The sequence below is a fragment of the Anguilla rostrata genome, chromosome 8 (assembly GCF_018555375.3).
Source record: "Anguilla rostrata isolate EN2019 chromosome 8, ASM1855537v3, whole genome shotgun sequence".
NCBI classification, from domain to species: domain Eukaryota; kingdom Metazoa; phylum Chordata; class Actinopteri; order Anguilliformes; family Anguillidae; genus Anguilla; species Anguilla rostrata.
In genome coordinates this window covers 15,554,696-15,615,643 of record NC_057940.1, presented here as the reverse complement: position 1 = coordinate 15,615,643, position 60,948 = coordinate 15,554,696, and the positions used below count along the sequence as shown (strand labels likewise).

Below are 60,948 nucleotides of genomic sequence, written 5' to 3'. Positions count from 1 at the left end.
AGGAGGCTGGTAAAAGATGCCAAACACTCTGACGCATAACAATTCAGGGTAAGGTAAAAGAAATCACAATAATTTAGCAAAACTGTGCGTGTGTGTGTGTGGGTTTTTCATTGTTTAACAATAGATTGAAATGAGCATGTGACAGTTGATTTGATTTATGGTGTTTTGGGGCCGCAATGACACCCAGGCAGTGACTTAACACTGTTTTATGCCCAGCCAAACGTGTGTTCCTGTGCTATATTAGTCTGCCACATTTGTCACTGTTGCGATGAACAATGGTGTCTATCGTCACTGTGAGCTGCTGACAGAAGAAAGCAAGAATGAAATATGAACCTTGACCAGGAATGAGTAACCTTATTTTTCCTGAGGGAACTGTGATTGCAGCACCTGCATCAAAAAACTAAATGTATAATACAAACACTAAAAATGCAGAGCACTGTTTATTACACTGACACACAACACAACTGATAAAAGTGACTGCAGACAGCAAACATTTGATGTCCCAGCATCCCTCCAGAAAAAGAAAAAGAATTACATGCATTTAATATGCATTTAAAAACCACATTGATGTTGCACAAAAAACAAAAACAAAAAACTGTTGTGAGCTGTTTGGCTTTAAAGGGTGGCCACCATTTTCTATGTCCTGATGGCAGAAGCCCATTTGAAATACAGGCACCATCATCATGGTGTTACTGTCTCTGCGCCTGGCCAGCTCAGCGATGCTGCATTTGTGAAATACCGAAAGGAAAAGTCAGATACACTCCGCTGTCCCTCAAACGTGAACACTGAAATAAACAAACATATTCCCTAATTTTTAAAAAGGGCGATTCTTATGTTAGCAAACTTAAACTGGGCCCTGGGCCCATGGATGTCACTGAAAACATGTTTTATTATCCACACACACAGAACCCCGTGATACTCTCCCTGCCACCTTCTGGTGGTACTTTCCCCTCCAGCGGAATTCTCCCGAGAGGCGTGATGCAAGAAAACTCAAACCCACCCTCTGCTGACCCTCTGTTTCTGCCAGCAGCAAGGAGCCAGAGTAGTGAGTGTGTGTGTGTTTGTGCATGTGTGTGTGTGTGTGTGTGTGTGTGTGTTTGCGTGCGTGTGTGCGCGCGCATGTATGTGTGTGTGTACATGCATGTGCATTGAGAGAGAGAAAACAACAGATTGAAAGAATGACAAAGAAAAAAATAGAAATAGAGAGAGAGCAAGAGAAAATGATACTGTATAGTGAAAAAGATAAAGAGAGCGAGAGATTGAGCAAGCAAGAGAGAGTAATAGAGAGAGAGAGCATTTAAGGATTCAGGCAAACCCTTCCCTACTAAAAAAAAATATGATGTAAACACAATCTAGGGAAAACATTTATGTGAATGAACATATGGATATGACCATCTTATGACTGTGTCAATTTTAAACACTAACCCTGGAGGTCTCTCTCTCTCTCTCTCTCTCTCTCTCTCTCTCGCTCTGGTATTTTTCCTCTCTTCCTATTTCTTGCAGCAGAGTCAAAATGATTCTCTGGCTGACAGTCAGCATACCACAGTGAAACCTGTAACACGTCCCTGCCCACAGCAATCTGGAATAACAGTGAATGTATGAAAGTGGCTGATGTGGCTTTTTTATGTGAATTATCTGTACTTTATATATGTCTACATGGCTGATGTAGTTTTAGTTTTTTATGCATTTTGAATATTTTCAATATGTTTACATATTTTCCCATACCATTACATACATTCATTTTTATGTGCCATATTAACAGGTCTTAGCACATATTCATCCAGTTAATCAAATAAGCATGAGCAGCAGTGCCTAGTGATTAAATGGTTTTATACTGACTTGTCTCCAGTTGCGTTATTAATAAGATACCACCCCTGGCTCTTGCAAGGACAGGATGTTCCAGCATCCCTGCTGTATAGATATGACTGAGAACTTTCTATGTCAAGCCTAGATGTGATGAAGGACAATCCAGTCCACATTGAGCCCTGGAAAGCCATCAATGACAAGAAACAAGCCAATGAGGCAAATCTGATATAATATGATGGCTTATTATTCCCTTTGGATCTGTATTTCTGCAGGTATTTTGGTTTCTTATAAAGAATGATCAACATCAACATGCCATAATGCCCTCTCAATGTCATTTTTTGTATTTTGAGCCTCAAGTTACGACACATGGAGGATGCAGTTGCTAGAATGTTTTTTATCTGATACAATTAACCATATTGCAAACCTCTCAAACCTCTCAACCTCTGAACACTTATGATCATCTCAGAAAAGCAGAGGTCACTGTGGATTAATAAACCCTGGAGAGATGTGCAGTCATTATTATCATTGTCTAAACATGCTTTTTCACTTACTGTATTGCTTATAAAGCTAATAATAAAGTTATTGTGAAACTCATAAACTCAGCCCCAGAACTGTGGCTTCAGGAAATAAGGGGGTAGTAAAGAACATGCTAGAAAGGTCATGAAAGATATAAAAGTCAGAGGACCCCATCAACATGGGGGCTCCTTATAGCTTCTATCCTGGCCTGGCCTAGGGGACCTGTGATTTGCTGACTGCTCTAGCAGATCTAGTCTTCTTGCCCTCCAGCTGGTTTCTTCTTTTGAAAGAATCTAGTACAAATTCTCTAGCTGAGCTGAAGATGAGAGCCCAAGCTTAAATTCTCTCCTTCTGGGATTGAACTCTCCTAATGAACCCTTTCCCAAACCTCATGCATGGGGCCACATCAGCAAGTTTCCCTCCTCCTCCGTCCACTAAGGAAGCTATAACATTCTGTTACTTTGACAGGTGTCTCTTGGGTAAAGGGGCATGGGGCTCAGCTGGGTTGATGTGAAAAAAGACCTCACAAATTGAGCATGCAGGGTACTGAGGAATGTTCTTTCCGGGGTAATTAAATGTGCCTTAAGCCCATAGTGTGACAACTGCAACAGCAGGCGCCTGGAACAATGGCTTGCTTTCTGAGTGCAGAGACAGGGCTCTGCGTGTCCTTCCCTTAACATAAAATGCTGCTTTACAAACCACAGTAATTTGTAAATACAGTCATCTGTCATTCTTTGTCCTGGTTTCCATTCCTCTTTCAGACATGAAGGAGTGGGTTTTAAGTGACAGTGAAGACATCCATTAATGCTGCTTCCCCTGAGAGCCCTGTTAAACGAGAGTGAATCACATCAGGCTTTTTTCCTGTGTTTTTGGACTGGAAAAAGTCCAAATCAAAGATCAATAGAAAGGCGGACAAACGCTGGCAAGAATGCAGCCACTCAATTGCGGTTGGTGTAAATGCAAGAAGTGTAGTTTAAACAGTTGTTCTCGATGTCATATCAGTTACTGACTGACTTATTATTTATTGACATTGCAGACATTAGGTTGCACTTTTTCATTAATACACAAAAACTGATTTGACTTTGCCTTTTGTTTTGCTAACTGACAACTCCACATGGGAAAAACCATTGGGCAAACAATGTGTTCACCAAAAGGCAATAAAATGATACTACAATTAGTAATATAATGAAATAAGAATTACAGCTTTAGAATACCAACAAATGAATGAAAACCAAAATGAATCATTAAAGGTGAAATCCCTTGCCTGCTTTTACATTTTATATACACATAATTCATCACTCAGCCTAATTTTCCTGTTCATAAGATACAGAACGCCGCTCCAATGTCCCAGAAAAGCCACAGAGAGTCAGGCTCTTCCTACACCAAGCAGGACAATGTGCACCAGAGCTGTGTGACATCATTGCCCTCCTTCCAGTTCAGCCCTGCTTGGCAGAGGCACAGACACTGGTTCCGTTTACCTCAGGCTACGGCAACACAGCGATTTCCCAGCACAACTGCTGACAGACCACTGAATGAGATGAGATTTTAATAAGAACAATGGCACAGCATCTGCGGTGCTGGGTTTCTTCATCTAGGAAATGGCCACCTCTGTGCAGTTGTTTGATTTGTACTTGTTCAGTTTTCCCCAATTGTTTGTGAGTGTGAGTGCATGTGTGCCTGCATGCATGCATGCATGCATGCATGCACGTGTGTTAGTTAATGGGGATAAAGGGGTTCAATGAGATGAAAGTACAGGAAATCGTCACTGTCCACCTGCATAACATCAGCCACCATCACCATGTTTGAATTTGTCACTATACTGACAGGCAGCAGGGGCTGGTTATGCTGCCAGTTTTCTGAGCTCAAAAACCAACGGTGCCCAAATAAGGGGCATAACCACACTCTTACTGCGTCTCCAAGCATGGTGTCACATTCTGTAGCAGATGCTCACATGCTAACTCAGAGCACTGAGGCTTGAAGGTTATCACTTATTGGCAAACACCAATGCACTTGGAAAACCACTTGTGGATACTGTACATTGATAAACACTGCATCAACATTTCTGCTTACTTCAGTCTCTACTCCCCAATGACTTAAATGATGGTTTATTTAAAACAGACACCACATTCTTGGATTGAAGTGTATTTTGAACAGATTTAAAGTGTTGAAAGGCTGGTTGATTCTCTAGAATTGCAATGCCAACACATACTCTTACACTACAGCCTAGATTCATTCAGAGCTTATCCATAATTTAAACTTGTAATTAATTGCAGTCTTCTGTATACAGTGATCACCAGAATGAATTTTAAAATTATGTTTTTCTTTGAAAAAGTAACACTTGTGTTAATTTGTAATTCAAGTTAAGGACAAAGTTTGACTGGATCCAGGGCTGATTTCTTACATCAAAACATCTTGTAGGAAAATTGATAAAATTATGAAAATAAAATTATATGGGAACAGAATAAATTGTTCAAGGTATTTTTGCACATTGAGAAGCACAGTTAATTCTGTTCTTGTTTATGGCTGCATGCTATTGTATGTGGGGTACAGAAGGCAACTGGGCTTTAAATAGACCTATTTTGTCTGCATGAGGGAGTTTTTAGGCACAAGCACTTCTAGAGGGAAGCGATTCACAGAGGAAGCAACGAACAGTATTGCATGTTGGCCTTGTGCCTGTTCCTCTGTTTTGAAATGTCTCCAGTGTGGACAGGAAGGTCATTGGCTTTGGATCACAGAGGATGACATGGTACAAGATGTTCACCATTGGCAGCTGTAATTCATAATTTTTTAAACACTGAAGATCACAGAAGGGAAAAGGCGAGACAGGAAAGGCAAAGGAAAGCAAATAATGATGTCAAAGTTCTAAACCTACTGAGGTTGCCAGGGTGAAAAGCTGGTGCAGTTATACTTCCTTACTTTTATTCATTACTTCTGATTTACTCTGCATCTCCAAAAAAGGTGTATTTTCTCTGAAAGCAAATGAGGAAATGCACATTTTTATCATAATTAGTATAACTATGACCAAAACTGCAGCTATGCTGATAACGTGTCATACTCACTAAATGTAGCCTTATTACACTATTAACGATTTGCAACAGCAACAATAACAAGAAACTTTTTCACCTTGCTTTCAGTCTATGATTACCAATCATCAGCAAGGAAGATTGACAACTGCTAACTATGCCTTTGAAAGCAAGCAGTCAGGCATTGGCCATTCATGTGTTCATACAGGTACCTGTCTGGATATTTGGGTTATGCCCTATTTTAAAAATATTTTTAAGTGTGTGGGCTTCCTACCTCTTGCTTGTGTAATACTATGTAATAACTATGTAATACAACAAAATAAAATAAGGCTTAAAAATAACATCTTATCTGCAATGCGCTGAAGCTGAAATAGACATATATATAGGGATGATTACTTCAACACCACTCTACCTGTCGCACCAATCAGTGTCTCATTTTTTACTTAAATAAATGCCTTTAATTCAATCCAACTCGTCGCAGTGATTGTGACAACAGGTAGAGAAGAGGTTGAGTGATCACCTTTATGTACTGTATCTTTCTTTTAACAGTATAACTGGAAATATTATTGTGGAATTCAGTGAAATTACTGCATATAGAACACACTGAAATATTTTTATTTTATTTCCTGTGCTAAGCACATGACCAGCAAAAACTTATCATTTTCAATTAATCAGATCTGATGTAAAAGTTTTTTTTGTAATTCTTCTTCTTCTTCTTCTTCTTCTGATGATGATGATGATGATGATGACGTGATGATGATGATTATTATTATTATTATTATTATTATTATTATTATTATTATTATTAATAATAATAAAGATACAATTAGTAAGGATTATTGTAGTTAATTATTCAATTATTACCAACCAGGTGAAAGACTAAGATCATAGAGGCTCCTGGTGAGCTACGTTATGCAATTTAACTGCTGCAGCATATATTATGATTACAGTTGACAGATTACATCCACAGTGTTCTACAGAAGCCTGCCAGTTTTGTGTGAGGTATCAAAGACCTGACTGATCACCTGCTCCAACGGCAAAAGTCAGAGTCACAAAAGCTGTAGTATTTTCAATTTACAATCTCTAACTTGGTCACTTGTTTATGGATTTTTACAAGGCCTATCAAAAACATCCTCTTCATTGTTCTCTGGAACCCTATTGATCCTAATGTGCTGTGAAGGTCACCTATTCATGTCCAATTTTTAATGGCATGTTTTCACTACATTTGCATTTAACTAATACTACTTTCTCATGTACCAAACGCTTTTCACACAGTGGGTATGTAGTCATCCACCAACGACTACTTCATAGCAAACCTTTCATAACATACTGCACAAACCAATGAAACATAAATTAATATTGATTCTAAATTCTTCTTTTTCTATCTAAATGTATTATTTCAGTACAATTGGATCTTCTCACCCGTCCTTGATTTCTAATATAAATAGGAAATGTTTAGGTTAGTTTTTCCAAATTTATCCAACATATTATAGTCCAGCTAAAAGAAAAATGTAGCTTCACTGTTTTTAGCAACAAATTACACCAGTCATTCCAATATAAAAACACTGATTGCAAGTGAGCATTACTGAAACGCTACTTGTAACTACTTGTACATCAACCAAAGCCAAAGTAGACTAAATGTTTAGTTTTCCCACTTGAATCAGCAACAAACATTGATGCAATTCGAATCAAGTAAAAATAACCCCACCTGAATTCAGCAATGAGTTTTTTCAACCCATTTCCTTTTGTTCCATGCTGAACAGCATAGACTTTCAACTACATAATTGCCTTTCAGCTATGACTGAAGTACATACCTCATTTCATTACATCTTGAGATAGCCTAGATGTCTGCCAGCTGGTAAAGGTTCACTGAAATCACAATGCATAAGGTGTACAAATAACATGAAGCAAGTAGCCCTATTTGATGAACATGTACTTGGGGTGCTTAAACATTTACGCTTCCAAAACATTCTCATCTTGTGCCAAATCTGATATTACAGTTGTCCCCACCAAAGGTCTAATTCTGGTTTCTTTCCAGTAGCCTACTGCCGCAGTGGTTAACTACTCGGACTGGAGAGTTCGTGACGCCAAGAGCACGCTTGAGTTGCAGTGTGGATTGATGCATGTTGCATGCATTCACTTGGAGTCTTCGTTGCAGTTTAAAGTTGATTCTCAACTTAAAAGTTGATTCTTCGCAAGTCGAAACAGGACACGACTTCATTTTGATGGTCGCGAAAACTGAAATCCCTTTGTGCATCTTCTCTTCCAGAGGTTAATATCGTTCACAACCCAAGAAGACCCATCCATTAGACTCGCAATCATCACTTTCGTGGCGTCCCCCCCTCTTATCTGAGCTCGATTGAGACTTCCTGTGTTAGCTTATAGAGTTGGGAAGCTGTAGTCCGCGAAGCTCCAGCGCGCACTCGCTTCTGCGCATAATTATACTGGCGTTAACAGAAACTGAGCGAGCGCAGGGTACGACAACGAGTTACCCACAGAGACTCAACGAGGGGAGAGAGGGACACAGACACCGAAGTGTGCGCAAGAGAGCACGGAGAAAGAGCCCAAAAAGTGTGTGAGTCTGGGCGAGCGCACTCACTAGTTAGATAACTAGTCAGCGACAGGGAAAGAGTGTGGACGAAAAGGCCACAGAGCGACAACAACTGGAAGGAAAAGTGTCTCCGGTCGGATTAAACATCGGCGAAATATCAGTGCAGTATGGCCTCGGAAGAGCTCTACGAGGTACTGAAACCCGTTTACCTCGCTGGTTACTTGAAATAATACCGCTTTGTGCCATTATTCTTTTTGTTTCTTCGCTTATTTTATAAATATCTGTGTTTGCGGGCTTTCCGCGACAGAAATGTACTGGCATATGCAACTATTTGGTCGTAAGCAATGCAAGGAAACGGAGGGTGAAACTAGCTAGCTAGTTAGCGAAGTTGGCTAACCCAGCTAGCTGTTGGCCTCCTGAAATTGATGGGTGACTTGAGTTGAACCTGTGTTCGCTAACAAGTAAGCTAGCGAGAGGCTTTAGTGTGGTAGCTAGCTAGGTAACGTTGGTATCGTGTCGACCGCCTTGGAGATGTAGTGGGGGTTGGGGGTTCCCGAAAGTCGTTTGATGGCGAGATTAAGTGTTTAAGTGGTTGTTGCCGCTAGGTAAGTAGTTGGTAATGATTAGTTGAATAATGCAAACTAGCAGGTCACTGAAACCGTTACCTGCAACTTGGTTGAGTAGCCCTAGCTTGATGCATAACGACATTAGTAATTAATGCTGGCAGTCTAAAATAGTTCAGAATCTTTCTCGCTATTAAGTAAACTAGCGTTATGTCAAACGTATTAAATTGTGACTAATGGTGTTGTTGTTGGTGGTGAGCATTGGTAGATGGGTAGTTTTGGTTGGTTAGTTAAATTAGTTATAGTCTACATTAATTATTGCAATACCTCGTTAATGGCCGCACTATGGTCACCAATCAAACTCACCAAAAACGGCATCAACGTTGATTTAGATGTTTTCTTGGTCAACTACCCATTAATATTGATGGTCTATTGATGCGCAACACAGATATATAGGTTGGCGTTTTGAGTACTGAAAGACAGTGAACGAACACAATGTTTTTTTAAAAAAGAAATCTAATTGCTTGCATGGATTGGTAATTACAGAAATTAACTAACCAATTTGTCTAGCTGTTTTGATGACGAGGGCTCCACATTCGTGTGTGTTTGCCGACAAGCTTTGTAACGTGAGCAAGAACAGTCAAATGGGTGACCGACTTCATTTACCTCGTGGTTTCTAAGTTAAATTCGAATCGCTTTTGACATTGGGATTGCGGGTGGGTTGATATCTGCTGACTACGTCTTTGAAAGCATTCGGTCCTGCATTTGTCCTTAACTTGGATTAGACTGTAAATTGATGTAAACTAAATACAGTATTTCAAGAGCCTGCATCTAATTGCGTTTTTCTTTAATAGTGCTTGGCGCATTTGAAATTCACTAGTGTGTGTGGTGTGTCGTTTTTTTATTTATTTTTTAATGCTTGCATGAACGGGAAACGATCGGGAATTATTGGTTTACTGGCACGTGGGATGATGATGATGATGATGATGCACTAATGCTGCAAGTGGAACTGTGGTGGAGCGAGACCCACACGTGACCGCAAATGCGTGGCTTCAGATGGTACTTAGTAGACGCAATCGCTGGTGCAACGTTTTTTGAAACATTGTGACCACTACATTGTTTTTCTTACGTTTTTAAATCTGTCGCCTGTATGGAAGACCATGAAGGTGCCAGCAGTCGTCCTCATCTTAATTGGCAGGTAACCGGGGTTGCCCTGATGAATGTTGGAAAGTGTAGTTCTGCTGCCTGCACTTGTCAGATGGGATTATGCAGATTCTTTCCAGCTGTGCGCAATATTTCCTTGGCAGGTTTCATGGCGGCTTTTGAGTGTAGAGTTTAATGTACAATGATACGAGCTGCTTGTGAGTCTCATTGTAGGAGTAACTGCAAGGCTTTTGCTGTGAGATGCAGTTGGGAATCACTATTCCTCTTTCCCTATTGGCCCATGGCAAAGTTAAGAAAATAGTGAAGTCAGTGAAGAACTGTTGAACATATGCCTTATTGTTTGTAGTATGTCTATAACTATCTTATGTAGAGTGACTTTCACAGCTTACATTCTTTGTACATACAATCCATGTATACCGCAGAATATTGTCTAAAGCAATTAGTGTTGCAAACCCATGGAGTTTCAAGCCCGGTTCCCTGGTCATTATGCTACACTGTCACCCCAGGTCAGTTAATCCATCGTAAGTGTAGTTCTCCACATATTCCAATTGTCACTGTTGTGTTTTGTCCATAGTGGTTCTGCCCTGCCCATCCTTACAGTCAGATAAGTTTTGAATGAAAGTTGACACAGCAGCAATGTGCATTTAATGTTGAGAAAAGCAGTTTTGTAATGAGGGGGAAATTGACACTGTTGAAAGATTTTCACGCTCTGTTGTAAGTATTGATGGAGGAGATTGGCGGGATGCCTTTCTTTTCTTAGCGTAAATTAAGTCCCCTGGTGTGGACTGTGAGGGGCATTCCATGAAAAAGTCCCCTCCATAACCGCAATGGTGCATATATCCCTATAGCCTATATCCTAATCCTACACACTGCCCCTTCAACAAAGTAACAGTGAGGACTCATTGGGATTCTGCTGGATGTGAAATAGACATTGTTTTGAGATTCTTCAATCAGTGTACATAATGCTGGAAAAATGTATGAGTAAAGGGACAGCCTAGCCTATTCATTAGGCTGTACATGTGTATTTGTGCTAGTGTGTGTGTTCTGTTTAGTTAAGCCTGCCTGTTCTGTGGGATGTTCAGAAATGTTGTTGGTGTCGTATCATGTGTGCTGTTGTGGCTAATTATGGAAATTATAGTGTTGGCTACTTTATGGAATTATAATTTTGGCTACTAAAATTTAAACCGGTGCTGTTCATTTATTGTACAGAAACATCTAGAGCCAGATTTTTATTGCATCTGTTTTTATGTAAACCTCATGTGAAAGGATATTTTGAGAGGGTGAGTGTTTTATTGCTAAGGCTTTGGTGATACTGAATCTGAAAACAAAATTAATGACAAGGAAATTAAGTAAGGGAGCCAATTCAGAACTGTTTGCTTGGCATTTGAATGGAAAAACTAGGAAGTGTAGCACTTCATTACTTAGTAATAATTAGCAAGGCTTTGCAAAAGGAGCATGATAAAATGTTCTTTGGTCAGTAACAGTCTGATTCAGATAGTGTAGAGGCTGGGTTCTGCGGGATTTTAGTCCTGTTTAATGCATATAGCCTATCACTCAACATCCTCACACAGCTGGCTGATCGCAGGGGGTTTCAGTATGGAACCATTTAGAACTCGGGCATATCTGAAGGATAGACTGGCCCTAATGACGCATTTCTTAAATTGCTCCTGAATGAATACAGTTCTGTGGTTTCCATAGTTGTATAGTCAAGTAATTGAGTTGCTAATAGGCTATAGTATTTTGCCCAAGCACTGGGTGAAGCCGCTGCTATTCGGATATTGGCTTAAATTATGGCTTGCTGCAGAGGTCTGTGTTCGCTGCTTATGTTCAAACGGGTACAATTAAATAATGTTATTTAATTAGTGGTTATTATTTCTGCTGGGTATTTGGCTTATATGTGTTAATATTCACTTATGTCCCCTGATTTAATGTCCTTTCCTTCCGATTTTGAACATTTAACAGAGCCAAATACTGATGGAAGTATTTGATCAGTGATGGTCCTAGTGAAGTGATAGAATATTTAATGGCCTCCCTATTATTTGTTACTAAAAATATCTTGTTTTTTTTATGATGGATATTGCTTCGCTGTTATTCACCAAAGAGTGCAAGAGTAAGTGTGAGATGATTATTCCTCGGTGTGGTCTAATGAGAGCACTGGGAATGATCGCTTGGTCATCACATTCTGAGTGTTTTTCAGCAGTGAACTGGAGCTGCTTTTCAGTCTCTTCAGATCCTGGCTCTGTGATTTGTCTAAGTGAAAACACTTATGTGTGTTCATAAGGAGCGCTAAGAAAAAGCCAGAATGTGCTCAGTGGAAGGCTTCCGTAGAATTTTTTCAGTAATCTGAAAAGGCTGACCCCAATTGGTGAAACTTCATTTATCATTTTTTGGGTTTCATGCACGCACATGCATGCACACACACACACACACACACACACACACACACACACACACACACACACACATACATAAACACATACAGGAGATGAATCAGCCCTACAGTGCATTTAGGTTAATCGGCCTTCATCTGGGCGTGACTTCCAAGGCCAGCCCTATTTGAACCCTGCCTAATAAATCATAATTCAATTTGGTTCAATTTGCTGGAGTTGGGCGAGACTATTGAACAAGTAATAACTCGTCAGAGTTTAAACATTTTCAAACTACACAGAAACGATAGGTATTTTCACTGAACATTCGACATTTTAATCTTTCCAGTTTTCAAATGTAAGATCAGATAGTTTCCTCTTGGTTCACAAGCACATACTAATGTGACTGCTGTACAAAATAATTGGGCGTATGGGCTTATTGAAGCTCTACCTGGGGCTTGCGGTATTAAAGGTTTGCTCTGTGGATGTGATGCAATGAGCAAAACTGTGGCTTTGGCACTAAGATCAAAAGACGCACTCATCTCTGCCAACCCCTTCACCCCTGTGTAGAACTGTTGGGAAGGTGGGCGGCATTTCCAGGCCTACCACAAGTTATTAAAATTACATAACTGTCTGTCAACCAAATATCTTGCATCAAATTCAATCTTTTTAACTACTGAAAGACACTGAGTGAGGTTGGATTATTGCTGTGCACTTCTCATATGTTTATAAAATTTTTTTTTTTTTAAAAACACTGGTCACCAACAGCTGACATGTTAGACTGCCTATCCTGGCTTTGATTCACATGTAGTGTACATTTTCAAATCGTTTGAATGACTTGCAAAGCTTTCGGCTACTTGGCCAGCCTCACCAAATATTTTTCATGAAAACTTATAGGCCTGTAGCTAATATTGGGCTAAGATCAGGATCTTATGGTGTCATCTACTGTGTGTTCCTAAAACTTTATTGAAGACAAGGCTACTGTGTCTGTTCTGTTCAGGTTCCCCATTTAAATGGGAAGTGTTTCCTAATGGCTGCATTAAGGGCACACAGGCTGTGCATTTAAGTGTCCCTTAAAGACACTTTAATTGGTAATCCTTTTAATTGGTAGTAATTTTGTTTTAGTTTATCATCTAGTTTCTGTGTGCTTTTTATGTTGACTGGATTAATTCTGGACTAACTGGGATTGTAGATCTCTGCTCTTATTGCACTGAGTGCTTTCAGTGTCCATTTTTGGAAAGTGCTTAACAAATAACAATGAATTTAATCGGCCTCTGTTATAAAATAAATGTAAGTGAGGAGTTCACAGTAAATATGGCTGCATTATCATCCCCGCTGCAGGGAACAGCATTTGGTGCTTTTCCCAGCAGTATTGTATAATGGATTGGAATTAAGAAGGTTCCAGGTTTGATTCCCAGGGGAATCGAATGCACTGCCATTGCACCCTTGAGTAGGATATTTTACCTAGATTATGATGGGTAATTTTTTTTTTTTAATTTAAAACTGGAATTTTGTCACAATTCAGAATGTTTGCCTCAAGGGTTTCTAAGTACCAGAGATCGCTGGAGAGAAACTCCACTTTGATGAACAGTGAAAAATATGTGCGAGTCATTTCCACAAGTGCGGACAGCAACTGCTTCTTTTCCTCCACCAGAGGACCCATGGTGATGTAGATAAGGCCAGGCAGAAAAGGCTGTGCAGGTAGTTATATTTAAAAGGGAGTTACACCCGAAATGCAGGTCATCTACAGCAACGGCCGCCATGGAGCTTGCGCTCTGCATCGGCCAAGGAAAGCACGAGCCAGAAGGATGCCCAGGCCGGGCTGTGAGTTTAAAGCCAGCTAGAGACGGTCCTTTGTGGAGAGGATACCGCGTCGGTAATGAGGGGTGGATTCTCATTACCCAGCTCAACTTAACCTGCTTGCTGTGCTTTTAATGCACAAGTGCATCCATTAATGTGTCAGACAGTGCATTAAAGCATGTTTTACTGTACACGGGTACGTGGCATAGCTATTTTATTATACGAACCCTGGCTCATGGCAGTTATACAGGGGGAGGTGTACAGTTTTTCCATTCTCATGAGTGGGCCCCAGGGAGTCACAGTATACATCATTACCAGCAGTATTTTCAAACGGTGCTGTTCTACCATATTTGTATCAGAATAATTCTCCTCATAACACTTCAAATTTTTATTGCTAGCTGTAGTAATGTCAATTGTACTTAGTCACAGTATCTGGTCTTTATCACTTTTATAAAGCCTGTCTTAATGTGAGTCGGCTAAATTTGTTTGACAGTAGAACTGTATAACCTGGGAATTTATAAACAAAAATAATTACATTGAATTCAGATAAAATACTAGCAGAATCTAGAGGTGGGGTGGGGGGAAGGTGGATAACAGTTTGTTGCAACAAGAAAAAAAAAACACGATGCATGTTAAATGTAAAATACTGCAAAATGTAGGCTAATTGAATCTATACTGTTCAGTTACTGAGCTCCCCCTATTAATTGTGGCACAGTAGGATAGTGACAGACCATTATACAGTTAAATTTTTATTGGGACCTGTGGTACACTAAAAGTGTAATTGTTTATGAATTGTTGGAGTGTGACCTGCAAAAAAGAATAATCATGTAATGAAAGCATACCATAATTCAGTCTGAAATTTTGCAAGTCTCAAGACTGGAGCTGTTATATTCAGTTTTACTTGAATTCCATAATGGGTGCTTAGTGGGCATTGGGCTTCAATGTTGATGTCATGAATTTAGTATAACCACATGTTATATCCGCATAATATTCATTATCATCAAATAGCCTACAGCCTGTTCTCCTCTTTTAGGCAAGTAATGCAATTATTTGTATTTGCCTTGCAAAATTGTGCACATTTTATCAACATTATTTAAAACTGGATGCTGGATGTTGTCTACTTTTCAATCACTGCAAGGATATTCATGACAAAGGTTTTCAATACGCAGATTTTGTAATGTAAATGATTTTAAAGCGCAGGTTTTGTTAGATAGCCTTTATGACCGGTTGAGCTGAAAGCCGGTGCGGTAGTTAACAGTGGTGTAGGCTAGATTTTCTCCTTGTGTGTTAAGTGATTAAAACTGATTTTTCTGAATTGGATTTATCATTGAATTTCCCTAATATGATGGGAAGAAGCTGTGTGTTTACTTGACGATGGATTATTCAGATTGTTGGCACGCTTATTAATCAAAGAAATTAATGAAATCAGTTGAGACAAATGGTCTGTTTTAAGGACAGTTTGATACTAGCAATAGCAGTATCAATGGTGTTTTAGAGGGAAGTAACACTGGTGTCAAAACGGTAACACCGCGACAAGCCTACTGGGTATGTGAAAAATTTTGCATGACTATTGGCAGAAGTAACAGTTGTTTGATTGTGATCGATCTTTGGTTGAAGACAGTGTTGCAGTTCAGAAATGCATCATGCTCCAGCCATTATAACACCTCCCTGTTTGAGTTTTTATGAGCAAAAAAAATTCAAGATGGTTTAAAACTGCTTTTTGTGTTGTGTATGACCAATAAAACAATTCAGAAATTGAATTTTCTATCCAGTTGATGGTTATATGGGAGAAAATATAATTATATTTTTTTGAAACCATGTGGGGCTTTTAATTGGTGGGCATAAGTCATTTATACTATTAGTCTCCTTAATTACAAATCCGCTTAAATCACAAGTCTCTGAACTCACATGCTGCTCTCCATGGTGCTGAAAACTAGTAGATTTAACACATGAATTAATTGTTGTTTAACCAGGTGTGTCCATGCAATTAATTTGTGTATTTTCTACCATGTACTCTGGCTGCAACTATATTAAGCTCTCCCTTCTGAAATGTGGCCTGTGTTCAAAAAATGGTTTGTTCAGTGCTTATGTGAATTTAATATACTGAAGTTTGTTTTTCAGGATCCATTTAGTGATAATGGGTTTCTTAAAGTGTATTTGTAAAAAGGAATCCCACTGTACTTCAAATAGTTTTTTCAAAAATGTTTTTTTTTTGTCACGAAGAAAGTAAAATGGTGAGAATATAATTAACCTTTTCATGCTAGGATAGTTGCATTCAATAATAATGATCATATTTCTCAGAAATGCAGTGCTCTCACCCCCTCTTTCTCTTGTGTTGCCCATGGATGCAAGCTCAGATGGCTGCTGGCTGTCTGAATGTCACTGATATACTGACGGTTGGCCCCTCTGTCGCTAACTATGCTTCTTCTGAAGTCCAAGTCCTTCTTCGGATGCAAAGGTCAAACCACGTACTGGCTTAACAATTGCACCCGCATGCAAGCCGTGAACCATTTGAGCATGTTCTTGTAGTTTTAGATTGCACAGATACCTATAATGGAAAATGTTTCTCGTGTGTATTCTGGGCAAGTGATACCGTGCAGAAGAGTGAAAACTTTCCACTTCTTAATTCCTCCTCGCTTCTTGTGATTTATCACCTTGTAAAGCAATCAAAACGACAGGAAGATATATCCATTGTCATATAGCACCTGTCTTGGCTCTCTGCCAGTTTGACGGCTGTTGATTGCTTTATGAATTCTTTTAGAAGTAGTAGTTGTTCATAGAAAACATCTGCAGTTAGCTGGGTTTCAGGGTTTCTCTCCTAGAGCGTAGGTATCAGTATCCAGTCCGAAGGTGCTGTGTCGTCTGCCAATTTCCTGAGTATTTCAGTGCCACTGATTGGTTAAAGAATCCACTCACTTCTTTCTCGTGTCTTTTATTGGCTAATGATTTAAAGGAAACCACAAAGACCTGCAGACTCTGGCCCCCCAGGGCTGGGATAAAGTGTGTTGGCAGTAGTAGCCAACCATTTCCAGGGGGCTGGTTTCTTATTGATAGTATTTTTTCTAGAGTCGCCTAAATGTCAAAGCTGCAGTGTTGTGTTGAGGGAGGGAAAACCAAGGGAGTTGGGCCGGTTTCACACCTAGTGATCAGATGATCTTGTCTAGACTTGAAGGAGGATATTCTTGCCTGTTTAGATTGAAGTCTCTGAGGACTACACAGTCTTTGTTTTTTAATGGAGAGCGGACAGTCCGGCCCTCCTTATGTGTTCCACCGGGGGAAATCAGAGTGTTACATGTATAGATGGGATCGCGGTATAGAAAGTGCCATGGCAGGGAATACATTTTCTGGTTCTATTGGACGATCAGGCACTTGGCCGATGAGTGAATTTGTAACTTGAAATTGGGATAAACATCCCAAACTGTAGCTGAGACATGGGCTTATATTTGGCTAAACTGATGGGGGGGGGGGGGGGATGAATGATGAAACCCAATGTGGGACTTCAGCCTTAGCCTTTATTTTATGCTGAAACTATGAAATCATTTTGTTATCTTGATAGGTGGGTCTGTGCCAATTTGGGATTTTAGATCAAATTGTTCTATTCTAGCTGCCCCGTGAAATGGCTTGTAGGGCCCATAGAAAGCTTATGATGTGTGGAGTTTCACTGTTCAGCAGTCTTTTATTAGTTTGCCTGCATACCAAAATGTACGTACTTTTATTAACTCTGAGAGAGAAATGTAAGTAATTGTTTAAGGATGAGCGCTTCGGAGGTGGAATTTGTTTTACGGCTTTTAAAGAGCGCTGTGAAGCCATGCTGGTCTCACGGGTTGACTGTATCCTAACTGGGCCATCTGCTTTGCCTCCCCATCTCCGTGATTGATTCAGTGCCTCGCTGGCAATTTGAAGGGCTCCACGGAGTAAGCATGCCTTTTTTAACAGTATTTTCCCACACAAGCGGGTGAGCATCCCCCTCCGCTGCGTGACTAAGGAGCTGATCAGCTGACCGCCCTGAATGTGTTCTCATTCCCGGGATGGAAATGACCGTTAGCCGCGGTCGTGTCGGCCCCGGTCTCTTGCCGCCGGCGGGAATAGCGGGCGCCGTAGCCTTGGCTCGCTCTGAAGTCTCCGGTTATGTTTGTCATCAGCTACGCAGTAAACGCCCCGCCCGCCGGCTGCCCGACGGGGGCCCGCCGCCGAGCCGTCCTGCTCTCTTCATTAGAAACCCATCCGCTGGCCCCCGACAGGGCCCTCGGGCCTCTTCTCATTTGGATACTGTCAGCCCTATAGCGCTGTGCATCTAGTGCTCATTGCCTCGTTATTCTGCTCTGACTGGCTGTAAACAGTGCCTTTGCGCTCAATAAAACGCACTACAACATGGCAGCATTGTAAAATTCTATAGCCCAAAACTGTGTTGCCTGTTAAGTGAAATGACTGTGTTTACTGTGTATTGAGTGCTAGGTGGCTAATGGAAACAAGACAGGAGTTAATTTAAGGTGTCTGAGGAAAGGAAAGGTGTTCAAGCAATTCTGGTTTTTACACACAACTTTCTGCTTATGCCCTGCCCAAGTATTCTCAACATGGGCACAGATTTTCTTGAAGGTATTTTTTCCTTTTTCTGTCTTCTAACCACTGTTGTGCAGAGAGCTGTCTGTTGTTTGTTATTGTTCATTATTGTTTATTATTCAACGTTGACATGCTGCAGAATAATTTGCGTACTGGAAACCAACAATCAAAAAAAGAATGACAGCAGTGAGTTTGATGTGAGTCATGAGCCTCAGTCAGTATAACAGACATTTTGCCTGTAGAAATGTATTGTATTGCTTGTGTAAAAGTCTCCATGTTTGTGACTGTATCACCAGTTATCATCACCTGTATCTTCAGGCAGTTGTGTGGTTTTCCATCTTGATACCTCAATTGAAAGAATGAATAAACAGAGAAAGAAATGAAGATTTCAAAAGTGGCTCCTTGCTTTTCGGTATTCCCGCGCAGCAATTGGTCTGTTGGATGAGGAGCAGTGCATGACGGCAGAGATTCTCCTGTGAAGTTGCCCATTAAGCTCGGGTGGAATTTTGAACGTAGGTGACGGGGTTGCTGCGTGGTGGAGCGGAGCTCCGTGTGACCCCTCTTTCGAGGACATTATCAGCATGATGAAACGGCCCCCGCTGCTGCTCCCCCCATTAAACACTTCCATTTGTTATCCTTAGCGAAGGCTCGGATTATTCTCTCCCGGGGGGGGGGGGGGTCGGTGTGGTCGGTGACTTTCACGCTGTCACACTCAAGCTGCTCTTGAATTGAATCGCCAAGGTTACTCTTTCATTTCCCTTCCTTCCTGAGTTTATTTTATTTTTTTATGAAGCCAGAACCAATTTCAGTGTGCTGTTTAGACTACTGGCTACAGATGTGCATTTGTCTAATGTCCTGGAACAAGGTTAGTAGGTGAAATGAATGGTATTTGTAGTATAATGAGTGCTATGGGTAAATGGCCTGTAACTTAAGTTTTGTTAATGGGCCATTGTGAGTTGGTGGAATGGGCACACTGGTAATTGAACCAGGTTGCTGACAGCCTTGTTGACAAGATTGCATCAGTGTTGCTTATCAGTGTGAAAAGAAGTGTTTCATTCATCATCCACTCTGCTCCGTTCACTGTTCAAAAGGTTTTAGGGGAACGGACATGACCATATACAGGATTTGAGGATTTCTTCAAGGTTTCCTTCATCTTTATCCTCCTGTCGCCCGTCGAGCCGAGTCTTTTGAATTTGTAGCGGTGAATTCCAGTGGGACAGTTTGAATCCAGCAGTGTACGGATGTCCAGCTTCCGGAGGCTTCCGGTATGTCCGTGAGCCTCGGATGCGGTCGATGTTTGGCGCTCTAAATGTCTGCAGAGAACGGCTGTGCTGCTGCAGGGACGCTGCACCGAAGCAGTCACCCTGTCACAGCACTACAGGACTGTCTGTTAACGTGCAGTGGCTGTGCTGGCCCGTCGAACGCTGGATCTTTGGCATGCGGGAAATTTCAAAATCTGTGTTGTGCACTAATTCACTTGCGTTCTGATGAAAATAATTCGTTTTGCCGTAATATGCCAACTATAACAGTAATAAAACAATAGATGTAGGCCTATGTCATTCATGGTTTTATCATGACACTTGTAACAGAAGCCGGATTAAATAATGTTTTGGCGTTCTGCTCAAAACAAATTTTTGGGCTTATTAAAAAACTCACAGCCAAATAATATAAAAGAAATCCTAGGAATGATTTCTGTTTTCATTTACTTATGCTGAGCACACTAGTGACGTCTCGTTTTTGACTTTTCATTCTAATTAAGCACTTTCTCTTTGAATCTCGCAATGCTACCAGCCGCTGTGCAAACTTGATCAATAAACAACACAGATGTCAGACACTGAAACACGATTGGCTCGATGAAGCAGTAATTATTTTGTTGTGGTTCTAATCTGGGTTTATAGAATGCAGTGTCTTATTATTTTTTCCTGTGTTGTGTAAAAACACAGAATTCTGCATTGAAACAACCATTGATATGATTATTTTGTATTAATGTAGAACTGTTTTATGAATTACTGATGTAATTGTTAGATTTTGGTCATGTCTATTAAACTGGCATATTCCAATGCAGCCAAGTTGGACTGATATGCTTCCAAAATTTTAGGCTAAGCGCTTTATTGAAGAAAGTCTTTGGTGTGAAACTGTGAATGACTAACAGTTGCATTTTTTTCTTGTTAGTTTTCACTCTTTAACTGCAAACTCAGGACTTGCAGATTTCTATCTAGTTCATGGTGTTTCCAGCCTGTCTTTGCTCTTCGTACTGTATTTGCTGAGCAGTCAGCAGTCACACCATCTCGTCTGAGTTTGTTGGACAAGCCAGCTCTTGCATAGGAGGAGCCCAGAGAATACAAGAACCACAGCGTTATGCAGCGTTTTAATGAGAACTGGCGGCGCTATGTTGCGCTGGAGAACACTTTATTCACAGTCCATTTTTAGTTACGTAGAAATGTACCCTGGGCTATATTGGTAGTTCGCTTGATTGCAGGTGGGTAAAGGGGGGGGGGGTCTCCAAGTCAAACAGAGGGCTCATCACCATTAGAGCATCTCTCTGGATGTTTCTGTAGTGCCCAGTATTTGTTTTTTTTATATGAACCACTGGCTGTGGGGAGATCCTTTAAGCACTGAGGGTAAGCCCACTGTCTCCCAACATGCTATCTGAAGTTGACTCGTCTCAGAAGAGGCTTGAAGCCGCTCTTTTCACCTCTCCGCTTGGTTTGCGGATTCCCGTAGATGCCTTGTGAAAGGATAAAGAAGCCGCCAGTCTCTCTCATCTTTGAAGCCGTTTTCTCCCGCCTAGATTTACTCGGCATCAAAGGTAACTGTATTTGCACAAAAAAGACTGCCTCTGCTGCAAGGTAATAGCAGGTATCCGGTTTTGCTTTGGGTTCCTGTGACAGGGATTCGCCACCGCCGCCCTCCGCCCCGCTCTCAATGCGGCGGTGGCTCTGCCCGTCAACTTACCGCATTAATTGCGCCGTAAAGCCGAAGCTAGGCCTCTAATGGCAGCCGGGCCTCTGCAGAAGCCCCCATTGCTGGGCGCAGCGCTCGCAAGGTCATTGAGATACGGGCGTATTCTCAGCGGGCGGGGGAGGGGGAGGGGGGCAGTGGGGCCCCCAGGCGCACAACACGACGCGGGGATGAGTCAGAGCGGCAGCGGTGAGCTCACTGAGTTATGAGTGGCTCATTGTGTGCGGGTCTGGCACTGACGCCCACAGTGCTCCAGCAGAGCGACCGCTGCAGAGAGGTAACAGCCGACCAGGGGCACCGGACCAAATGAGCTGCCAGACCCGTGGAGTTCATCAAAACTGATTCACTCATCAACATTTCCTCAGTGCTCACCCATGAGAGGCAAATAATAACATGGAATTTATTTTTTAATACTGTTCCTATGGGAAATATTCTCTGCCTTAAAGTTATACACCATGCTCAGGGGATTAGATTGTTAGGGGATTAAGGGTTTGGAAAATTTTGAATTGTGAAAGAATATTTGCCGTGGCTCCACCAAAACAGTGGCTTCTGAAGCCAGCAACCCTGTTAAACAACCCTGGAGACTTGTGATTGGCTGGAGCAGATTCCCCTCAATGAGGAAACGGGAGCAGTGGATGGGTGCCTTGCCTGGGGGCCAGATATTTCACGGGAAACGCAAAGCCTTGTTATGCCCAGTAATACTGACTTAAGCAGGACAAGTTATTCAAAATAATTTTACGGTCTGAAGATTTTTAATTGTTAGGTGCCTATGGCTGCAGGGAAAATCGCATTTGCAGAAGTCACAAGTGTGGATTGCCATGACAGTCACTGGTTTTGATCTCTGGTGTCAGCAGTTGTAGTATAAGCTAATATCTGTGGAAGTAGAATTACTACTCTAGGGTTGCAGGCTTGATTCCCAGGTGCAGTACATTGTACCCTTGAGCAAGGTACTTGAATTTCTTTAGTAAATATCCAGCTATAAATGGATTTGAGGTGAAAATGAATGCAAGCTGTTTGAGTTACTCTCGATGAGAGCATCTGCTAAATGTAGCCTAGTTAATTGACCGATTTCCCTTCATTGGAAAATGTGTTATTGAGATTTTTAGCTTCAGGGAAGGCAGAAAGCATTAAGAAGCGATGTGATATGAGTGCCTGGTGCTGTGAGATGAATTACTGTACTGTATTAACAAGTGGATCTGAACCCAAGCTCGTATTCAACCCGCAACTTGGGTCTGTCACCTCGGCGGGGCTGTTGTAATGCTCTACTACTCCGCCGCCAACCACAAGCACCCTCGATCCTTGTACACAGCTGGTCTTTTTTTCTGCCGTTGCCATGGAGAGCACTTTAATGGCCGTTAAGTGGCTGAGAGCCACTGCCGAGGAATCCGATTGGAAATGTGTGGTGCCCGGTGCCTGTCTGCTGCCAGTCAGGAAAGAGTTTACCGCGCAGGGCACGCCGGCTCCGCGCATTCGCGGTTAATTAACAGTTAATCGCCGTCACGACGAGTCTGGAAGGAACCGGTGACTAAGCCCTCTATTTGTCCAGCCATCTGCCATTAATACGGACCATAGCCACCAGGGCATATGCAGAAGGATCTTTGCGAGAGAACGAGCACGTCGCTAGTCTTTTCCTCAACTTCTTCAAGAGGCTGGTTAGGGAAGGACTCGAAAATTGTATCAACGTTCATTGCCGCAGCATGCTCCTTTCCAAGGATAACCAGCCAGCGTTCGACTCCGTCTCAGTAATTGGAAACCCACTTCGGCCTCTCGTTCAGTGAAAGCGGCAGGTTGTGGGAAAATGCGGCCAGTTTACTCTGTTCAAAAGCTGCGCCCTGACATCTGTGTGGGCTTTAGTATTTAAGATTAGGTTTGCTCTCATCTGCGCCACCTTTAGCCCGATTCTAGCTCTCCACGTGTGGCTGGAGGAGAGGAAGGAATGACTGTGACCGGGGTGGAAAGAGTTGTGTGAAAGATTACCGTCTTACAAAGGCGATGGGCCAAGCCTGCTGTCAGACGAGCTTATCCTGCAGACGCTGTCCTTCTCCTCCGCGGGCAGCGCACCTCCGTCGGAGCTAGCGCTGATCGCCACGCGGCGCGGGCGCTAGCGCTCCTGAGCGCAGTGGTGCAAGCGCACGTGCAGGGCAGCCGTGCATGTCTGGACTGGAGTTAGATTAGCGGTTTTCCACCGCTCTCCAGCCAAATCACGAAAAAGAGATTCAAGTTCTGTCCAGTCTCCAAAAATGCTAATATCTGTGGTTAACTTAACGTGAACTGCCCCAATTTTGAAGCATCCTGAACTCTCGCCTGTGAAAATGGAGGTTAAGTGAGGCTTTTGACAGTTACGAACTGCAATGTGACAGGGTTTGTCAATTAACTTGTATTTTCAGTTTGAGAATTTTCCGTGTGAATGAAAATGGTCCTTCCAGTGGTCGATAGCCATCCATCCTTGGCAGTAGCTTAAGGTTAAGGTTAATCCAGAGGCTTTCTGGCCCGCTAGGTTCAGCCTGGCCCGTGAACCTGAAGCCAGAGTAATCTGCTCAATCTGAGCTTCTCTCAGATCATTTGGTATCAGTGACATCAATGGGGATGCATATCATATGAAGCTCAAGCAAGTCTGAGTTTGGCTCAGACGAGATTACTGGGGTGTTATTCTTAACTTGCCACTCAGTCTCATCCACGCTTTGAAGTTCTCGGCCTTCTCTTGGCTCTTTGAGCGTGACCATCTTGGCTCTGAGCAGTGGAATGAATCTGTCGTTCGCAGTAGTTCCCCTCTGCTGTACCCCTGATGATCACGTCTCTCTATCTTTCAATGCTGTGAAGAGGATTTCTGGCCTTCACATATAATTTTGGCCCAAGTGTGGGAGCCTCAAGATGTGGCTGAAACAGATCTGTCTGCCCCCAGGGTCCCAGGATGATGATTACTGCCCCCTGGCAGCCAGGCCTGTGGGCCGGGGCGCAGCCTGACGCGTTCGAGTCCCGCGGCGGCTTGCACGCAGACCCGCGCTCTGTTATCGTAGCGAACGAAGCGGAGCGAAGCGTGGTCGAGCGAGCAGGGTTTGTTGTGTGTCTCGCTGTGCACGAGGTCCCCATGGGGGCCGTCTTCATTTTTCACGGCTCACCGTGTACCTTGGCACACGCAATGATGTGTTTTTTTCTCACGGGGCGTCCCCGGTGGGAGAGCCTGCCCATCCGTCCGTTCGGAGGAGGGGAAACAAGCTCTCTGCTAGAGATCGGCCATCGGAGTGGCGGCATTTAGAGATCACCCGTTTACCAGCACGGCCTGGTCAGCCTGGTCCGGTCCCCTAAACAGGCACCGGGGTCCCTCCGTTCACATGGTTTTCCTTCCCTATGTCAGCTGGAGCTCAAACAAAGTCTTGTGGCCATGGTTCCCCTGAGCTCCTGGGGAACGGGCGGAAAGGGACATGAGCACCCATGCTGAAAGTGGATGTGATTAGCCGCCTCGCCGTTTGCCCTGTCAGAGAGGAACATTGATACAAGAATAATTTCTCCCCCGAGTGAGAGCAAAACCAGCACTGCAGACGATTTTTGACATCAATTCAAAATGTGAACCAGCAGGAGCCTGTCTTCGGTCAGTGTTCTCAGGCTTGACAGCGCTCATCAAAGGGAATACTTTGCTCCACTCCCAAACAAAGCTGTGAAAGCTCTGAAGTTTTGGAGTGGAGCTTCAGAAACAGCTTGATGCGTAGGCACTGCTGTGATGTAGTGTAGGTTTGTGGGAAGTGATAGTTAATTGAGTTCAGCACTCAGAAGGCCTACACCATAGGTGCCGCAGCATAGAGAAATGCTTGCTGTATTCATTTGTATTTTTAACTCTTATGGGCCTCCAAAGTCGTTTCGTTATTCCCTTCAGGTTTTTTTTTTTTGGCATTTTAGAGAGTATAAAAAGGCCATTTAGCAGGAAAATAGATGAACTATGGGAAAAATGAATGGTGTTTTCCCAGTTCCTTCACTATAATGTATGACATTTGGACACTTGTTTGTATGAACAAGAATGATTTCCTCCCATTTTTATAATCTAAAAAATATGCCGTAATGTAAAATTGGTAATGGCTAAGTGGTTAGCAACCTGTCACACAATTACAACATCACACACAGGGCGGTATTTCCAGCTACCACTCACACTCCTAAACTCGTTAGTGTAATACATTATACTTTTTAATTTTTCAATTTTGTACAGTTGTATATATTGCTGTAAATATCTTTATTGGTGCTGTCCTTGTTCCTTAAGTTACTTGAGTACTTTCTGTAGATTTATTTCCTGGCTGCTAGTAAAATAATTATTTGGGTTGGAAAGTGGCGTCAGACCTCAGTAGATCCTGTGCCATTTAAGAGAGAAATATGTGCGGATAAAAACATGCAGGTTTTAAATCCCACTTTAAATCACAGACTGTGTCAGGGACGGTAATGTGAAACCTCCATTCATTTTCTCCATAGAGAAATTCTCCTTTGATCCAGGAATCCGTATATGGGTAACGGTTTTGCTCTGGCTTGCGTCAGACTTCCAGGGCCCATTGATCTGTGCCCAAACCGTACGCTCGCTGCACAGTCACTTAATTTGATGAGGAGCCCTGCTTCAGGCTTTGCTTTTTCAGCGCTGCGCTATCCCAGGCTAATGCAGCCCCCCCGTCCCTGTCCCTGTCCCCCGTAATCAGCGTCCTGTTACTCTGCCGCAGGTGACCTCCACCCTCGCTGTCCTAGCTCTTGAGGGATATGTTCCCTGTTCAGTTTTTACGGGCGTTTTCTCGTGAGCAGGGGCGATGGAGGGAGGTCATCTGTAGTGTAGTGGTTAGGAAAGCGAGCTTGCACCTCTCTGGCTGTTAGTTTGATTCTCAGGTGGGGTGCCACCGTTGACCCCATATGCTCGGCAGTTGAACTGAATTGTTTCAGTACATGTCCAGCGGTATAAATGTACTGCCTGTAAAGAATGCATGATGTAGCTATGGGTTGCTCTGGATAAGCGTGTCTGCAAAATGCCCCCGTGTGAAATGTGACGTCAGGCCCTCTGCTTGTTTTTCCGAGTAGAAAAACAGAGTAAGGATGTTTGTGACAGAATTTCTAGATGAGATTTCCCATGACCTTTCAAAACAAATGTTTGTGTATTTTACCCTCCCCGTCTTCATGTACATCTTGATATACTAATATAAACTGCATTACGGGAACTTCATGTTCCTGGTCTAAAATGTATGAGAATGCTGTGGTGCTGAATAAACTTGTGCAGTAGTTGTTTGCAAAGGGAAATTAACATGAGGAATGAAAAATGAAGTGCCCTCAGGGGCTAAGCATCTTAGCATAATTAGCTCCAATGAACTGCAAGGAGCTTCTTCAGCAAGACAGCAAAGATAATTGCGCTGCTTGCATAGAACATTTTTACTCTAGTTTGACCATCCTGGCTGTTGAGCACCTATCCAGTCCTGGTTTATTAAGCTGGCTTGAAGCGGGTTGGGCATATTCTTTATGAGCACGTCAGCATAAGGTAACCTGAGGGCGGGACTGGCAGGCGAAGAACCTGGGAGGGAAGAAGGAGACCGATAGCAGCACCTAGTCGCGGAAAAGCTCTCTTTCGCTTATCTGTTAGCTACTTAGTTTCGTTTTCTTTTCTTCTATTTCATAAGTGTTTCTAAGCGTTGTCGCTTTGGAGCTGATAATGAGGAGTGAAAAGGGGCGGAGCTTTACAGAGCGTCTCGCAGAGCTCAGTGGGCGGTGATGAGCGACTCTTAAGTGGGTTTTGCCAAACCGCACCTCCCAACGGCCCCTTGCCGGAGAGTTTTGCGATGCCCTTCGCAACCCTGTGGGAGAAGTACTGCCTCTGGCCCGCTCTCTGTTTTCTACTGCCTTCCATTGCATCTGAGAACCCAAGCAGAAACAACATGTATAACAGCAGGTCGATTTTAACTGCCCCTGTTGTGTAATAGCTCAATGTGTTTTCACATCATTTGTGGGGTTACACAGTTTCTCTTTTCTTTTAACTTCATCATTACAGATGCAAGGGTTACAACCTGGAACAGCCAACTGGATGGGTTTGAAACCGGAAGTATGTATTAGACATCTTCTTATCATTATCATTGATTCAATAATGTTGGAATTAAATCGGGGTTCAGTTGGTTGGTTATGCAAACGGCACCCCCTGCTACCGAGGAAACAGGTTTTTCTTGCTTGTTTTATTAGCCTGTTTATTGAGAATGCAAATGAGGTGGCTAACTGCAATCCCCTGTGTGGATACGGTCTGGCACAGAATGCTGCAGGCTGCCTTGTGATGGAGGAGATCTAAAGCAACAAGCTGTTCTCCCATGGCAGCACATGACGCTGTCACAACATTGAAGCTACGCTGCATCGCTCATTTCCCCCAAACTTGACACCTGTCCACCTCTGAACAGATGTACGAGTGTGCAGTAACATGTAAGCTACCTGTCAACAACAGATTTACAGTTTATTATAACTGTAATAACATATAGGCTGCCTATCATAAACCGATATACAGTTCTTTATAAGTGTGTAATAACATATAGGCTACTCACGAATGTTAAATCTGAAGAAGCCCATGTTATTACAGAAGTATAAAAACATGGGCTTCTTACCAGGTTTGCTGCTCTTTATGAGATATAGGCTGCCTGTCATAACTTTGAAGGCGGTGAGTGACTCAGAAAATCCTGTGAACTGCAGTGTCATTCACTAGTTGCTTTTAATTACTTAGATGTTTTTTTCCTCACATATAATATGCCTGCCATGCCGCTGAAAGTGCTGCTTCTAGTGAATGTAAGTTTCTGTAAATGTCTTTCCGTTTCCAAAATGTTTTCTTTTAATATTTGAAGGCACATTATTAGCCTTGCTGTGATCTCACAATTGAACGGTGATGCATTCAGCATTTCATAAGCATAATATATTCTCACATTAAATGACCTGAAGATAGGCTAGTGTTTTGTAGCTTCTGAAGTTTTCTTAAAGACAAGCCAGCTCATTGATGTGTGCGAGACCAAGGCAGTACTGATTTGTGTGGAGGAGGTTGAGGGGGTCCTCCTGTCTTCGTTATGTGGGGGGGGGGGAATGGTTAATTCTCTAGAGAGAAGAAAAGAGTCTGTTGGGGCCAGAACTCTTGAAATGATGTGGACCTTTGTCCAGCTGCTTTAAGTGCTTTGCCTCTATTGGCGATCAATCAGTTTTCTGGCCGCCGAGGATTCCGTCCCAAATGCACCGCTTGTAAAAATGTGCTTTGTCAGCCGTTTCCATGGTTACCAGTTCCGTCTGCTTTGGTGTTCGTGCGAGTCCACGCGCGCACACACACACACACACACACACACACACACACACACAGATGTCTCCAGCCTTTCTGTGTGTGTTTATGCAGTATGTTTGGGAGCAGACCAGCACTGGAGCCAGAGTGTTTAAGTGCTTGAATCCCCTTCCCGGTACTGTGGGGCTCGCTGGTATAATCACACCCTGCTTTCATTCTGCCTTCTGCCTGCAGAGGAAAGCACTCCAGCGACCGCGCACCTGTATGTAGGTCAGCAGCTCGATGCTAAGTATGTCCAGACGCACGTAATGCTCGTGTCATGCAGATGTTTTCCACTCCTGTGGATTCCTGGGATTTCTTTGCTGTGTGTGCGTATGTGTGTGTGTGTGTGTGTCTGTATCTGTGTATCTGTGTGTGTTTTTTTCTGTCTGTGTCTGTTTCTGTGTCTGTGTGTGTGTGTGTGCGTGTGTGTGTCTGTATCTGTGTGTGTGTGTGTGTGTGTGTGTGTGCGTGCGTGCGCACATTCATTTCTCAGACTTGAGGTATTTGCAGCTGGTACACATTCCCAAAGTGAGTGGAAGCTAGCTGGGGTCCCTGTTAGAGCTGGAGGTTTTCTGTGCAGTTAAGGTTCCGTTGGGGTCGGCGTTCCTCAGAGGCGGTGTAAGAGTCACGACTCATCAGCGCACTGACCAGACGTGTGTGCTAGCATATCATGATAACCCAGTACTCGCTCAGTAGTGCTTTACAGCCTGCCCTCTGCAGTGCCCGCTCTCTCAAAAGGCCGAGCGGCCCCTCTGCCCGGTGTTCTCACGGACGCGACCTCAGCAGTGCCCCCTCTGGCCCGGGCTGTGAACCGCGCGCCTCAAGGGGCGCCCCCGCCCGGCAGCACTGGGGCCGCGCGGACCTCCGGCGGAACAGCTGCCTGGAGCCCGCGGAGCACTCGACACCACGGGGCCGAGCATCTGGTTTAATCAGAGGTGCACCAGGGAGCGACACTCCTGCCCACACACTAAATCAGCACCGCGACAGGAATATAATGAGCTGAAACGGCAGGGCCTGCTGCAACAGTGGAGGAGACCGCGCCAAATAGATGGACTCAGTGGGACTTTCAGCCATGTGGAAATATATGCAAGCCTGTTCTTATGTATTACATGTATCATTAGATGGTATATAGTATGAGTACAATTATTTATTATGGGTATAACATTCAGAATTCCACATAATAATGCCCAACTGCTTCCCTCTGTTATTTTATTGAAAAGTAAGAAATTTCCACTGGTTTTAATGCTTTGATAATTGCTTTAAAATTGGTAAGTATTTTTAAAGGCATTTTTAAAGGCATTTCCAGGCCCAAGCGTTTTGGAAACCTGGGGAGAGGCTTTGATTGGACAGATGGCACTCACAAAGCCGGTTGTGAGAAGTGTGTTAATCCAGTCTTGCTCCTTGTTCATTTTCGAGCGGTTATTGACTCTCTCTAGATCATAGATGCTGCACAGTGAATGTAAAGCCACAGTGAGGTTTGAAGCACGTTCTAAGCGGCAGAGATAAGGTCAGCCGTTAGATGAGCACATTTTCCCCGGTTCCCTGGTACAGTTCTGTGCATTCACTAAGTCTCTGAGAGATGGACTGCTGGGTGCTCTGAGTGCATGGATAACTGCACCACATAATAACTCCTAGCCCAGCAGTTGACCCAATAAGGCAATTACAGGTTCAGGTAGAGCGAAGGGAAGCATGCATCAGCTGCGGTATAATGGGAGGCAATGTAGTATAATGGGTAAGCATATGGGCTTGTAACCCATTTCTTTACCCAGTATGCATTTCGGGTTCAGTTCTCGGATAGGACACTGCTGTTCCACCCTTGAGCAAGGTACTTAACCTGAATTGCTTCAGTTAATATCCAGCTGTATAAATGGATACTTTGTTTAAAAAAAAAAAAAAAGCTGAAAGTTGTGTAAGTCGCTCTGGTCTCCTGAATGGCAGTAATGTAATGTACTGTAATCTAAAGTAAGGCTGCAGATCCTATCCTGTCAGTTTCAGTGCTTCCATGCTAGCGCTGTTACTTGAGCTGGGGTGTGCGAGCTCAGGACTGCGCTTCTCAGTCTGTCGGGTGGTGTCAGGTCCAGCTGCAGCACTGCGAGGCAGTGAGGGCTCGTAATAAAGTGTCACCTGTTTTTGCGGATGGGGAAACGGAGAAAGGTGGGTTTTTTCCACTGGTGACGGTTTGTGGGTAGCGGCCGGGGCGGGCCGAGGGGCGGGCCGAGGGGCGGGCTCTGCGTGGTTTTGTGTGCATTGCACGTCGGCGCAGTCGTCTCTTCTCTGAGGGAAGGGACAAGTGTGGAGATGAAGGGCAAACGGCAAGCAAGCAAAGAGAAGTGAAAATTCCAAAAAGCGTGTGTTAAAATGGCTCCCCAGAGTCAGTGTTAGAGAGCTGAAAGAGCTCACTTTCTCGTAAGAGGACTTTATTCTGATTGGATAAAGTGGTTATATTAGGTTTTTGCTGCTGTTCTCACACGGTGCCGGTGTTTTGCTCCAGTATTTTGCAGGCAAAAAGATATGTATCAATTTGTACCCGAGTTTAAAATAATCAAAACGAACAAGATGGATTGAATGTCATACTTCATTTACAGATTGCATGTTCTTCAGTTTTAAATGGACGAGGGTTTCTTGCTCTTGCCCTAATGTACTGTCTGCTCTTTGAAGTGTAAAATGCAGGCGATGCAGTTGCTTTGGCCAATAGGTTGTGTGGTTGCCATGTTTGTCCTGCTGCTTGCTCCCAGCAGTTTCACTCATGTGAAGGAACAGTGCTCCCACTTGCTGTCTCATCCCTTCGATACCGCGGTCAGGTGTGCGCGTGGTGAATCCTGTGTGGCCGCGCCTCCTTGCGTAACCGCTGCTTTTTTCAGCCGCCAAGCAGCTCTCGGAAGTCGGAGGTTGCCGCTGGCCGCTGGGGGGTGGAGGAGGTACTGGACAAGCTTTCATGTTAATGGGGGAATTGTTGAGGTGCTTTGGCTGGTCAGTGGCACCGTTGAGTATCTGTGATTACCTCTGGGTTCTGAGTAGCATTTGTAACAGTTACTAATTATTTTCACTTTCACTTCTGTGAAATGAGCCCTACCCTTTCAGAAGAGACACTAGATTTATGGCTTTCGGCTGCCATACATTCCTGCCAGATTTGGGTGAGGGCTGTTGATGTTCTGTTTCTTGAGCATCTCACTTTTCTTTTCTGATGAACTCCATACTCCATCAGTTCGTATATTTCCTGATAGTTCAAGATCTACGTTATTGCAGAAACTCTGGACCCACATTTTTGTCTAAATCCTGTTAAAATGGTGGAAAGTGAAGATCACTGAGCTGATGTCAGCAGCGGAGAAACAGAAAAAGGCCCCAGGTTATTTGCCTCAGTCATTTATGCGTTTCCGTGGAATTGAAGAGGGAATCGTATATTTGGGTTAGCCCTTACGGATCCTTCCCAGGCTTAGACATCCAGCGGAAAGGCTGACAAAATCAGGTGGTTTCCAAACGACGATTCGTGAGCGCCCGCTATGCCTCTACCCTTTGTTTCCAAGTTCCCAAATTAAAACATTTCATCAGAAAATCGTTTTCGTAAAAAAGATGCGAGACTTGGGGTTGTGGGACGCTTGCTTTCGCTGTGATGCTGAGATTGACCTTTTTGGCTTCTCACGTCGCTTGGCTAACGCGCGCCGTTAACCTTTCCCCGCCTCCTTCCGCGAGGTCTCCAGTCCACGCTCTTCTGGAGAGAGCGGTTACTTCACACGCCGTGACCCTGCCGCTCACGTCTCCCCAGGTGCCGGGGAGCAGTCTCAAAAGCAGACTGAAGTGGCCTTGTGGCTAAGATGTGTGGGGCGGCAGTTGACAGGGCTGTGGTTTGTCAGTTTTATAATGGCAGCCTCTGACTGCGCCTGGATGCTGTGCTCCGTTGGACGGATAATGTGTCTCTGTCACTATCAATTTCTCCTGCGCTGTTTGCCTTTCCTGCCCGTAATGATTAGGGTGTCGCAGGGAGGTTTGTGGCTGCCTGCCTCCACCCAACCTCTTCCTTCATGCTCCTGCTCTGCCGCCTGACAGCACTATGCTGTGTGGAGCTGGGAAATAACAGCTTCTGTAGGGCCAGAGACCAAAGATATAAGATTGCAATGGGAATTGTGTAATGGGTAAGTAAGGGTGGTTTTATTCCCCTGGATGCTGTCCACTGCCTGTTTTTAAAAGGGCCTTATTAATATTGACGTGACAAGGAAGAAGGTTTTTCTGTGATAATGAGGGTGGTTCATGCTCTTATTTCACGGACGTCTTTTTGTCGTCCTCCAGGTTGAGAAGATTGTGGACAAGCGGAAAAATAAGAAGGGCAAGATGGAGTACCTGGTCCGCTGGAGGGGCTACGGGTTCGAGGGGGACACCTGGGAGCCGGAGACGCACCTGTCCAACTGCATGGAGTTCATCCACGAGTTCAACCGTCTGCAGAGCGAGCGGCAGCGGGACGGCTCCCTGCTCCGCTCCACGCGCAGCTCGCCCAGCTCGGGCCCCAGCAACGCCCGCAAACAGATCTCCAGACCGCAGCTCGGGGGCCACGCGCTGGCCAAGAGCGCCGGCCCCGCCGCCGCCGCCCCCCCTCCCGCCGCCGCCGCGGTCCCCACGGTCGCCAAGCGACAGCACCAAGACCCGCCGCTCGGCGCCGGCGACTCGGACGCTAAGGCGGACGCCCCGCCGTTTCTCTCCGCCCCAAAGTACCGGCGCACCGGCAACCCCAGCAACCCCAGCGGCGTGGCGGCGGCCGTGCCGGGGGCCCACGCCGTCGGGCCCGGCCGGCGGACCATGGACCTGGCCCGGTCCGGCATCAAGATCCTGGTGCCCAAGAGCCCCATGAACAGCCGGGCGGACTCGGAGGAGTCCCCCAGCGAGGCGGCCCACAGCCTGGAGCAGACGGGCCAGGAGCCCGACGCCGTGCCCCCCGAGGTGGCCCTTCTGGAGAAGCCCCCGGCCGCCCTGCTGGGGCCCGGGGAGGAGAGGGCCCGCATGGGCACCCGCCCGCGCTCCCAGACCATCCTGCCCCCTCCGCCCGTCCCCATCACGCCTGCGGCCGTGCGCACACTCAACGGGAAAGGTACGCGCTTCAGGGTCCCTTCAGACTGTGAGAGTGCTCTTCAGGGCCCAGACAGTGGAACGGCTTGAAATGGCCGGACTGGGCCGTGGGTGAAAGGGCCCATGGGTGATGGTGTGGATGGTGGCTGTGGGGTGCTGGTGGGGCCCGTGGGTCGATGGTAGTGGCCTGCTGGGTGATGGTAGGCTGTGGGTGATGGTGGCCTCCGTTGGGTGTGATGGTAGCTGTGGGGCCTGTGGGTGCAGTTTCTGGTGTAAAATATGGTGCAGTTTCTGGTGCGGTCTCTGGTGCCATTGTTGCTGGGATGTCCCAGTTGTTTGGACTGTAATAGCGTTGCTGTGGTGTCTTTGCTGTAGTTGTCCTGATAAGGGTGAGCGCTGTAGCTGTGTTGCCGTAGTAACAGCATATAAGTGTGCTGTGTTCTGCAGTGTTTGTAGAGGTGTGATGGTTATGACATGGTACATTACAGACGGTCTCCCTGTGAGGAGGTGGCAGACCGTGAACTCAAGATTCATGACCGATTCGAAAGGAACAGCCTGATCTTCAGTTCCTGAGTGCAGTTCCTTTGGGGACATCTTTGGAGTGGGATTTAATAAGGCCTTCCACTCAGACTAGTGGCCATCTATCACAGTGCAGCATGTACATACAAAGAGCGGCAGAAAATGGATACAGTGATTGTCCATGTTTACCTGTTTGTGTTCAAGCATTTATACAATGGTGGCCCACATGGACGATCGCACTTCAAAAAGAAAGTGCACGCATAACGGGGAACGTGCTCCAAATCAATAAACGATCCAAAGAGCAGAATGTCTGCAAAACCAGCACCATGCCACTAGGGAGGAGTGGCACAGTGCAGTGTACTCCTGTACAGAGTGGAGCTCAGAGAGGAGCACGTCAGGACTGCTTTTGCCTTGGCAGCAGGAAGAGACCCGAGATGCAGATGGAGGTCTGAAGAAGGTTAAAATAACCATTCTTATGTGATCATCACAAACCCACGTCTCTGGTCTCTTCCTGCTGCCTAGTCTGAAGTCTCTGACCGTCTTTTTTGGCCACTGTACTGTAGCATGTGTGCGCGTGTGTGTTTGTGTGTGTGTGTGTGTGTGTGTGTGTAGCTTGACACAGTCTCTGCTCTCAGTACCTCATTCTGTGGTCTAGAGCATGTGAACGACCTTCACAGGGTTTGTTTTTGGGAGCTATAGCTGGCCAAAAGATTGGCTCCAGTTTTCAGGCCATTGCAAAGAAGCAAATGGCGCAGAGCCTACATTATTGCATACATGCAGGCACACCTGTTTGATAGGTAGCTATGTAATAAGCTTTTGGATGAGTTTAGGCTAAATATAGAAATACTGTCATCACTTAGAAATGGAGAGTCATTGGTTTTGAAAGCGTTCTTTAAAATTCAGCTGAAATCTTACACCACTTGACTTGCTCTGAGGAAGTGAAGATGAATTTCATGCCAGTTAAACATGGCAGATCAGTGAACCTATATCAGCGTTTTAAAGCAAACAAAATATGGATGTTTTGGGAGTGTTGATATGTGTGAAGAACTTTGTCCTGCTTGTTTCCAAAAGAAAGAACCAGTTGGAAGTGTAGATGGCCTTGAGCCTAGACACCTGCCACGTAGGCAAATCTTTAACTAAATCCAAGCTCATCCGCTAACCGCTAATTACACCAACCCTGCCAAAGCATTCTTGGCTGTACTCATTATAATGGGAGGAAGAGTGCCTTGGGTTGTAATTAATATGGGTGGATCCAGCTTTTGCTTTGGTCTAGACTCCAGTAATAACACACCTAACAGTATTGTGTCTACCAGCCGGGGGATTTCAGATTGCAGCTCCTTACTGGCAGTCAACCGGTCACCACAACCACCAGTTGTGCTAACGAGACATTTTAAAATGAATTCAATGATAGGTGTGACGCTTCCTTGCAAGAAAGCATTCTGCTTATATCACTATCAAAAATGTGATACTTTGGAAATGGAAACATCACATTTGTCATTAGATGTTTTCTTGCAAGCCGGTTTTGCACCTTTCGTGTACTCTGTGCGGTGTTGTTTTTGTAAGGGAGCTCCTTGGCTGGGTTGACAGAGCGGAAACTTTCCCGCGTATCTGATGTCAGGGAGCGTGCTCTTCCAGTGTCTGATTTCCTGTGATCCGCCCGAGTCCGGCTTACCGGCTTACCCCCGTGCCTCCCCCCCCCCCCCCCCCAGGGACGTCCACGTTCATGGCAGCCCTGGCGGCCAACGGGACGGCCAGCCTGCAGAGCGCGGTGACGGGCGTGGTGGGCAAGCGGCGCCTGGAGGAGCGCTCCTCGGCCTTCGACAAGCGGCTGCGCTTCAGCGTGCGCCAGACGGAGAGCGCCTACCGCTACCGCGACATCGTGGTCAAGAAGCAGGACGGCTTCACCCACATCCTGCTCTCCACCAAGACCTCCGAGAACAACTCGCTCAACCCCGACGTGAGTCCCCCCTGCGCCCCGAAGGAGCCTGCGCGTGGCGGTCAGCAGCATTCGCCGTTTATTATTCATGCTAAGTTAGCGTGGGCACCTCTGCTGAGCCAAGCTCTTATATTTAATGTCACTTTCAATGTCAGTACAGATTTAACAGTGCTTCCCTGCTCCGTTCCGTTCCATAGATACACTCTCATTGCACTCCAGTGTGCAGTAGATTGCTGAACTGCAATCAATTCTCCATTTTCAACCGGAATAATAAAGATTTGCCTGTATGTGATTTCCAGGAAAATGAATGGAAATGGCCTTCATTAAAAATTGTGGCCCATCTTAAATCCGATTTCATAGATTGACATTATTTATATGGGTTATTGTGACTGGAATGTTGCTAAGAGGGTCGTAAAAGCTAAGATAATGACATATCTGATAGTAAAGATTAGCAATGATGATACTGGTGTCCTTTGTCTTGATTTTGTTTGTGTAGAACAGATTATCTGTCGTTGTGCAGTAAAGATAGCTGATATGATGATGATGATAATGATGACTCAGGTGATGAAGGAAGTGCAGAGCGCCATGACCACGGCAGCAGCGGACGACAGCAAGCTGGTCCTTTTGAGCGCGGTGGGCAGCGTGTTCTGCTTTGGCCTGGACTTCATCTACTTCATCCGCCGGCTGACCGATGACAGGAAGAAGGAGAGCACCAAGATGGCCGAATCCATCAGGTACAGACATAGAAGAGTCTTTGCAATGAACTATGGGAGTTTGAGTTTCCAAGTGAAATCTGGGAAAGGCTGCATACACTGTCTGTCAGAAGAATGTTTAAAAGACAGGAATGTTTATATGACATGCCTACTTTTACAGCAGTGCAAAAATGACTGTCTTTTTACTTCATCTCTTGAAGCTTTTATGAAGTGATCGTACAGAACGGGACATTATGCATGCGTTGCCTGAGTTTGTCTTATCTGTAGACACTCATTTGGCAGTAGTTGTTTGTTTCATTTTTGGGTGAATATCTCCTTTACGTTTTTAGCTGGGATTTAGTGGACAAGTGTTTACAAATGCTGTGAGTGGAGAAGGGCATCCTGTCCCAAGAGCCTCCCCTTCCCTTTGCTCTGATGGTTTCAGTCTGCCTGGAAGGTTCTGGAATGCGGGTATTCGAACGAGCCAAAAGGGGGGAGGGGGCGGAAGGCCCAAAATCTGTTCTCAAGTGTGTCATTGAGCGGAAAACTCTAGAGGAGTACAGTGATCACACTGCCGACTCGCTCATGAGGAACAGGCACTAAGGAGAGCCAAAGGGGGAGGGCAGCCATGCAGGGGGGTGAAGGTTTCAGACCCATACTGTGAACTAGCTCCAGGCTTTCAGTCACCAGCTGCTGTGCTTTCCCCATAAAGACAATAATCCTGCCATGTATCCTTTCCGTCTTATTCATTATTCCTTTATGCCGCCATGATTAACTAAGCAACGTAACATAAACCCTTAGCAAGAATGGCTTGTACAAATAAATACAGCTTTTACGTTTATTTTTCAACAGGATCTTGCGTGTAGATGAGTTGTTCCGTTGGATATGCAATATCTGGGTTGTGTGTGTAATGTGGTACACAGTGTTGGTGGGTTTGAGCTCTGGGGTGCACACTTTTGTTGCTGTTGGTCCTGCTCTCTGGCACATTACTCGTTCTCCCCCAGACTTAAAAGCTGCTGTGTATCTGCATTCCCATTCGCCAGAATGGCAACAGCGCTTGGCATGCTGATTTTATTGTGTTCTTTGTTTTAATGTGCTTTTATTCCCTGAATATTTACCAGCGGCTTAAGCAGGTAAATATTTTTCCATGGACAAAGAACTGTGGGAAATGCTGTTTGTTGATGTCAGCCTGCAGGAGCTGAATGGGGAAATTTTGGACACAGATTTCTGTATGCGTGATTTACTTTGAGCGATGTAACGCATAATCATGCTTTTGTCATTTGTTGCGCAGGGTCACGGTTCTTTGTAGTGTAGCGATTGTGGTAACGGCCATGCTTATGATGACATCGCAGTTATAAGTATTATAATGATGGGTGGTCGCTATGGTGATGATTCACAGTTCAGTTATGAAGATGAACATGAGGATGGTGTTTGTTAATGATGGTTTTGGTTATGATTATGCGTTTGGTTATGATAGGGGTCTTTTATGATAATGCTGTTGGTTATGATGATAGTGTTGTTTATACTAATGGGGTTGGTTATGATAATGGTGTTGGTTATGATGGTGATGTTGGTTATGATGGTGATGTTAGTTATGATGGTGATGTTGGTTATACTAACGGGTTGGTTATGATAATGGTGTTGTTATTTGTTTGATGGTGATGTTGTTTATAGGTTGTTGATAATGGGTGGTGATGTTGGTTATACTAAGGTAGATAAGTGTTGGTTATGATGGTGATGTTGGTTATGATGGTGATGTTAGTTATGATGGTGATGTTGGTTATACTAACGGGTTGGTTATGATAATGGTGTTGGTTATGATGGTGATGTTGGTTATACTAACGGGTTGCTTATGATAATGGTGTTGGTTATGATGGTGATGTTGGTTATGATGGTGATGTTGGTTGTGATGGTGATGTTGGTTGTGATGGTGATGTTGGTTATCATGCTGAGTTAAGGATATGGGTGGTTGTGAAGATGAGGTTTGAGTGGGAGAGTTTTCGTCTTAGGACGTGTTGGTGATAACAGCCTTCTCCAGTTCAGAACCCTCATCGTCGAACGCCAGCTGGTGGGGTACCGGCCAGCGTGGCGCTGGGCCGAGCCTGGCTTCCAGACGCCCTACGCCACCTTCGGCCAGACGCCTGACGCCTGCTCCTCCCTCACCTTCCCCCGCATCATGGGCGTGGCTTCTGTGAGTACACGCCCGCCACCCTGTCCATCAGATCAATAGCCTTCTTGGGCCTTGGTATGGTTGATTCCTCCCTTTCTCTCTCCTCCCTCTCTCTCTCTCTTGCCCTCCCACCCTCTCTCCCATTCTTTCTCTCCTGTTTGTCCCTTTCTCCTCTCTCTCTGTCCTTCCCTCTCTCTGTCTTTCTCCCTCCCTCCTCCTCTCCCTCCCTCCCTCCCTCCTCTCCCTTTCATCTTTTCCTGTCACCACCCACATCCCCCTTTCATTTTCTCCTTGCCCTTGTGAGCAGGCCTACAGTCATCACTCATCTCATTTACTCCTCCTGTTCCAGCTGCAGCGCTCTGACCTTAGGACGCCCTTCGGTCTCCTGCCCCCCAGCCTTCTCTGCTTTCACAGGCCTGAAGTAATGGCTGTTAGGAGGACTCTCCACAGCTCCTCCGGTCTCCAGTCTCCTTCCTAAAATGATCAACGGCGTTTTAGTTTGTCGTTTGGAAGATTCCGGCAGTTCTTAATGCACGGTCGTTCAGAAACGTGCCGTCCACTGTGTGGTGTTTTTGGTTAGGTAGCTGAGCACATATGCAGGTTGCAGTCATGTCCTGGTAGGGAACACCATTTGTATGCCTTACGCCTTGCTTGCGCTGAACTGCTTCTGTAAATGTCTGGATGTATAAGTGGGTAAGATTTTGGTTATACGGTTTAGTAATAATATAGAAGTGTGAATGTGACATGATATTATTGTCCTTAAATATTTTGTCATTGAAGAACACAGTAACACTAAGTAGAGTTTAAGTTGAGCCTGTAGGCACTCTAAGTGGGAACCCATACTGTTTGAAACTGGAACAGAAAGTCAGTCCTAGAGGTGTTTATAAATTGCGGCATAAGGGCTCTAGTGAGTCACTGGTATATAAAGTCAGTTTTTAGGCAGAGCGGTTCCTGCAGCTCTAGAGGGCAGCAGCGACACACTGAGAGAGAGCGAGAGAGGGAGGGAGGGAGAGAGAGAGAGAGAGATGTTGTAATGTTGCTCCTGTGTGGAGGTGAGTGAATGAGTGACAGGGGGTTGCAGACATATTGCCTCATTCAGAGCCTCGGGGCCCCGGCCTACACCGGCGGGCTGCGCGGGCGACCTGGCTTTACAGTCTGCTTACTGTCTGTTACCCAGAGCAACCCGCTGTCCTCAGGTTCTCTCACCTGTAACGTCACGTACAGCGCTCTTACACCCATAATGGCATTTAAAACTCTCTTACAGGTGTAACGTTACTTAAAACTAGGACGGAGTGTAGCACAGTGGGTAAGGAACTGGGCTTGTAACCGAAAGGTTGCAGGTTCGATTCCCGAGTAAGGACACTGCCGTTGTACCCTTGAGCAAGGTACTTAACCGAAATTGCTTCAGTATATATCCAGCTGTATAAATGGATAAAATGTAAAATGCTATGTTGTGTAAGTCGCTCTGGATAAGAGCGTCTGCTAAATGCCTGTAATGTAATGTAATGTAAAACTCTCTTACCATCACTGCCGCTGCTCGTCTCTTCTATTCACCATCACTGCCGCTGCTCGTGTTCTTTATTCATTATCATGGCTGCTACTCTTCTCCTCTATTCACCATCTCTGCCACTCATCTCCTCTATTCACCATCACTGCCGCTGCTCGTGTTCTTTATTCATTATCATGGCTGCTACTCTTCTCCTCTATTCACCATCTCTGCCACTCATCTCCTCTATTCACCATCACTGCCGCCGCTCGTGTTCTTTATTCATTATCATGGCTGCTACTCTTCTCCTCTATTCACCATCACTGACGCCCCTCGTCTCCTCTTCATCTCCGCCGACGCTCGTCTCCTCTGTTCACCATCACTGCTGTGGGCTGTCTCCCTTTTGCTCGACTACTTGTTACTACTGTTGTAAAGTACGTGTACATATAAATAAAAAAATTAGAGAGGCTGGACTGTCATAATGCACAAGCTTTAATCTGACAGTTAGCCTCAGCTACATCTCCCTAAATTTGCAGGGCAGTGTGGCATAATGGTTTAGGAACAGGGCTTGTAACTCAAAGGGTGTCGGTTGAAGTCCCAGGTGGAGCTCTACCATTGTACCTGTGAGCAGCTTAGCCTGAATTGCTTCAGTAAATTCAGCTGTATAAATGGATTTTATGTAAGGAATGTAAGCTATGGCTCTGGATTCTGAATGTGAATGTAGGAGAGGGTGCCTGTGTGCGTGCTCGTGTGTTTGTGTGTATATAGGCGTGTGTCTGACTGTGGCTCCGCCTCCTCTCTCCCCAGGCCAATGAGATGCTGCTGAGCGGGCGCAAGCTGACGGCCCAGGAGGCCTGCTCCAAGGGCCTGGTGTCCCAGGTCTTCTGGCCCGGGACCTTCACACAGGAGGTCATGGTGCGCATTAGGGAGCTAGTCTCTTGTAATTCAGTTGTAAGTCATCCTTTTAATTTCTTTTTAATTTCCTTTTTGATTTTCTGTTTTTTTTATGGCATTTCTCACACGGCACGCCCTCCTCTCCCCTCCGCCCGTCCTCCTTCGCCTTTCCTTTTCCCCCTTCTCTCGTACCTCATGCACAGACGCCATGCGCATCCACCTATTTCCACCCCACAGACCCCCTAACCCTCCCCAAAGGTTCCACCTGGATAGACTGGGCTCTCTGAGGGGTTCCTCCCTTTCTTTCTACTGCTCTGAGATGTCCCTTTTATTTTAGATACTGAAAGGGTAATGCCTTATAAACTAATGTCCTTTGGACTTCCATGAGAACAGCTGAATGAAATTTAGTTACGTTTATGGTGCGGGTCACAGGGTTGTAAATTCTGGAGCAGTCCAGAGCACTTGTATATAAATTATGAATTTGGTAATTCTGTAATATTTTCTCTCCTGAGGCTGTAGCATTTTCCTCAGCCTGTTTAATTTTGCCTGCAGTTTTTATACAATTTTTTTGTAAGCTCTGTCTAGCCCTTTTGTTGTATTTCAGGTTTAACGGCAATTAATCACCACTGTAGAGTTGGAACAGGGCTGGCTGTCTTGGTTTTATTTATTTGTTTAAGAGTGAGCTCCAGGCAGAGAGATAAATCTGTGTAAGTGCATCATCTTCCTGTGGAAAGTGTCACTGGAGCTCACAGTGATGGCTGATCACCATTTTAGATTCTTCATCATGTGTGACAAAAAAGTGGTAGTCCAGTAAAAAGAGCGATCGAGGTCTGCCTTTGTTGGTGCCCCTCCATTCCACTGCTTCAGAGGGGTTTGTAGTGCCACCACAAGATGTTGCTAAAATTTCCAAAATCCAGTGGACAGTCATTCTCTAGGACTAGCTTGGGCAGATTCAGCTCCAGCTGGTACCAGCCTGGTTTCAGCTCTACAGCGGAAAGCGTGTAGAATACGATACATTTTAGACTCCTCGCTTACAGTTAGACATGCATTGCCATTTGCTCTTGTTTTCTTCCTCATTGTGATTTTGAAGCTAAAGCACATTGAGAGTTTTTGCAAAGCACATTGTGTGTTCTTAACGCACTCTTGGTTTATGTCTCCTGTATACCCATCCCAATCGACCAAATCAGGAAGACACTGTAGCAAAGCTTAAAGGAACTGAAAATGTACTGATACAATTAACCGTGCCATGCCATTGTTTTCTGTGCTGATATCAGACCAGTTTCTCTTGGCTGGTACTCTAGGTCTCATACCTTTTTATATCGTAGTACTGTTTTAAAATCACCTTGGTTACAAGCATCATCTCACTGCTGTACAGTAAAGATAGTATCATGTGTGTCAGGTGTGCCAATTAATCTTCCCCTTTCCCTCCCACTCTGTTTGCCGCTCAGGTGCTGCGGGAGTCCAAGGCATTGGTCCGCAACACCAACAGGGCGGCGCTAGAGCAGGCCAACGAGCGGGAGTGCGAGGCCCTGAAGAGGGTGTGGGGTTCCCCACAAGGCCTGGACTCCATACTCAAGTACCTGCACAAGAAGATCGATGAGTTCTGACCAGGCAGCTCCCGTCTGTGGGGTTCCAGCCTCCGTCCTCAGAGCAGAGGGTGACAGACAACACACACACACACACACACACACACACACACGCATTTAAAAACACCAAAGGAAAACATGTACGTGCTTGTCCGTGGTCACGTGCGCACACATGCACGTGCACACACACACACCCACGTGCACACGCACACACACAGACAGTTGGAACGTGCGTGTGGCTCTGTCAGTGTGAGTGTTTTTGTGGCATGGAGAGCCTTCTTCAGGGTTGTGTGGGCCAAGTGGAGCAGAGGATTCATTCTAAACCGAATGGAAAAAGCAACAATTGACTCTTTCCCCACCTCCCCATTATGCACTGTTTGACACCCAAAAGGGCCAGCGAGCAAAACGACACTGGGGCCACTTTTTGGTGGGTTGATGCTTATGGGGGACAGTGTTTGCCGTGACACAGCCGCCACTGAACCACGCTTCAGTGAGTTGACGTTGGCGGGGGTCAGGCTTCGTCAGTGGGAGAAGGGGAGGAGAAAGAAAGTGTCTTATCCAATAGCTTGGATTGGTGTTTACTTCTGTATCGGTATGAACAAGCCTTATTATTATTGTATGTGCACCTTGAAAATATTCATACTGAGCAGCTGCCACATGAACAGAGGCATCATATTTGCGGCACTGAGATATGATGCTATGGATCGTCATCGTGGCAATAGAAGATTGCTTTAATATTTTGCTTCAGCCCTTCAGCAGAGTTGACCGCTTTCAAGACAACAACATTTTGTTGATCCTTATTTTCCAGAAGACCAGCACCACATGACAAACGCAGGTCAACGCATGCCTGGCAGTATTAGACTTCCAACAGACAGGTTCAGCATAAGTTATACATAGCATTAGCTTTTAAATGGTGTGTGTGTGTTTTTTATATATTTTTCTTTTATCTATGGTGTGGTGCAGAATGGCTGGGCAAAATGCATTTAAGAGAGTGAACTGTTAGTGAGTGTGTGTGTGTGTGTGTGCGTGTGTGCATGTTTCTTTTCGCTTTTTGGTTGAAGACTTTACACCAAATATCTTATCTTTAATGTACATATCATTGTCTAGATCTGCATAGAAATGTTTTTTATTTAATAAGTTAAAGAAAAATGACTGTCACACTATTCCTTCCAAGAAGAACAAGTGAGAAAATGCCTTCCTGTCGCTCTAGTTTTGCTGCAGTTCCTTTAGCTTCTGTGCGGTTCCTTTCCCATGATGCCGTGGGTGCGTGCGTGTCCGCTCCGGTCCTCACGCCGGCTGGAGGCCCGGGTCTTATTCGCCCGGAACAGGATCAAATCCCCGCTGTCTTTCAAAGAAATGGGTCTGTCGGTTAAGGAGAACCCTTCAGAAAGGACGCTGTGCTTGTGACGGATGTGCTGCGATTACCCGAGCAGCAGACAGTCTGGGGAACCCTGGCTGGGCTTCTGCTAACGAAGGTCCCACTAAACTCCAAACAAACCTGAACGCGTCACCTTTTCAGAGAAACGACTTTGAACTTGAACCCTCCGCATCATCCCGGTTATTGTTTAATGGAAGTGTACCTTGCTCAGCAAGCTTGACGTGCGCTCTTCAGTACTGAAAGATTTCCATCTCTGAGTCGGTACATTTTTTTAAAATGAATTGACGTAAATGTGTTTTAAATGAGCGGTTTATTTATGTGGTTATTTATGCTTGGCGAGAGAGGGGATGGAGCGGAATTTATCAGATTATTCCACTTATGATTGAGTTGTCTACAGGAAGTGGTAACAGACAGCCATGCGCTCAGCTTCTGGTTGAATGAAACCAGAAACGTTCCACTGTTTAACAATCTGAGTAGGTAAATTTCAAAGAATTGTCCCAGAAATTATCTAAAGATCATTTTTTCAAAAATAGATAAACTACTGTATTGACTGTTCTTTTTGACATAAACTATATTGTATCATTTAGAATGTGCTCATGATTATATGAAGTATTTAAATATTTAAAGCATCTTTTCTCAAAGGAATCTTTAAAAAGTTTTATTTGAAAAGTGAAGCTTGTTCATCCATCTCCCCGGGTTTAAGCCTTGTCCATTTTGTGGAAGTTCTCAGTAGCGCAAAATTACACCTTGGAGTACAAGGTGGAGACTCACAGTTGATGAGAGAACCTCCGCTGGGTTCCCCGGTTTCCCTTCCCAAACGAAGCTGGGCTACCCACGCTCCATCGTCTTGTTTTCAGTTGCACGAGTATCTCTGAGAAGAGCAACGATCAGCTTAGCGCAGATGATCTGCTTAGTGCTGAAGAACAGTTTAGTGCAGAAGAACAGCTTAGCGCAGATGAGCTGCTTAGTGCTGAAGAACAGTTTAGTGCAGAAGAACAGCTTAGCGCAGATGAGCTGCTTAGTGCTGAAGAACAGTTTAGTGCAGAAGAACAGCTTAGCGCAGGTGAGCTGCTTAGTGCTGAAGAACAGTTTAGCGCAGACGAACAGCTTAGCGCAGATGAGCTGCTTAGTGCTGAAGAACAGTTTAGTGCAGAAGAACAGCTTAGCGCAGGTGAGCTGCTTAGTGCTGAAGAACTGTTTAGCGCAGATGATCAGCTTAGTGCATATGAACAGCTTTGCTCAGAAGACCAGCTTACAATAGAACAGCTTGATGCAGAACAGCAGCTTGGCGTAGAAGAACAGCTTAGTAGCTAAGCAAATTAGGCGAAGGAAGAGGGATCAAAAAATTGGAAAAAAGAAAAGGTTAGCTTTGCTCAAAATAAGACTCAGAGAACCCAGAAAACGGTTAGAAGAGCTTTCCCCTCATGTTCCTTTGTGGCCCTTCTCTGGGTATACCTCTTCAGAAGCAGTGAATTCATTTTAAAGGCTTTAATTGAGTTGCAGCTGACCCTGCCAGGTGGGGAAGGGCAATGAGAGGTCAGCTGCAGAGTGGAAATGGAGTCTCAGTGGTCAGAACCAGCTGTCTTCATATCTGACCTTGGGAAGTGGCCATCTTTCAGAAGTGTCACCAATCTTCCATCGTTCCTCCGAGCTGTTTTCTAAAGCAGAACGGCTGTCATATCCCAGCCACTGGCGAGATGAGCATTTCCTTTCCTGGGAGAAAAGATCATTTCCTTTTCTGGCGCCTGCACACAGAAAGTTTACCCCAAGCACCATTCTTGCTGAATGTACATCTTGTGGGATTGTATTGTGAAATGAAGCCTTGAACTTTAAAGTTGACCTTATTTTTGTACAGTTGTAATGTTTTTCCTAAAGAACCCCTCCCCCTCCCCCATTCACCTCCTACCCCCCTTTCAAGTTGAACTGTACAGTGTGAATATTTGCCTTTAGCCTGAATTCCTGCTACAGTATTTTTTCATCTGTCGGACCTATTTGTTGTAGATCATGAACTATATAAATATTATATATATATATATATATATATATACTGTACAATCTGTAAAGTTTTTTATAGATTAATAAGAAAATACATTCAGCTGTGAAAAAAACTGGTTTAAATAAACTTATTTCATACTTTATAAAGAATTTAAGCTTGTGTCTACTTCTGTCTCATTTGAGTTTTGATAAAAAGAAGTGGTGTTGTCATTTTCAGTAAACCTGGTGCATTATTGTTAATACGTGATTAATAAAGTAGGTGGTAGCAATGATTCAGTTCCTCTGCTGTTCCACAAAAGGCTCCTCATTCTTTTGTCTGTTTCTCAGCTAAGCTCAGGGACAAGAATCTATTTCAGAGCGGGCAATTTTGTGTCACAAGACACAAGCCATTCCTTTGTGATTTTACCCAGGAAGAGCCGACATTTTATCGATCAGGCCGTATATTTGAATGCATATTCACATGAAGCAAAGAAAAACGAATCAAAGCTAGTCAAAGCAGTCCTGGTCAGAGTATATGAGTTGGGTTGTAACGCTTGTCGAAATCGATCCGTCTTGGCTTGCACACCGGCAGCTTCTAGAACCAACTAGAGTGTGCGGCGTGGAGAGAAGCTTTGTGCCTCGGCATCCGCTATAAAAATCATTTATCATTCCCTGGAGGTCTTCGGTTGACACTGTGGCACTGTCACATCTCCACAGTATAAATAAATCTTAATCAAAGGTGTGATGTTTAATAAATATAGGGATATGCTGTCTTGGAAGGAAGAAAGACCAGATCTGTTAAATTATTCTAATAAATGCGATTAGCATCGTTTGAGTGATGAGCTAAATGGGATTCACGAAATGGACCTTTTTCAGTCATTTGCTTTTTAGCACTTTTAGCTGTTTAAGTCAAATATATTTTCCAGGGCTGTTAGAATCTCAGAAGGTTCTGTGTATGGATTGAATCTCATTTCTGTATGTGTGCGTGTGTGTTGTGTGTCTGTGTGTGTGTGTGTGCGCGTGTGCGTGAGTGAGAGAGAGAAAGAGAAAGAGAAAAGTCATCCTTACCCCCCATGGCTCAGAGCTCCAGTGCAGAGGACAAAGCTGTAGAACGTGGCACCGCCCTGTTGAAATCCACATTCCGCGCTCCCCCTGGAGACCCGGCTGCCCGCTGGCCCATGCGCCGTCAGCAGCAGCAGCCAGGAGGTGAACTTCAGCCTGTCAAAAAAAAAAGAAAAAACGGTGTCAGAGAATGTCAGGTCCCTGAAGTGCAACTTGGCTATCCTTGAGAGATTTGCACAGTAATTTAAGAAGCACAAAGGCAGGTTACATAAATTTCTGATTAACCATTTTTTGACAGCCTCTGAACAATAATAGGAAATGACATTCAGGGGCATGGTAAGGTGAAATTGTATTCAAATTAGATTGCATGGCATGTCGAGACATTGCAGAAAAAGACCACAGCAGGTATCGCCAGTGAGTTAGCACTGAGCTATTTCTATTGGCTATGTTTCATTTGCCAAGTAATTTACTGAGTCTAAGGAGTTAATGTCAGGGAAGTTTGGATAGTGGATAGAAATGCAAAATCAACTTTAAGTGAATACAGTGTTTTGCTGTAACAGAAGCGAGGATATGAATGAACTGTCCCATGCTGATGTGTCGCTTTGTGGTTTTGTAAGGACAGAGGCAGTGTCTCATACAGTCAGTTTCTTTACTTCCTCAGAGACCTGAACTCAAATTGAACTGTACAACATTGGGAATTGGGAGATTCCTTCTAAAGAAACCACCGAAGACTAAAATAACGGAGTTAAAAAACCTGTTCAGTTAAAGCCTTCCACAAAGTCACCAGTCCTGTGCAATGAAATATTCATCACTGAATGCAGTGCATATGCGCTCTGAGCAGAAAAATGCAGCGCCCGCACTGCTTGCTTTGTTTCTGTTCATTGGAAATGAAGACATCTATCTGAGAGGTGCTGTAGTTGTGTATACTCAATGTTAACACCTGTGGGTTTCAGGGAATTATGGAACACCCTGTAGGAGCTGCACCTGCATAAACATACCTTAATTCTTCCACTGAGGGGTATACAGGTGAAAGAAGGAAGTGATTCCACACAGGGGTATCAACACACACCGCTTTGGTAGTCAAGGTTAAGTATTGGGTATTACTGAAACGATCCACATAACTGGGGCTATATAAGATTTGTATGTATATGCAGGGCTCTACGCTAGAATTTTTCCCAAGCAACACATGTTCTCCTAAGTTGAAAAGTCCCAATTAGTAGATGTGCTCCTGTAGTGCTGTGAGAAAGTATTTGCCTCCTTCCTGATTTCCTCTATTATTGCATATTAGTCACACGGTTTCAGATCTTTAGACAAAATGTAATATTAGACAAAGGGAACCTGAGTTTTGACTCAGAACACATTTTGTAAATGTATTTATTTAATGAAAAAGTTCTCAAATACCCATATCACCCATGTGAAAAATTAATAGGGCCCTTAAACTTCTGCCCATCCCCTTAAGCCTAATAACTGGTTGCACCACCTTTAGCAGCAATAACTGCAACCAAATGCTTCCTACAGTTTGATATACGTCTTTCATGTTGCTGTGAAGGAATTTTATCTCACTCTTCTTGGTGGAACTGCCAACCAAATTGGTTGTTCAAAAAAATAATAATACTGTTTATGTATATGGCACCTATCAAGCACAGAGCACAAAGTGCTTTCCAAAGCAGATACAAATAAGGTATAAAATTACAACACAGGGTTCAATAAAAACAGCAAAAAAATGTAAGAATGAACAGCAAATAAAATAGCAATATAGAATATAGAAGAATAAAAGGCTATATTAAAAGACAAAGAATAAAACAAAGAAGACTTAGAATATCATAAAACTAAATAAAAGGAAATGATAAAACAGTTGCAGCTAGAGAGGCTTGCAGTTCTTTGGATGTTCTTCTGGGATCTTTTCTGACTTCCTGGATGAGTTGTCGCTGTGCCCTTTGAGACATATTGTGAGGACAGGCTCTCCTGGGAAGATTCAACACCGTTCCAAATGTTTTCCATTTGGAGATAATGGCTCTCACTGTGGTTCGATGGAGTCCCAGAGCCTTAGAAATGGCTTTGTAACCCTTTCCAGACTGAGATATTTCAACAACCTTTTTCTCATTTGTTCTGTAATTTCCTTTGATTGTGGCATAGTGTGCTTGTAGAAACTTTGTGGTGACTATTTCACACTGATGGCAAGGTTAAATATGAGTGAAGTTTAGATTCAACAGGGCTGGCTGCAGTTAAGCCTGGCTGTGTTCATTCAGCTGAATCTAATTATTGATTAAATCTGATTAATTAGTTGATTAACTAAGGGGGAAATTACTTTTGCACTTGGGTGATATGAATGTGGTATGTGATTGGCTGAAAAGAAACCATTTTGGAGTGGTCTATTTAAAGTCCTGACTTGAACCCAATGGTGATTCTATGGTAGGACCTGAAACACAGCTCATGCTTGAAAAACAGACTGAAGTAAAGCAGTTCTGCAGAGAGTGGGCTAAAATTCCTTCATAGCAATGTGAAATACTGTTATCAAATTATAAGTATTTGGTTGTGGTTATTGCTGCTAAAGGTGGTGCAACCAGTTATTAAGTTTAAGGGGGAAATTACTTTTTACACATGGGTGACATGGCTGTTTTAACTTTTTTTAAATTATTTTATTCCAAAAAAAAAAGTTTTGTATTAATTCAGGTAACCTTTGTTTTCCGAGTGATGAATATGCAATAATAGAGGAAGTCAGAAAGGGGGCAAAAACTTTCACGGCCCTGTATGTATGGTACGTATGTGTGTGTATTTGTGTCTAAAATGATCCCCAAAAAAATATGACAAAAAGACTTAATTAAAATAACTGACATGTTTTGTGCCAATTAAAACCAATCCGCATTGCACAACTAAACGACAGCTGTGACTCCTCCAGCACTGCTTCGAGCCTTCGCACGTGACTGATGTTCTTAATTACATATTTAATGCCTTTCGTTTATTGAATGAATACACAGCGTATCGTTCATGCTCGTTTGAGTACAGTAGCCAATCGCTGCCACCGAAAAGCCCAACCCTCGCACAGCACTTCCTGTTTTGTAAATGTTGACGGGGTGCACGTGCAGCCCTGCGCGTGTCGCTGGTCACGTCTGCAGTTCACTTTCAGATTTGCATATTTCTGTTAACATTAACAAACAATATTTCGTCTGAGAGGATTAAATTCCTCCATGTATCATCTTTACAAATGTTTCTTTGAAGTAGCGCGTATTTCACTGCAAATTGTCTGAGCAGTTGGCTCTGCTATTCTGTAGCATTATTGGTAACTTTGGCCAATTGGCCAATCTGTAATAATATTGCGCATAGTGCTTCAAACTCAAAATCAGTTGATCTTTATTGGAACCGTCTTTAAAAAAAATAATAATAATTTTTAGAGCATTGTTGTTGGTCGGTGAGATACCTTATTTCTTGAAAATGTCACTGTGTTCCACTGTGTGATTTCTGGTGTAAAAAGTAAATTATTATTATTATTATTATTTGTAGTAGTAAATGCTTTAATACTCTTAAAATTACATTTAAGTTATGTCCGTGCCACATCTCTTCGGGGCTAAAATGTGCAAAGGAAAACAGGTTACGAATAAACAAATAAAGGCGAGTGCGTAATGTTTGGGTCGGTACACCTGACTTCTACGGGCGTCAGAATTTGCCCTCTGTGACGCAACGCCTTCTACGCAGTTGGGGGGTTTTCAGAAAACTTGTTATATAATTAGGCTACTGTTTGTATGAATGACCATGGTCTTCAGGTAAATAGAGGTTCTAAACATACACTGAGACAAAAGTAATTTTGTCTTGGTGAAAAACATTTTCTATACTTGGTTATAGAAAACCAACTGGTTTTCTATAACCAAGTACAAAAAAATGTACGGTTTCAAAACTGCACTTTTACAATAAAGGATTATATATAGCCTCATGATCACATTTATTAAACTTCACAGCAAAACATGCTATCTGGTAGGCTATTTACTTTAAAGTGAAAGTGAGCACTGATGTATGATTTCTTGCCAAATGTGTGTAATGATGTCTGATACTCAGAGCTATTTGTAATTTGAACAACATTATTCAGTGTTACCACTAAATTGGTAGTTACAAATGTGTGTCCCTATAAATGCACGTAGACATTCAATCACAAGGCTCTAGAGGTATTTCCTGATATTTTCTTTGCTAGTTACGTTGCAGTGACGTACTACAGTTGTATATCTGAAGCTGGGCAGCAACAGGCTGTTCGTCACGACTGGTTAGTGAATCGAATGGGGAAAACAAAGAAAGAAGCAAGTTCTTCTTTACAGACCTGCGATTGCTGTCAAAGCAAATCTTATGGATATCGACGGCGGCAAGTCGCTCGATACATTGGACTCTGTTTCCACAGGTGACTCTGTACGAGGCTCTCAAAATGTGGAGGATGGGGGAGTGTCATCGGATTCGGAACCCGGAGAGGAGCTGGACGTTGGGGCTTCGCACTTTGAGCAGGAGGAGAGTAAAAGCAAAGACAGACGGAGGGCAAAATCTCTACCTGTTTACGCAGACCAAAATGTTATCTACGGGACAGTTTTCCCAGAGACGGCCAGAAAAAGAGTTCAGTTCGCAGACACTCTGGGACTGAGCCTAGCAAGTGTGAAACACTTCAGCGCCACTGATGACCCGAAAGTCCCTTCTATTGTCGTCTCCAGGCTTCAGAGTTTTCCTCCGCAGCTCGACCGGGGGTCTTTAGACGATCTGAGCAGTTTATTCACGTCCACTCTACGCATGAACCGCTTGGTGCCCGCTTTCAAGATGCCCGTGCATTCAGAAGACTTCGGCAGCCGAGTCCTGCGCCTTCGTGTGGCTTTGGAAAAGGTTACGGTCTCTCACTTCGACATCCGAGGGCAGATCAGAGCGGTAACTTCTGGCTGTTCTAGGAAGGAAGTAGGGGTGAGATACACTTTCAACGACTGGCTGTCATTTGTGGATGTGCAGGCAATACCCATGCCTGGAGATGACGATGCTGTCCAAGGCGAGCAATTCTCCTTCACGCTGTACACACCCCCATATTCGGACGCGGGCGCTTCGGTGCACTTTGCAGTGTATTTCCGGACTGACCATGGCGAGTTCTGGGACAACAACGAACGGAATAACTACACACTGTGGCAGGAAACCGGTATCTCGAACGAGACCGAAGCTTTCTACGGCACTTAAAAGGACCATTCTCTATGTAAGTGCCAGCCTAGGAGGCCCGTGTGCCAGTCGCTAAATTTTAGCAATGCCAGTTCGGTTATTTGGTAGTGTAGGCCTATGGCAATTAAAAATGATGCGTTTATTCCCGGCCCCCTGTCAACATTGGTCTTGTTGGGTCACGATACTATGCACTGTAAAGAATTCAGTCAGTCCATTCGGAATTAGACATACAGACACCAGAACACACTTTGTTTTGTGCACTGTATTGCATAATCTAAAATTATGCTGGTGGAATGTAGTGCTTTAACTGTCAGTTCTTTTTAAACCACTGTTGTGTGTAATTATTGTTGGGTGCTATTGTGTATGTCAGCTGAAGCCATGCATTTAATAACTTGAAATAGGCCTACAGCCACAATGAGCAAATCATGTTTTCACAAAACCTAATTCAAGGCATGCATAAAAATTGGACCGGTTCTATTCAGGGTTTGCACATTTCGTGATGTATAGTACATAATGTACATACTGAATATATACATTTTTTTTGGTAGTTCTAGTCATGTGTCTAAATGTGCCCTGCTTTCATGCTCAACAGGCAATGGGTGGCATCTTCTCACGCTGTTGTAGCTTTATATCCATATGCACTTAAATCAGTATCATTTTAAATGGAACTGACATTGTTATATCCACACATCAAACTCACGTGCAGTATGTAGACCACTTTACAACATGGCCAGGCTAAAGGCTTAATGATAATAATGATGTAATGTTAATTTACTTTCCTAGACCCATAGTGTGTGTGGTTGGCTGGTTATAAAACCTGTGTTACAAGTACCAGAGTGCCACAATAATTCACATATTCATCAACCCTCTGCTGAGTATCTGCAGCATATGGCCTAAAATCTTGAGGGGTGGTGCCTTCAGGGCGTGAATGGCTTATTTCATGATCAGGCCAGTGAGCACACGGCCAGCCCTATACCTGCAAGGCATGAACAAGGTGTCTGGAAAGGCAGTCTGCTCAACGATGTGAGAAGTGACTCCTGTTGTCACTGGGTGGAACATTCCAGTTCTGCACCTTTTGGTCCTGGAAATGTACCTGTATTGTTCATGGGGAATGCGCAATTTTATTCATAAATGGGATTACATAAATGTTCTGTAAAAATGTAAGTGCTATGATGACTTTTACTGCAGATTTCTCACAGAAAAATTAATATATGATACTGAAGCACAGAAAATGCCTTGAAATTATAAAGATGATGTTACTGAGTCAAACTTCACAGCCTTGGAGATTGTGCATGCTTTTTATAATTCCAGATAAACACAAGTACTTACGAAATGATCTCATTTTTAAAAAGTATTTGTTTAAGAGATATTTTTGAACTGCATAAAATGGACTGGAAATGGAAACAAACTGCATTCATAAAAGATTTAAACCCTCAGAGGATTTTCCTATGAAAGAAAAAAAAATCGATGAATCTGTCATTGTGTTGGTGTAAACCTTTTTGGCCGTCTGGCTGTTTTTACAGTCCTACCAGGCCAACTGTAAATGTGTCCGTTCTGTCTTCTGACTCGTTGCCATAACTAGTGTTTGGAAACTGCATTCCCATTCTTGGCCACTTCTAAGGCATGGTAACAGTACATAGTTATTCCATGAGTCCAACAGCCTCTGTCTCACAAATCATGTGCTCCTGTCTCCACTCTCACATACTATGGCTATGCAGGAGAGACTTGTTTTAAAAGGTTTTTAAATAGAAGGACAAATTCAACTCGCTGCATTATAAATACTGTGTCCTGATATAGACTGTTCAACCAAGGATTTGAATGTGGCAACATCCCTGTCTTAGGGAGGCTGGGGACTGTGATGTCATATCCTGGGCGGAGCTTCGCCAACACAATGGCAAGCCACAAGATTCTTGATGGATTTCAGGTTGTGGTCAGTTAGCCTAGATCACAGAGATGAGTCACTCTTTCTGTCTGCACCCTCCCCAGCTTTTTAACCGCTCGGTGAACCATGTCCAAGAGGTCATTTACTATTTATGTATAGACAGTGCACTCATATACACAATTTCCCACATTTTATCATTCGTACAGTCATGAGAGGAGGTTTGAGTAATGTGTAACACCCTTGATACTGAGGGAAACATTACCGTGATGGGCTAAGCACTGTGTATGTGAGTAAGGATAAAATGGAGAAGATAATTGTCCCCCCTGATTTACCCCTAACAAAATGTCAAATATCAGAATGCTCTTATTCTCATGTCTATCTAGTGTGCAGTTTTCACAGTTCAACACAAATAGGACTATGCATTGAACAGGCCCATTTTAAAAATACCTGATTACTTGCAAACCTGAACAGAGCATTTTGTGTTTGGATTTCATCTTATGTTCCAGCATGGTAAAAAAAACTTCTTAACATAAAATCATTTTCAAAATACAAAAATGTTCAGTTACTCTTTTTAAATTAAAAAAATAAATTACAAAATCTAGGCCTGCTGTTAAAAGTATTGATATCAAAATGAGGCCAAGTTACAACAAACAGTATTGTCTATCTTATCTCACATGAATGAAACACGCTCTATTCCAAAGCAATGCTGCCTATTGTTTCCTAAATTATTTCTTGTCACTTAGCCTTGTATTTTTTCATCTTACCATCTGAGAAGAATGTGGTCATTCAAACCTTAAAGTGAAAGATGGCCACTTAGTTTTTAAAAACATGTTCTACTGGCTGAAAAAGCATCATGCGCACTTCCTTATATGTAAGTTTTGCCTGTGTATCTGAGTATCCTGTAATTGGCTATTTGATCAGATGACTTTGATCAGATGTTGTTATTGGCAGTACAACGGCCAATGGGGGAATTATTGATTGTGAGGCTGGAACATTTTTGATGATGAAATCAGCAGGGAAAAGAAGAAAAAAAGACAAAATTACCCAAGTTTTCAGCTTTATTGTGTGGACACATGAAGTTGCATTTTAATTCTGTGTGTTCTATCTGAGGTCAGAAGATACAGAAGTTAGTGTTCTTAAGGACTGAGAGTCTGTCGTCATTGTGGTTATTTGTGTAGGGAACTCTGAAAAGTGCCAAACTCTCGGTGCTGTATAGGTATGGGGAATACCTGCCATCCCAATTGTCCTCTCAGTGCTTTATTTTGAAGGGCTCTGTCAACAGACATGTTGAACTGTTCCCTTTCACAGAAGCCATCACCGATATCAGCTATACTCCCAAGGATAAGGTCCATATATGGCTACAAGACCCAGGCATCATTGTGGTCAGGCATTCACCTTCTGATGCTGTTTGAAATGGACTCATTCCACCAGAACTTGTTCTGCGTGCTTCCACTTGACGAGGTTGCATCAAGACTGTTTCATCCACATTCCAGTAGTCTGCATTTGGTATTTCATGCATTTGGTTCATTTATATACCACTGTAGGGTACTGGTTACTGAGATAGAAAGCCAGTATTTAAAATTTGCTTCTCCAAGTATTATTGCTCGGGTCACTCCACTCCCAAATGGAAAAGCACAGACCGTTAGTAGTGTGGATATCAATGAATAATGTGTAGTTTACACACATTAATTCTCAGTCGGCTACCACTTACGGTGCAGCCACAATTCCCCCTCCCCCCAGTGTGCTATTTGTACAAACTGTCAGGCTTGTGGAGCACCTTTACCCAACTGTACTGAACTGAATGTTCAGTAGTCGAAGTAGACATGATATATATGCATGTGCAGTCACATACCAGAGGGTGTGGGGTTTAAATTATGGTTGCAGGTGATAAGTGCTGAACTGGCGAACAAGACACAATGGAATTCAGCTTTACTCGGCTTCCCATTGTTGAGAAGTGGAGAAACAAATTCTAATTTTTAAATGAAGATTTACACCCCCAAAAAAATCCCACACAGGCAGAAAAATGTTTTTTTTTTTCCCCACATAATTTAATAGCGACACTAGTTTCAGCGACACAAATGGACCGCTAAGGCTGCTTGGAGCTGTCTTTTAATTGAGAAATATCAGACAAAAAGAAAACAGAAGTACAGATTTAAAATGGAATGCCTCAGAGGTGTTTATTACACCAATGCAGAAGAGACAAAAATAAACATTTTTTTAAAATGCTAAAGCAAAAGACTGTACTGTATACTGTCACACAGTGTTACAGGGGTATGGCTCTCACAGAAGAGTAGGGTCCACATACATCACCAATCCTAGGAAGAGGACACATGATTGGTTAGGAACATTAACGAAGGGCATGGTGAGTAAATTATCCAAACCTCCCCAACCCCGTTGCTGGACGGATCTTTCTCTCTCCGAGGCTGTGCGCGGACATCTTGTCTCGACCACCGTGATCGGTGCACCTCTCTGTCTTTACTGTTCCACGACGGTCTTCTGGGCAGAGTAAAGATGACCAATGGACACCTGGAGGGTAGAGACAGCGACACCGCGTGTGAAATGGAGGGCAGCAGCTCGCAGATTGCAGTGGGCTTGGGTCTCAAAAGCAGAAAAGCTTCATGTTCTGGAAGCTGAATGTGAGCTTGCCTGGGCCTGCCCTGTTGACACCTGGAGTCGGGTTCATGATGTAGAACCTACACATTTATGGCCAACAGAACAAACCCCGTAATCAGCATTATTTACGGGATCTGCATGAGACATAACAGATAAGATAGCTGTCAGTGTTCTGAGCCACTGATGTAATTATCTTGGAGTTGCCAGTACGTATGACAGTATTCATGTTGCCTTTTTAGTGTGACAGCCCACTAATGCACAAAAGGGTCAATGTTCAATCTACCAATGTATCATGATGGTGGCAATGTTTGATCATTAACACATTTACAATCAGGTTATCATGCTCTACTTCACAATGGCCAGTCCAAAGGAAATCAAAAGACTAGGGAGACTTGGACCGATATCAGAAATACTAGAGAAAACCGGTCCCTTACTCCTGAACGCCTTTTTAGATTGGCAGGCAGGGAGGGCTGATCACTTTGTTGCTCTACATCCAGTGACACCAGGCACGTCGTTCTCCGCCTCCATTTATTGACAAGCTTGGGCATTCTGAGAAAACACGGCAGCGGCCACCAGACTTCAAAGGCATTTCCCAGAATCCCCGGTGACTCGCTGAAAAGCAGCCATCTTTCGGTGTGCGACCCCTCGGTGTAGATAATTACTCCCTCATCTCCCCACCGTTAGCGTCAGTTCATTAGTTCTGCAATTAAAATGCCAATATCACTGGCCTTCGCTACTACAGTATAAGCAGGGGGGAATGTCCCCTTGTTCTTGCTTCCCACGAGATGGCTGACACAAGAGGAGATGCGTAGTCAGAATGGTTTTATTGATGGATGTGTTTGCCACAGCCCCAATGGCAGGACTCACACAAATAGCAGCTAGCGACTGACTGGCAGTGTAGTACAATGGGTATAAGAGCTGGTCTTGCAGGTTCGATTCCCAGGTAGGACGCTGTCGTTGTACCCTCAAGCAAGGTGCTTAACCTGAAATACTTAAGTAAAATATCCAGCTGTATAAATGTATACCATGTAAAAAGGCAAACGCTGTCGCTCTGCTTAAGAATTCTTCTTACTACTGACAGGACTGTGAAACAGCAGGCTGTCCCAAGGGGATATAACACAGCTAGACTTCGGAAACAAAGTGTTACGTGACCTGATAAACACCGTGTTGCTGTGGTTACAGCATGTTGCTGTGGGTCCCCCTGGCAGCAGCCATCCCATGCTACAAGTCATATGCTTGGATTTTACTGTTTCGCGTTTACCCTCATAACTGTGTGACAATGGAGCGAGAGCCTCCACTGAAATTCCAAGAGACGTAATACAAAGGCGACCTTCATACTATATAACTTATCAGAAGTGGAAAAGCTGAATGTGTCAAAGCAGGCAGTGGTGGGGTTGCTTAGTCAGACAGTAGGCCTATATTTCCCATTAAAATACTTGACATACAATTCTGCGATTGACAGATACAATGCTTTAGTGTGCCTGTCAATCTCTACACTTTAGTTCTGTGTACAGCAGCAGGTGTTCTCTGACTAATGAGCACACTGAATTTAAATACCCCTAGTGTCCTTCTGGCATCTGAGCCAGATATTAAATATATTCGCCCACTGCATTTTTTTTCTCAGACAACACAGGTCCCAAATGTTTTTAGGAAGGCATTTATGCCTTTGTGGCTGGTACCAGAATTTGAAGTTTAGGTGATGAGAAATGTCTCGTTTTACTTTGGAATACACTGAAACTTTTACACTGCAGTTAGGCAGTCTCACCCATGCACTGTTGACTGGGCTAGTATACGTTACTGAGAAGCTCCGCGACTGACACGGGGTTCAGAGAGACAGCGCCAGCCTACAGGTAACCATGGCGGCTACGCCCACTTATCCCTGTTTGAGTTAGCGTCAGGCCCTCCAGCACCCTTTTGATTGCCGCCTCGCTCCAGAAGCGCTTCCTGATGTGTTCTCCTGCGTTTGGCAGGGCCGCGGAGGCTGCAGGCCGTCTGATGAACTCACCCGACCCCAGGAAGCGGCGCAGTTCTGATTTTACCGGCACACTAAATCATAAACGTGATAAAATCTCTGTACACAGAGGCTTGAAGGAACATGAATGGCTTCTCCCCCTGGTGCTTTACCTCAGTCGCAATGCAAAACGTATCCTGGTCTGCTGATGCTTCTAGATCTGGTATTGATGCCCACTTTGCCAGTTAATGCACACACAGACTGCTTTGGAGCAACACTACAGCTAATATGGTGTTGTGTGTTTGAAACCCAGTCAGTGTATTGTTACAGTTTATATATATATATATTTTAAAAATCAAACACACGAACACACGTTGACAACACTGTCTAAGAAAGCTCCTTTTGTAAAACTACACAAGAAGTTTCACTGCGTGGCCTGAGTAAATTAGAGGAACATGTTCTCAAAGCAATTAAGAGTGCTAAGATAGGCATCTGCTTACATTTGATATGTGGCCATTTCAACACCAAAGAGGGGGATGAGGAACTATGAAAGAGAGATGGAACTGGGCTAAAGAGGAAGGCCTGCTGCTGTCTGTAGATGGACCCGTTTATGTCTATGGTGACAGCTCGACAAAGATGGACGTTAGATGGACATTAAAATGGACACTAAGGCCGCCTGTCAGGGCCTCGGTGTCCGGCTGTCTCAGCTGGAGTGCGGGGATGCTTCTTGTGTCATCGCGGTGAGGCATAGGCCCTTCAGGCACATTCTTCACTGTCCACGCCTGCCTGAACACCTCCGCTGCCGGGAACAAGCGAATGAGATGAATTAGGCTATGGTGGCCCGTTGCTGACTGGTTGCTTTGTGCGAGTGATTGATGGGTAAATGATAATACTTGATTGGTCACTGGGTCACAGAGGTGGACAGGGCAGAGTGTGTGTCACATGAAGGTTAAGTGCCCATTTTGAAAGAAGCAAACTGTATGCACTGCACATCGACAGCATGGAAAATTGCACTGTCTGGCCCAATGTTCCGTTACCAAGGGTGGCTCCAAGCAGCATTGATTGGGAGAATCTATGTTTGCCGCTTGCTAATTTTTAATGTAGTTAGCTAGCAAGGACACCCAGCCTGGGAATACTCCTTCAGTGTCAGACAGATAGCCGCTGCAAATTAATGAAGCCGCTTCAGAAGTAATTGTTAGATCCTAGACGAGCCAGCGATACAACCTTTGCAACAGTAGAGGGATGTAAGGGATATACCTCTACTCAAGTGCAACCTTAGCAAATGTATTGCTCATCTTAAGCAATATCTTCCAGTATGTACAACAGTTATTTAGCAAACTAAAAACTATCCCTGGATTTAGGCTTATGTTTCCAGAAGAAAACCAAAAAATTCAGTTTGCCCTCAGCCAGCACAGCAGGAAGTATAAGTTTCTAGCACCTGAGTCCTTATTATCTGCAGGATCATTTCAACAGGATAATCTTTGTCTTCTCTGATTCAGCTGGTTTCCATAACAACACCCCTCCCCTCCCCCCTCCAAAAAAACTCTCCAAATTCAAAGATCCCCCCCCCGTCACATACCCACTCTGTAATTTTTTGTCATGGCCCCATTTCGAGAAGTGTTGTCTTGTCATGTAGAAACGACGTGGATTGCACAACATTTCCTGATGTAATGCTGCAGCTAATACATTACCAGTGAAATGCTAGACACACACGTAAATGCTCCCTGGCTAAACAATGCAGTGTTCAGTTTATGAGAATGTGATTCATGTTACCGTGCAGCGATGTGTCTGATCACTCTTTTATTATACATTGTTGGTATGCAGTATACATGGAAAGCTGTGATTAAGGTCAAGGGACTGAAGGTTTAGCTGAATAAATTACATTTGTAAATACTGCAGTGTGCAGACATGGCATTCATTTATATGCAGCTACATTTATACTGCACTTGACATTTTCAATATAAGGACAGGATTTATGTG

General features: G+C 43.9%; 3 protein-coding genes across 3 annotated transcripts in view; 2 read left to right on the top strand and 1 right to left on the bottom strand.

Moving 5' to 3' along the window:
* The first annotated feature begins 7,712 nt into the window (after positions 1–7,712).
* LOC135260932 (chromodomain Y-like protein) lies at positions 7,713–46,462 on the top strand. Its single transcript, XM_064346685.1, has 7 exons — positions 7,713–8,087; positions 32,886–33,678; positions 35,885–36,132; positions 36,673–36,845; positions 38,799–38,994; positions 41,267–41,410; positions 42,802–46,462. The coding sequence occupies exons 1-7, from the start codon at positions 8,064–8,066 to the stop codon at positions 42,958–42,960; spliced, it is 1,737 nt and encodes a 578-aa protein (XP_064202755.1). The 5' UTR covers positions 7,713–8,063; the 3' UTR covers positions 42,961–46,462.
* A 5,094-nt stretch (positions 46,463–51,556) lies between these two features.
* Positions 51,557–53,958, top strand: LOC135260931 (protein phosphatase 1 regulatory subunit 3G-like). Its single transcript, XM_064346684.1, has one exon. The coding sequence runs from the start codon at positions 51,686–51,688 to the stop codon at positions 52,541–52,543; it is 858 nt and encodes a 285-aa protein (XP_064202754.1). The 5' UTR covers positions 51,557–51,685; the 3' UTR covers positions 52,544–53,958.
* Positions 53,959–56,497: 2,539 nt separating this feature from the next.
* The window catches only part of LOC135260930 (LYR motif-containing protein 4-like), a 29,344-nt gene continuing 24,893 nt past the window's right edge, over positions 56,498–60,948 (bottom strand). The window contains exon 3 of the mRNA XM_064346683.1: positions 56,498–56,930. Coding sequence (XP_064202753.1) covers positions 56,880–56,930 — 51 coding nt within the window. The 3' untranslated portion in view covers positions 56,498–56,879. The remainder of the gene's footprint in view (positions 56,931–60,948) is intronic.

What these genes read in the sequence shown, in the direction of transcription:
- LOC135260932 (XM_064346685.1), top strand. Translation starts at nt 8,064, where the DNA reads ATGGCCTCGGAAGAGCTCTACGAG. An exon ending in GCGCACACTCAACGGGAAAG is followed by an intron (nt 33,679 to 35,884) that starts GTACGCGCTTCA and finishes CCCCCCCCCCAG; the next exon opens with GGACGTCCACGTTCATGGCA. An exon ending in AAGATGGCCGAATCCATCAG is followed by an intron (nt 36,846 to 38,798) that starts GTACAGACATAG and finishes TTTGAGTGGGAG; the next exon opens with AGTTTTCGTCTTAGGACGTG.
- LOC135260931 (XM_064346684.1), top strand. Translation starts at nt 51,686, where the DNA reads ATGGATATCGACGGCGGCAAGTCGCTCGATACATTGGACTCTGTTTCC.